The sequence below is a fragment of the Alnus glutinosa genome, chromosome 7, assembly GCF_958979055.1.
Source record: "Alnus glutinosa chromosome 7, dhAlnGlut1.1, whole genome shotgun sequence".
Taxonomy (NCBI): Eukaryota; Viridiplantae; Streptophyta; class Magnoliopsida; order Fagales; family Betulaceae; genus Alnus; species Alnus glutinosa.
The window spans coordinates 5,467,080-5,528,027 of NC_084892.1; the positions used below are offsets into that span (position 1 = coordinate 5,467,080).

The 60,948-nt window shown below is 35.3% G+C and overlaps 5 protein-coding genes, 1 long non-coding RNA gene, 1 other non-coding gene and 3 pseudogenes across 8 annotated transcripts in view; 3 read left to right on the top strand and 7 right to left on the bottom strand.

Annotated features, from left to right (window-relative positions):
* LOC133874108 (agamous-like MADS-box protein AGL18) overlaps window positions 1-394 on the top strand; it is a 6,652-nt gene extending 6,258 nt beyond the window's left edge. For both annotated transcript variants that reach the window (XM_062311938.1, XM_062311939.1), the window contains exon 8: window positions 118-394. In XM_062311938.1, the coding sequence (XP_062167922.1) occupies window positions 118-205 (88 nt within the window). In that variant the 3' untranslated portion in view covers window positions 206-394. The remainder of the gene's footprint in view (window positions 1-117) is intronic.
* A 4,966-nt stretch (window positions 395-5,360) lies between these two features.
* On the top strand, window positions 5,361-6,609 carry LOC133872357 (protein MIZU-KUSSEI 1). Its single transcript, XM_062309845.1, has one exon. The coding sequence runs from the start codon at window positions 5,612-5,614 to the stop codon at window positions 6,434-6,436; it is 825 nt and encodes a 274-aa protein (XP_062165829.1). The 5' UTR covers window positions 5,361-5,611; the 3' UTR covers window positions 6,437-6,609.
* Window positions 6,610-14,424: 7,815 nt separating this feature from the next.
* LOC133873170 (putative disease resistance protein RGA3) lies at window positions 14,425-16,315 on the bottom strand (annotated as a pseudogene).
* Window positions 16,316-23,301: 6,986 nt separating this feature from the next.
* LOC133874080 (putative disease resistance protein RGA4) lies at window positions 23,302-26,873 on the bottom strand (annotated as a pseudogene).
* A 3,086-nt stretch (window positions 26,874-29,959) lies between these two features.
* LOC133873172 (uncharacterized) lies at window positions 29,960-30,520 on the top strand. The gene has a single exon (XM_062310904.1). It carries the CDS (start codon window positions 29,960-29,962, stop codon window positions 30,518-30,520), a length of 561 nt encoding a protein of 186 aa, XP_062166888.1.
* Window positions 30,521-34,384: 3,864 nt separating this feature from the next.
* On the bottom strand, window positions 34,385-34,523 carry LOC133874418 (small nucleolar RNA Z247). Its single transcript, XR_009901279.1, has one exon. It is a non-coding gene; the product is annotated as a small nucleolar RNA Z247 (small nucleolar RNA).
* Window positions 34,524-39,168: 4,645 nt separating this feature from the next.
* On the bottom strand, window positions 39,169-40,437 carry LOC133873173 (disease resistance protein RGA2-like). Its single transcript, XM_062310905.1, has one exon. The coding sequence runs from the start codon at window positions 40,435-40,437 to the stop codon at window positions 39,169-39,171; it is 1,269 nt and encodes a 422-aa protein (XP_062166889.1).
* Window positions 40,438-40,468: 31 nt separating this feature from the next.
* LOC133873174 (putative disease resistance protein RGA4) lies at window positions 40,469-41,669 on the bottom strand (annotated as a pseudogene).
* Window positions 41,670-49,953: 8,284 nt separating this feature from the next.
* On the bottom strand, window positions 49,954-51,215 carry LOC133874394 (uncharacterized). The gene is made up of 2 exons (XR_009901260.1): window positions 50,594-51,215; window positions 49,954-50,468 (listed from the first exon to the last, which is right to left on the bottom strand). It is a non-coding gene; the product is annotated as an uncharacterized LOC133874394 (long non-coding RNA).
* Window positions 51,216-51,835: 620 nt separating this feature from the next.
* On the bottom strand, window positions 51,836-55,709 carry LOC133873175 (disease resistance protein RGA2-like). Its single transcript, XM_062310906.1, has 3 exons — window positions 53,121-55,709; window positions 52,663-52,741; window positions 51,836-52,070 (listed from the first exon to the last, which is right to left on the bottom strand). Exons 1-2 carry the CDS (start codon window positions 55,707-55,709, stop codon window positions 52,676-52,678), a joined length of 2,655 nt encoding a protein of 884 aa, XP_062166890.1. The 3' UTR covers window positions 51,836-52,070; window positions 52,663-52,675.
* Between the last annotated feature and the right edge of the window lie 5,239 nt (window positions 55,710-60,948).

Sequence of the window (60,948 nt, forward strand, 5' to 3'; positions counted from 1 at the left end):
ACTTTTAGATAGCATATTAATATAGAGAGGTTAATTTTAATCATAATTCATTGAAATTCGTTTCCAAATCCTAGTTTGATCTGTTCTTACAATTTTTGTCCATAATTTGTTTCTCAGGCTGTCTGCAGATGTTCGTAGGAAGAGAAAAGCACGAAAGATTGAACATAGATGCAATGACTCAGGGAGTCAAGTGGCGTCGGAGTGATATTTTCATTAAGAAGTTGCTGTTTGGAGTTAGATAATTGTATTTAGTAGTAAAGTAATGTTACTCTTTACACTCATTTATCACGTCCATTTCATACCGACTGATGTGATGTGTAGTGTGTTTTAATTGGAGCCACTTAAAACACGCCATCAACCGGTCTAAAATGAGTATAATATAAATGGGTGAAAAGTAGCGTCACTCGTTTTTTCTAGATTTATGTAAATACTAATGTTAAGACAATTTAGAGAACATTATTGCAGTTCATTTAATTCACTAGGATTTTGATGCTAATATGGCAGATAACCTCAATATGATTTGGAAACCGAAAGACTACATAAAGAAGAATTTGCCTTCAATTTTTGAATTGAAGAGCCATTAATTACAAGCTGTACTAAGAGTTTGTAAGGCAATCAAAACTCTCTCCGGTTGCCCGGCTCCTCACTAGTTCCTCTCAACTAGAGAGGATCTTGGTCCTTTGTAAAGTACTAAACTTCTCTCTAATTGACGAGAAATATTCTCAAAATTATAATTTCTTTTAGCCTTATATTTGTCCTGGGTAGTACACTTTTAGTATGCGAGAAACACATATTTTTTTAATATTATTTGAAAAACACATTATTTTTTAATATAATTTCCTTGGACTCAATAAATGCAAGTACAAAATCATGTGATTCTCATGTATCCCCTTTAATTTTAAATACCAAGTAATTGGAAGAAACTCTATCTGTGCTAACTCCCGTAATTTTTTTCTCCAATGGAAAAGGAGTACACAAGTTAATATGCTGAACTTAGTGTCAGTACAACTCAAACATTCACACACAAATTCTCTATGAAATTGCACATAACATACTAGCTTTTTGTATTTGTTAGAATTTTAGTTTTATATATATATATATATATTTTATCAATTTAAGTTTTAAGAATAAGTGGTAATTAAATATGGTACGAAACTAGTTATCTTGCATTCAAATCACGTCTATGTAAGTTACCTCTCATTTAACCTTTATGTCAAAACAATTAAAACAACTTGGGATAACTTCACTTAAAGGTATCGAACTATCGACCTATTTGATTTAAAGGTACTAAACTTTAAAACGTCTTAAACTAGGGTATCCAATTTTCAAAACGTCTTAATAACAGGTACTTTGATAGGATTTGCTGTTAAATTTTGCCAAAATTTCCAAAATACCTATGTGTTAATTTTTTTTTTAAAAAAAAATTATAAAGATTCAGACATAGGTATTTTTGCAAATTCCATTAAATTCTGACCAACACCTAAAATTTAGCAATTTTTTTTTCCCTAAAGAGTATTTTAGAAATTTCAGCAGGATTTAACAACAAATCCAAACAAAGTACCAGTTATTGAGACGTTTTGAAAACTGAATACCCTAATTTGAAACGTTTTGAAGTTCAGTACTCTTAAGTCAAATAGGCCGAATAGTTCGGTACCCTTAAATGAAGTTCTCCCAAACAACTTTATCTTTATCTCACATCCAAATACTTTTTTAAAAAAAATTAAAAAAAAAATTAAAAAACACTCCAAAAAAATTAAGAAACAAAACTACTGTTTCAGTCATGTATGATGCATGAACTATTTTTTTTTTTTTTTATTATTATTATTATTATTTTAATTTTTATTTTTTCTGAGCGATGCATGACAATATGTAGATGTATTGTCAACAAATATACACATCAACTGTGGGATCTATATAAAGTCAGCGATCCAACACATATAATCTTCATATTTTCTTTGCTTACGATAATTAATTAGTATATTCTCAACCATTACTTATATTAATTAGATTGTTTATCAGAAAACAATGGCGATGGTGATGCGAATTGAATTAAAGATGATATATATTACGTTCATATTTTGCCCACGTGGCACTCGATCTGTGATCAACTTCGGCCCCCAAAATTGTTAGGCCACCAATATATATGATTGGTCGTGGGACAAAGCATGCCTGGTTCGGAACCGTCCAAAATTATTATTAATTTTAATAATAGTAATGTTGATTAATTATTAAAAAAGCTTAAGGATTAAGTATTAATCAATTGTTTGGCTTTCCAAATAGATGGGGACAAAGTGGCCTCTCACACAACATAATTTTGCATTGACTTTTATCCTCATGCTCGTCACCCTTCATGGATTCATGTATATACCCACCATCACAAAGAATAGTCACCTCAAGCCGGGCTACCGCAAAAAATGCTCCCGACACCGAAGTTATTGGATAAAGTTTTCTTTTAAATTAGGTTAAAGAAAATTCTTTTAATTTAGTTTATTAAAGTACTGACATATGTTTTTGGAGCACGTGATTTTCATGAGAATTTTTAAACTTACGAATCACATATTCTAATTAAAGATATCTGTCAGTTTAATAGACTGTATTGAAGGATTTCCTCATACCCAATTTAAAAGAAAACTTTCTTTGTAAGTTATTTCATCGATTTATGATTTACAAGTCCCTTATATTGCATGATCTTAAACTTAATTACGAAGTACATATAACTAATTAGAAAGGGAAAATAATTAATCTTGTGTTGTAGATGAGGCCTTGCTGGGAAAGATTTGATCCCATCTTTAAATATTATCAAAAACATGTTGCCAAAGATCTTGTTTAATGGGAATCAAAGCTAGTTTTAAGCTTAGATGATCTAAAATCTTTTAACGACCCCTTTTCTACTTTCTCCAAAATTTTATAATGGTGGTCAAATGTTGGTTCCACGTTGAGGGTCATTTTTCGTATTTTTTTTTTTTTTTTTTTTTTTAAATAATCTCCTGATTTTTAGCATAAGCCCCATCATAGCATACAAAACTAAGTAATTCTAAATGTTACTCTCGTCTTTCTTGAGTTCCTTTAAAATTGATGATTATTCATTGATAATTTAAAAACTTAAATCCATTTTGAAAGGACATAAAAGCGATATGAATTGACATGTAACATTACTTTACAAAACAAAGATTATTAACCATTGGTTTGTAAACACAAGACACAAGTTAGGTGTGCCACCCATATGTAATTATTGATGTGACAACCTCACTTTGTATGGTATGAATGGGCAAACCACAAATTTTTAGAAACCCTTAAAAATTAAAGAATTCATTTATATTTTATTTTTTTTAATGAGATGAATCCCTCAAAATTAATTATTTACCCCCATTTTTTTGTGTATTTATGTTTTGCTCCACTCTTAAAATTCTAACTCCGCCTCTAAACACAGAACGCAAAGTCTTGCCCTTTATCATGACACTTAAGTAAATATAAATTCTTGAGCAAGGGCTACTCTCTCTCTCTCTCTCTCCCCATTTGGAAGAAAGGCTGGGATCACATATATATTGTTCCAACTCATAATTGACTAAACAACTTGCACCAAGTGCAGTGTACTGTGTATGCCTGTTGCCTATAAACAACCCTTTCACTAACCACGGGGAGCTACCACAAAATCAAATTGCCAACCTTCATGAATTAATCAACTCTTAATAAACTCTTAATAAGCAATTGCAATTGGCAATGGAAGGAGCTAAGAAAATCAATTTCAAAATTTTCTGCCCCATCATAAGAAAGGGCAACTTCATTGATGAGGTAATATATCCAAAAACGTAGTACTCGGATATTGCGTAGCCGAATTAATGTTACGTACTACACACACTATTTTATAAAAATTTTACAATGCAGACGTAACATGGTTTAGTAGTTTGGATTTTTTTTTAGTAATGATATATACCATATATACTACTATCTCATTATATTGACGTGGTATTACCAATCTACCCATAGATCGTTTATTATTAAAAAAGAAAAAGAAAAAGAAAAAAACTCAAACGATAGATTGACAATCAGCATCTATAGTACAATGAAAAATGATACACATACATACATCCCTTACATATTTCTATATAACCAAGTTTTTAATCCATCATTAAATTTGTCCAATAAATCTGGTTAATGGTTAATTTGAAAATGAAATGTAAAAGATATGTATTTATATCATTTCTCATAATAAAATATAATGACGTGGTATATATATAGCATTACTGTTTTTAATATATATATATATATATATATATATATATATATATATATATATATATATATTATTTTTTAGTAAGTATTGATCCAAAGACTATTAGATTTGATCGACATTACTAGCTAGTTAGTTGCCGAAAAATCTGTTTAGAGAAGCAGAGTGGCATTAATGGCCATGGCCTCTTGAGAGGCTGTTAAGGACAGGCAGCTGATCGTGTTGAAATGAGTCTGATAAACTAGTAATTGAGTCTCAATTAATCATGTTTCAACCACTATGTAGTCTATGTATTTCTGATTCTAATCTAATGGTCGGCATGGAATCATAAAATATAATACGACCAAGAAATCTTAACATACGATCAACAACATGCAGATCATCGTAATCAAATCTTCTCACTTCACTGATCTTATACATGCCAAATTATATCATGCATGCATGCATGTTAACGAAGTGAATCTTTTTCCTTTTCTTTGGGAGGGGAAGCAAGGCATTTTTTCAGATTTTGAAAAGGACATATGAGTATTTTCTAAATTATTTATTTATTTTTAAGGAATAATGCAAATTTTCCCTTTCTTCGAATAGGAATTTTTAACAATTTTGCTACATGGATTCGGTCAATTATTTGTCCAATTTAAGACCCTCTACAATTATTTTTAACAATTTTGCTGTATAGATTCGGTCAATTTTCCCTTTCTTGCGGATTAGGACTCTTTACAATTATTTGTCTAAATTTAAGAGAATTCAGGTAAGTGATTATGAAAGATCACTTATAGGATCCACCTAATCAAATAAAAGTTGGGCTGCCCAATCACTTATCTGATCAGGTGGATCCCATAAGTGATATCTCACAATCACTTACCTGAATTCTCTCAAATTTGAACAAATAATTGGCACAACTGATGTAAAAGAGGGAAAAATAGCTAATTAAGAGGTTTAATCTTAATCCTGTGAATTAAGTTGGAGGATGCTTAGAGTGGACCCATGTACATGGATGGTGGAGATGAATGAGTGTGTGGTGAAGCAATAGTGAGCATAATGGTGGTTTGTAGGACCATATTAAAATCTCCAAACCCACAATATAATTTGTCTTACAAATCATCATCATCACCACAAGCCTCCATAGTCTCCCTTTATATTGCCTACCTCCCAACACTATCATCATCTTGTCGGCCGCTTTATCCCTCCTCTCTCCCTCTCTCGATCTCTCCCAACTTCAACCAGGATTCTCATTCCCACTCTGCTTTCAGTTTTCATTCCCATCGTGTTTGGAAACATCACACTCTCCAGAATACAAAATTCAAGATTTTCGTTTCCATACATCTTCTTCTTCTTCTTTCTTCGCTCTCTCTCTTCGTCTCTTGTCTATTATATATAATGAAACAACAAGAACTAATCGCCCTCCAAAGAAGCAGCAGCGCCGCCAGAAGCACAAGAAGGATCCTCCCCTCCAGCCACAGTCGCTCCTCGTCGTCTTTCCCACGTGAAACAGAAGAAATCTCCGATAACCTCCTCGTCCCAAAACACTACTCTCCGGCATATGTCTCCGACCAACTCTCGAAACCCCACTTCCCCAAAAGGCTCTCCTCCCTTCTGCGCTCGTTCCTCAGCTTCCTCTCCTTCCCCACCATTCTCCCCACCTGCAAATGGCTCTCCATCCCTTCCAATCTCTCCCTCAATCCCTCCCTCGGCCGCAAAGTCACAGGAACTCTCTTCGGTCTCCGGAGAGGCCACGTCAGCTTCGCCGTTCAGCTCGACCCGCGCTCCGAACCCTTACTACTCCTCGAGCTCGCCATGTCGACCTCGTCGTTGGTCAAAGAGATGTCGTCCGGTCTAGTCCGCATCGCGCTCGAGTGCGAGAAGGTTGGACCGGCTCAACCCGGCCGGTCCAGAAAGCTCTTCCAGGAGCCGACGTGGACCATGTACTGTAATGGGAGGAAGTGCGGGTACGCGATGTCGCGCACGTGCGGGGAGTCCGACTGGCACGTGCTGGGGACGGTGCAGAGCGTGTCGGTCGGTGCCGGAGTGATTCCTGTTGTGGAGAATGGGAAGAAGAGCGGCGGGTCGTCGGAGGGGGAGTTGCTGTATATGAGAGCGAGGTTCGAGCGAGTGGTGGGGAGCCGTGACTCGGAGGCCTTTTACATGATGAACCCTGACGGCAATGGAGGGCCCGAGCTCAGTATTTTTCTTCTGAGAATATGAACACCCAAAGTTGAAAGGAAAAGAAAAAGAAAGCGAAAACTATATATATAAATATATATATAAATATGTTGTTGGAGTTGGAGGGGATCTAAATTAGGTGGATCGAGAGGAATGTTTAGTGAGTTTGTATGATGGTGTATTTTTTATATGCATAACCATGTGATTTCATATCTTCTTCTGATTCTTTTTGTTAGATAGGCTTTACAACATACACATGCATACATATAGAAATTCTCAAAAAATATTGTAAGGGTGGCGGTGGCGGTGGCGGTTATTGTCTCTAACCAGTAACGGAGCAATTTTGAGTAACCATCGGTTAGCCGTTATTTTCGTAATAAAAAAAATACATAATCCCACAATGTAAGGAAAGATGATATATCTTTTATGTGCAGGTAAGGAATCAAAATATTTCATTGTAAGAGCATCTTTAACAATGTTATCTAAAATACCTAACTAAAAAAATAAAATTATTTACTTAAACTATTACTTTTTCTATATACGTTCTAATAGATTCTCTATTATATTTTTTACTTTCTTTCTTTATTATTTCTTTATATATATATTTGCCAACACTCATATTTTAAAACAGTTATTTTTTTTGTAACGGTATAAACTCATATGAGTTTTTGGGTGTCGAGAAAAAAAACGATAAAATATTCAAAAAAAAAATGTTGTTGAGAATGAATAAAATAAAGGAACATTTCGCTACAATAATTAGCTACAAGGAGCAAAAAAATAAATTTTACATAAGCTGAAGATAAACTATTAAACCTAATTTTTATTTCATATTAACTAAATATACATAATATAAGACTTTTGCCCCATCTACGGAGACGCTCTAAAAAATTTTAAAATTGGATTCAAAATCGGAATGGCCGTCGGAGTCCTGTCCCATTCGTGTATATGGGGGGGGGGGGGGGGGGGGGGGGGTTGCTTTTGTGTTGATTTTATGAAATTAGGAAAGTTTTGGAGGATGATGGATTCATGGGCATGCTTGTCGCCTATTCCAAAACCAGGATTGAGTATTGGACTGACAAGGAAAATATTTTCCGAGGTTTATGGGAAGATTGTCCCAAAAAAAAACACCAAAGGTCGATTTCCACGATATTTTAATTCATCGACTATATATATATATATATATATATATATATATATATAATTCTAGAATATTAGAGGGTGTGAAAGAAAAGTTACGATAATATAATTAAAATGTAATAAGTGCACATTACTCGTGCCATGCCGTAATCATTGAGAAGGTGTTGCAAAGAGCAAACCTTTGGCTGTCAAATTAGCTCAAACATGGAGGTGCTGTTTCAAGGACAAAGGCTTATTAAAGCATGAAGATTAAGATCCATCACTGCAACCACTAAAGCCAGGTAATTAGAGTTCTCATTTTCTTTTTTGTGACATATTATTTAGTACACTTTGTTATTCTCTCATAATTCTATTTTGAAAATTAACTATTGAATTGTTGGAGAAATATAAGAAAATACAAGGAAGCATTTATCATTCTTTTTTCATTCTAACAATATTTTTCAAGTTCCAAAGGTTTAATTGCAACCGTTGGAACAATTCATTTTTTTTTTTTTTTTTTTTTTGAAAAAGTCCACATATTCGGCTCTCAAACTATCATCTAATTGAGCATGTCTCCCCCAAACTTTTAATCGAGACAATGTTCCTTCTTCCCAAACTACCAAAACATTGTAAAGAAAAATGCTACAGGTACTTACACTTTTACAAAGGGAGGCTTACAAATTGACGTGACATCCTACATAAATACGAAAATGCCCTTCAGCCCCACGAAACCCAGCATGTCGACTGTTCCCCCATCTCGCTAGCCCAAGAAACCCAACATGTACGCTAGCCTTTCTCCCCCTCTCGCTAGCCATTCTCCACTCTCCTGAGCTCAGTCGCGGCCTTCCATGGCCTTCTGGAATGGACGCGCCTCAGATTCGAAGCCCTACCTCCGGTGGATTGCCAATCTCCATTAGATCTATTGGAGAGAGGGGAGAACGGTTGGAAACCCATGCACACTGGCGTGGGTTTGGTGGGTCGGGGTGCATGGGTTTCTGATAGTGTCGGGAGCTCACCGATGGTCGGGGTCGGGGTCAGGGTCATGGTCGGCTAGTGTGCAGGGTTTCTGACGGTGTGCTGGGTTTTCAACCGGTGTGTTGGGTTCAATCAGAGATGGGAAGGTCATTTTTGTCTTTATGTACTGAAATTTGTTTTGACTCATTTAGCATTAAACTAACATGATATGAGGTTCCACGTCAGTTTGTAAGCCTCCCTTTATAAAAGTGTAAGTACATGTAGCATTTCTACTTTGTAAATATACCTCCAAGGCCAACAAAAAGACAAAAATGACATTACCATTTTTTTAATAAGAGATAAATACCTTATAAATTCAAAAAAAAAAAATTAATAATGTTTTTTGAAAAAGAAAATAGAAATTTTTATATAAAAAAACAACGATTTTTTTTTTTTTTTAACAAAACAAAATTTTTTAATTTCTTACAATAAACAAAAAATTTAATTTAAAAAACAAAAATTTAAACTTTTTAATTCTGCCACCCTTGGTTTTTATGTATTTTTTTTTTTTTTTTTTTTAGTTTTAGTTTTAGTTCTTTTTTTTTAAAAAAATTATTTTATATATATATTTTTTAAGGTTATTTTCGTCATTGGGAGAATATTAACAATTTTTGGTAGTTTGGGAGGAGGAGGAGGAGGAGGAGGAGGAGAGAGGGGGGGGGGGGGGGGGGGGACATTTTCCAAATTGAAAGTTTCGAAGACATTGTCAATTAGGTGGTAGTTTAAGAGGGGTATGTGGACTTTACCTACTCTTTTTTTCTTCCTTTTTTTTTTTTAAAAAAAAAAAAAAAAAAGTTTGGTAAAATCAATGATATTCTAGCAAAATGAGAGTTTTTCTTTAATTTGAGTTGGATTCAGTTTATTAGACTAACATTTGTCGTTAAAGGCAGGATTATTTTGTGTACCTACCACTGTCAGGTAAACCTCAGATCCATGTAAAGTGCTCCCTTCACACGGATCGGGTAATACTGTTGGCGGGCTGGACCCAAATTATTGTTTGCACCTAAGGGGATTCGAACCTTAGACCTTATGGAACTACCACAAAGATCAATGCTTTTACCACTTAAGCCAACCCTTTGAAGTTAAGTAATACATTGGATTAAAGGATTTCATTCGATTCAATTTAGAAGAAAATTTTATCCCTAGCGAAATGATTAAAATGCAATTTATTAGGGTGAGAAAGGACTTAATTATATTCCTATCCACTTTTTTTTTAGAGAAAAAAGAAGAATGGAAAAAAGAAAAGAAAAAAAAAAAGGAGAGAGAGAGAGAGAGAGAGAGAGAGAGAGAGAGAGAGAGAGAGAGAGAATTAGAGAGGAAAAGGGTTAACTAAACTTTTGGCATCAATTTATTTGGTGGCAATGCTGGTGATGAAAGACTAATTTTGAATATAATTCAGCTTCAACAATCTATTTACCTATTTCATTAATTTCTGATGGGGTACAACAATCATATTCATAATATTTCTACTCATTCAACAATCAACATCCACCAAAACCATATTTATCAAAAGGGGTTTATATAGTCATTTACATATCCTACGCATTTAAATGATCAATTTGTTGTGATATAATATGTTCTTCAAAACTTTTGATATAATTGACTTTTTATACGAAGCAGAACGGAGGAATTTGGGAGAAGAAGAATGGAGGAAGGGGAAAAAACGAATCGAGTGACACAATTCAAAGAGAAGGAAATTTGATGGAGTCTCACCACACCACAAAAAAAAAAAAAAGAAAAAAAGAAAAAACAGTAGGCGGAGATCACTCACCACCAAAAGAAGAGAAGGCGGGAAAGAGTCACATTTCAAAAGAACAAAAGATATTTATTCATCAACTCTGTCTCTATTGGAGTACGGTTGTTTACTTACATAAACTCAATAACTAAACCTTAATTTAACTGATTTTGGGCCAAACTCATTATTAAAATTACAAAATAAGACCTTTAACTCTTAAAAATTAAATAAAACATAAAACTAAATAACGAATAAAATTTAAATCAAAATATTGAACTCAATTAAGACTTAATAGTCTTATGTCTCTGCATGCATCACTTTATAATCAAAGTACAAAAGAAAATTAATATTGAGATCCATGAGTAGAAAGTGCATGAAATTAAGCAATATTCCACCCACTTGAATCCTCTCAATAAGGAATATATATATATATGTCACTTCGATTTTACTTGACTGGATCTGCAAACAATTATATACACATGACACTTGAAGTTGAAAGAGACATATGTGATGGTTTGATTCCATACATGTGTGGTGCTGTGTATTATAGCAGGCACGTCAATGACCGAAGAGCTCGAGGAAACAATGAAGGCCCTCGAGTGGACGATGTGGTCATAAATCACTAAGAAAGCGGCGGCTACACTTGACAAGTTGCCCAAACACAGCATTTTGATAGGGAAGAGAGGTCATTTGTTGTTAGGCTAAAATCTTCCAGGATATGTGGAGAATGTCACCTATATATATACACACACACATAAGGTTTCATCACACGCACGTATGCTTTGCATTCCATTCCCACTACATATCCGGCCACTACCATCCAACCATTCAAGTCTACAATTGGCTGCAACTCTTTCAACTTAAAATCGGGAATTAGTCAGGGAGGTCTGAAAAAATTTAGTATAATTTAAGCGAACAAAAAGTTTAAAAATAAGGAAAAAAATGCTTGTTCACATATTACCCAAAACCGACACATATAGGCATATATAGAGAATACGTAAGGACGCAAGACAATTCTCTTTAAGGAACTCGGCAAAATAGTCCTGTAACTTAAAGAGAAGGGATGCTTCTTTTTTTTTGGATGAATAGAAGGGATGCTTCTTTATAAAGAAAGTCGTAGTGACCATGCTCGATCAGGCGACTGTTTATAAAAAACATAGGTCTTCTTAAAGTCGTAAGACTATGTATCGGGTCTGGCACTTTCCGAGAATCGACAAAAGGTCAATAAAATTGATAACATAATAACAGAAGAGTCAGCAACTAAAACCCCAATAAATGACGGTCATAATTATAACGGTATAATTCGATTCATAATTACAAACTAAAGGGAAGGGCTTTCCTCTGTATGTGTGTGTCTATATATATATATATATATTAGTTATTAACCTATCAATAAATTATTTTTAGTTTTCTATAATTTAGTTTTCTTGGGAAAAAAGCACAATAGCAATTTTTTTTGGAACTTAGGAATCTCTCTCGAAGGAAATAATCAGCAGCATATGGTACAGTTGTGCAGCACCATCTAGAGAATATAAAACAAACCTTTGACTTTTTTGTTTTTGTTTTTTTTAAAAAACATAAACATCATGAACCAAACATTGCAACCATTAATTATTTAATTCCACTGCACAGTCATCACTATATATTGCGTATGTGAATGTAAAGCAATCCAGCATTTTTAGCCGTTCACTACCATAAAATTTATACATTTTAAATCACAATTTATTTCAAAAAATTAAAATTAATTGACAGAAAACATTAAATTTACCTAATAACAAATGAAAGTTTGAAGTTCTAAGGAATCGAAGAGGAGCAGCAATGACTGAAATAAACAAAAGTATATATATATATATATATATATATATATATTTTCATTCCAATTAAGCATTAACAGTATGAATTTGAAACCACGCCTTCCATGTAATAGTTTAAGTTCTGGAGTTTTTGAGATGTTGTACGTGTGTATAATGGGGTATCACCAATCCAAAAAATTTGGCAATTTCCATGCTTACTTGAAGCGGTTTGGGTTTAAGAGAGTTCAAAGCTTTGAGGTGGAGTAGGCCACAAAGGGTAATGTGATTGAGGGGCGTTGGGGACAGAGCCTTTATGAACAGCAAGATTTCTGGAGTGCCAAAGGTGGGTCAAAGGAGATGGAGGCAAAGAGTTGGGGGCGGTGATGAGAGGATGATTCAGTTTTGAGAATTTTTTGATCCAATTAGTGATAGATGAAACCTTCTAACCCAAGGGTATGTATGGCACCCACCTTGCTGGATAGTGCCCTGAATTTGAGAGAGAATACCTTCAAATGAGAAATGTTTGTTTTTTATTTTTTTTTGCTTGTCATTTGTCTATTTTCCATATAAGAGATGTGCAAATTTATCATTGAATTTGTAGTTTCTACATGTGAGTTCCACATATTCAATGATGATTTTTTTTTTTCCCTTAAAAAAAAAGAATCGTAAGAAAATAGCACCAAACATATCTCTTTTCAAATAAAGGAGGCCGTGGAGGGGACGGGGTTTTCAAGGAATGGGGTGTTTTTAAGATATTCGAGGATGAAGGTCCAAAGGTGGAAGAATTGGATTGGATGGCCCAGCCCACTTTTGAAATGAGGGCTTTGTTTTTGTCCCTACATGAAACAAATACAAAGCCCTCCAAGGGAGTTGGGAAAGGCATATGGTCCAGAATTTGAGGTTGGGGTTTTGCTTTTTGTCTTTTTCAAAACTTCACAAAAAATTATCCAACATGGAATTCAAAGATTAGCATATTGTTTTGGACTACTGCTGCTACAGTTTTGATAAGGGTTGTGCAGCTAGGATGGATTGCAGATAGTTATGAGATAAATAAACTTTATAAACAAGAAGATGGAGTTACACAAGTATATATACATGTCACCAATTTGTTTCCTTTACATCTCTTAATCAGAAATACATCAACAAATGTCTATTCATTTAAATAAGCTTAATAAGAATTACAACGGCAGCAATTTATTTATTTATTTATTTTTTACATCTCTTAATTTAAATTACAATGACAAAAATATTTATAACTTAACAAAGCAACATATACCTTTAAACTTTGTTACATTCAGGCTTCCACTGTCAGAGTCTTCCATTCAACTATTGTTCTGTCCCTAGACATATAAATCTAATATGAGAATAAAACCAGAAAAAAATTGTGATTACAAAAGAAAAGTTAATAAATATAACATAAAAAGTTTTTGATACACTTGGAAATATTATATATGTTCCACACAAAATATATAATTTCTCCATGCTTTACAAGCGGAATACTTGCACTTGGAGAGAAAGTATAGCGTATGAAATAATAGGATTTTGTCCAAAAAAGGTTTTTCTTTTCTTTTTCATATTAGTTTACATCAAATTAGAATAAGGCAAAAATGATTTCCTAGTATGGATTTTACACGCTTCCACTTGACAAATATTGGGGATTGAATCAATTGAACATTAATAGTTTAAGACCAAAAAAGTGCCCTAATTACCTCAACATCATCTTCTGTTCAAGAAGTACTCCATAAGTCCTCATCGTCAAGTTCAACTTCTGGTACATGCGCGATCTTGGGTTGATCTTCTCGTTTGCATTTTCTACTCAATTCAGGACAGCCTTTAATCTTCAATGATCTTAACGCAGTTAGACAATGTGTCCCCTCCGGAAGAGATGATAACTTGGGGCAAATGATAATCTCAAGTGTGCGAAGTGACTTGAGAGTTGGCAGCCACTCAGGCAACGCTGTGAAGTTCTCACATTCTCCGATTTTTAGGTACTGTAAAGTATTAGCAGATGCTTGGATCCATAGGGGCAAGACCTCCAACTTTCGTAACTCATGAATTACCAGAGTTCGGAGGTTCAACTTGAGATAATTGATTATTTTCTCCATTCAATTCAAGATTTTCACATTCGTGAATAACAAGGACCTCTAAGGAAGTTAGGTGCTTGATATTGAGTGTCAAAGAGGTCAAACTTGGACACTGATGTATCAACAATGTCCGAAGGTTGGTGAGGCGCCTGTCCTTGTCTTGAAACAAAACTTCTAGTCTCGGACAATCTTCTAAAACCAAAAACCGAAAAGAATTCAAGGATCCATTCTCCAACAACCATTTAGACTTTGTTGTTATTGCAAAATACCTAAGGCTGATCATGTTCCTCATATCTTTGGGCAACCGTTCAAGTTTCTTACATCCATGAAGGCATGAAGCAGTAATGTTTGCAAATGGTGTAGGTTATAGATGGAATTAGGAAGTTCCTTGATCCTTTCATTATAAGATAGGTCGATATATTTCAAATGCTTCAAAGTGCCGATAGAACTTGGCAAGACCTCAAAAGATGATCCACCTAAATGAAGCAACCGCAGGGACTTGAATCTTGAGATGCATGCTTCAGCTAAGGACACTGGTTGTTTGGTTGTGAACATAACGGTGCGCACCTTTGTAAACTTGTCTAAACATTTTGGAACTTCTTGACCCAAGTCTTTGGTTGAAAATGACAAATGACGAATTGTTCTAATAATGTCTTTAGCATCAAAATCTACTTGTGAACACTCTCCTTGTGCAACTAAGATTGCAAGATCATGGATGAGATAATGCATTTTAAAGCAATAGTAGGGCGAGTTAGGGTTTATTCTCTCAAAGTCTTGGAAGAAAGATCTCGACACCAACTCATTTATATACAACTCCCCAACATATTCCAACTCTTGTTTTTCATTAATAGACGTTTCAAGTATTAGTCCATGCGCCATCCACATTTGAATCAAACGATACGAAAAGAAGTCATGGTCTTTTGGAAAAAGAGAACAAAAGGCAAAGCATCGCTTCAAGTGAATTGGTAGTTGATCGTAACTAAATCGCAATGCAGGTAAGATGTCATTCTCCTTCTGTTCTAATTTTCATATCTCGTTATCTCTGACAAATTCCCACTCCCGTTCATCAACTTTTGAATGACGCAAGCTGCCTAAAGTCCTCACTGCCAATGGAACCCCTTTACATTTTCCCACAATTTCTTTTCCAATTTTTAAGAGGTTTGGATGTTGTTTCTCTTCTCCTTCCTTAAATGCATATTTCACAAACAAAGACAAACAATCATCTTGGGATAGGCCTTTTAAATTGTTTGTGGAATCGGTGCTCATAACGGAGGCAACCAAATTAGTACGTGTTGTCACTATAATTTTACTTCCTTCGGAACCATCAATTAACAAATCTCTCAATTCAATCCATTTATTATGATCTTCATTCCAGACATCATCCAACACAAGTAGAAATTTCTTATCCCTTAAATGTTCTCTCAGTTCAGTTTGCATTGTATCCACACTCCAATTTTCATCAATTGTAGCGCGTGTAGATTTAAGGATTTCACTTATCAATCTTGTAACATTAAAATTTTCAGACACACAAACCCACATTCTCAATTGAAATGTCTGGATTACACATTCATCGTTGTACACCCACTTGGCAAGTGTGGTCTTCCCCACACCTCCTAATCCAACTATGAAAATTACATTGACATTTTTGCTAACATCTGAGTGCATCAAAAGATTAATGATATTTTCTTTGTCCTTATCCCTTCCGATTACTTTTGATGGATGGACAAATGAGATTAAATCTATTTCCCTCATCCAGTGCACGATACGCCCATCTTTACGTTGTTGAGTGAGATTAAATTTATCATTATCGGCTGCAATCTCATCTAACCTCTCTCTAATGCCCTTGATTTTATGAGCGAGTTTGAAAGGGAATGCATGTGTCATAGAGGATGAAAGTGAATGCAATACCTTTCTAGAAGTGCTCCCATGTGTGGCAACCACTTGATTCCTTAAAGCTTTGTACTCAATTTCATCAAATACATTCTCAGCATCGTGAAGGACGTCATTGAGTTGCCCTAGCCAGAGTCTCAGTAGGGAGTCAGTTGCTTGCTTCTTTTCGGCATCCAGGAGCACCTCTCTAATGATTGACATGGTGAGCTCAAGCCTTTTCAGATCGCTTTTGACACCTCATGCCAAGCTCAACTCTTGGTAAGCAAGGGGCCTAGCTTCTCTAAGACCCTTGCTAGAAGCTTATAATAAATTGACTTTGAAAGCTCAGTATCGACTTTTTTCGTACTTCTTCAACAGATAGCCACGAGTCTGTTGAAAAAATCAGCAGCGTTTGGTACAGGCCACCGTCTAGAGAATATAACTAACCTTTAACTTTTTTGCTTTTGTTTTTCTTAAAAACTGAACATGAACCAAACGTTGCAATCATTAATTATTTAATTTCACTACACAGTCGTCACTATAGCGTATGTGAATTTATTGCAACGAAACATTTTCAGCCGTTCACTACTAAAAATTTTATACATGTTCACAATTTATCTCAAAAAGCTTCAATTAATTGGTAAAAAATATTAATATTTTTAATTATTTAATTAATATTGGTTGAAAATATTAAATTGACTTAATAACAAATGAAAATTTGAAGTTCTAAGGAATCCAAAAGGAGCAATTGCTGAAATAAACAAAAATATATTTTTTTCATTCCAATTAAGCATTAGCAGTATGAATTTGAAACAACACCTTCCATCTAATAGTACTCTAAGTTACTGAGTTTTTGAGATGTTGTATATATGATGGGTATCACCAATCCAACAAAATTGGTAATTTCCATGTTTACTTGAAGCGGTTCGAACCATGACTAAATCATTGGAAAATTAACAGTCATATAGAAGAATAAGAGTAATGTTAAAAATCATATTTTTATCTCACAATTATCCTCTAATACTGAGGTGGCAGTCTCAACTAATATGTCATTATTGTAGAATAATTGTAGGATAAAAATATAATTTTTAGCATTACTCATCTAAAAAAATTAACTACTACAATTTTATTTTATTTTATTTTTTATTTTTTCAAATCAAACAAGAGAAGAGAAAAGAAGAAAACATAAGCAATAAAAATAAAGGGTGGACAGCCATAACAAAAGCTCCTAAACAAACAAAAAACAGTGCAAGAAGACCTAAAATTTGCTTTTGAAAAGCATGATCGATAAACACCAAGAATAAGCCCAGCTCTCTTGCCAACAATTTATGCTTGTCGCCTATTCCAAAACCAGGATTGAGTATTAGAATGACAAGCAAAATGTTTTCCGAGGTTTTTGGGAATATTGTCCCAAAAAACACCAAAGTCCAATTTCCACGATATTTTAATTCATCGACTATATATTCTTCTAGAATATTAGAGGGTGTGAAAAGTTATGATAATATAATTTAAATGTATTAAGTGCACATTACCCGTGCCACGCCGTAGTCATTGAGAGAAGGTGTTGCAAAGAGCAAACCTTTCGCTGTCAAATTAGCTCAAAGCCTCAAACATGGAGGTGCTGTTTCAAGGGCGAAGGCTTATTAAAGCATGAAGATTACTTAAGATCGATCACTAGCTCTAACCACTAAAGCCAGGTAACTAGTGTTCTCATATTCTTTTTTGAGACATATTATTTAGCACACTTTGTTAGTCTCTCATATTTCTATTTTAAAAATTAATTATTAAATTGTACGAAAAATAGAGGAAAATACAACGAAGCATTCTCATTCTTTTTTCATTCTAACAATATTTTTCAAGTTCCAAAAGTTTAATTGCAACCGTTGGAACAATATGTTTTTTTTTTGGAAAAAGTTTACACATACCTCTCCAAACTACCACTCAATTAATTGAGAATATCTTCTCCAAACTTTCAATTGGAATAATGTATCTTCAAAACTACCAAAATATTGTCAATATACCTCCAACAAAAAGACAGAAAAGACATTAATTTTTTTCAATAAGACAAAAATGCACTTATAAATTCAAAAAAATTTGAAACTTTTTTATTTAAAATAAGATTTTTTTTTTTTTAACAAAACGAAATTTTTTAATTTCTTAACAAAAACAAAAAATTTTAATTTTAAAAACAAAAACGTATACTTTTTTAATTTTTAAATTTTGCCACCCTTAGTCTTTATGTATTTCTTTTTTAGTTTTATTTTTTTTTTAATTTTATTAAGAGTATTTTCGTCATTGGGGGAACCTACATTGATAATTTTTGGTTTTTTTTTTTTTTTTTTTTGGGGGGGGGGGGGGGGGGGGGGGGGCGGAGAACAATGTCCAAATTGAAAATTTGGGGAAACATTAACAATTAGGTGATAGTTTGAGAGGGATATGTGGACTTTACCTTCTTTTCTCTCTCTCTCTCTCTCTCTCTCTCTCTAAGTTTGGTAAAATCAATGATATTCTAGCAAAAAGGCAGTTTTTCTTTAATTTGGGTTGGATTCAGTTTATTAGACTAATATTCCATTTGTTTCGATGTAATATGGTTTTCGTTGTAAAATGCTTTCAGGAAAATGTTTTTCGCCGAAAGCATTTTTTGGTTTTTGGCGCGTACAAAAAATCACCATACTTTTTTTATATATATTTTTTCATTCAATCATAAAAATCAATTTTTATTCACAACATATAATATATTAATGTAAAATAATAGAAAAATCACCGGTGACGGATTCTAGCCACTTTCATAGGATTCCAGCTACTGTTGTTGGAATTCGGGATAAAGGTCGGAAGTTGATCGTTCGGGCCTGGCCAGATCCGACCGTTTTGGCAAGATCCCAGCCAGATGGTCAGAATTCGACTATTCTGGTTGCCGGAGTCTAGACTGACCAAATTCCAACAAAGGTGGCCGGAATCCAATCGTTGGATTCCGGCACCGGCCAAATTCTGGTGGTAGTCGATTGCTTGAACTTGAAGGTCGACTGTGTCGTTTAAAAAAGGGTCGAATGAGCCTGCCCTCTGGGAAAAATGATTTACGTTAAATTTACTAAGCATTTTTTGTCAAACGAAAATCATTTTCCAATTAACAATTATTTTTGCCCCCACCAAACATTGAAAAATGCCAAAATCATTTTTCAGAAACCATTTTTCGCCGAAATAAATGGAGCATAACATTTGTCGGTAAAGCAAGTGACATATTGGATTAAAGGGTTTCATTTGATTCAATTTGGAAGAAAATTTTATCCCTAACGGAATAATTAAAATGCAATTTACTAGCGTGAGAAGAGACTTAATTATATTCCTATCCACTTTTTTTTTCATTTTGTTTTTTTTGGAGAAAAAAGAAGAATGAAAAAAAAAAAAGAAAAAAAAAAAAAGAAAGAAAGAAAGAGAGAGAGAGCAATAGAGAGGAAAAGGGTTAACTAAACTTTTGGCATCAATTTATTTGGTGGCAATGCTGGTGATGAAAGACTAATTTTGAATATAATCAGCTTCAACAATCTATTTACCAATTTCATTAATTTCTGACGGGGTACAACAATCATATTCATAATATTTCAATGCTTCTACTCATTCAACAATCAACATCCATCAAAACCATATTTATCAAAAGGTGTTTATATAGTCATTTACAAATCCTACGCATTTAAATGATTAATTTGCTGTGATATGACATGTTCTTCAAAACTTTTGATATAATTGACTTTTTATACGATGCACGACAGAGGAATTTGGGAGAAAAAGAACGGAGGAAGGGGGAAAAAAAACGAATTGAGTGACACAATTCAAAGAGAAGGAAATTTGATGGAGTCTTACCACAAAAAAGAAAAAAGAAAAAGAAAAAGAAAGTGAGCGGAGACTCACCACCAAAAGAAGAGAAGGCGGGGATGAGTCACACTTCAAAAGAACAAATTAAAAGACGTTTATTCATCAACTCTGTCTTTATTGGAGTAGGAAAGTTCACTTACAAAAACTCAATAACTAAACCTTAATTTAACTAATTTTGGGCCAAACTCATTATCAAATTACAAAATAAGACCTTTAACTCTTAAAAATTAAATAAAATATAAATCTAAATAACTAGTAAACCTTAAATCAAAATATAAAACTCGATCAATTAAGATTTAATAGTCTTATGTCTCTGCCAGCATCACCTTATAATCAAAGTACAAAAGAAAAATAATATTGAGATCCATGAGTAGAAAGTACATGAAATTAAGCAATATTCCACCCACTTGAAAGAGAAATTTGTGATGGTTTGATTGCATACATTCGAGATTATATATATTTTTTCAAAATAAAAAATTCATTTTTGTTTTTAATATCACATGAAATATTTTAAACAAATAAGAAAAAATTTCACTTAAATTCACTAATCTTTCATCACTTTTATAAAAAAAAATATATATAAACTTTAAAAAGTGTCAATTTAAGGTATTCATCTTTAAATTTTTTCAATTTCAATCTTATGTTAGAATTTAATAAACAAACTCATTATTAAATTACAAAATAAGAACTTTAACTCTTAAAAATTAAATAAAACATAAAACTAAATAATAATAAAATTTAAATAAAAATATAAAACTCAATAAAGACTAATAGTCTTATGCCCGCAGCATCACTTTATAATCAAAGTACAAAAGAAAAATAATATTGAGATCCATGAGTAGAAAGTGGATGAAATTAAGCAATATTCCATGCACCCACTTGAATCCTCTCAATAAGGAATATATATATATATATATGTCACTTCGATTTTACTTGACTGGATCTGCAAACAATTATATACACATGACACTTGAAGTTGAAAGAGAGAAATTGCATACATGTGTGGTGCTGTGTAACATAGCAGGCACGTCAATGACCAACGAGCTCGAGGAAGTAATGAAGGCCCTCGACAGCAATGGGCGTGCGGTCCCCCGAGTGGACGATGTGGTCATAAATCACTAAGAAAGCGGCGGCTACACTTGACAAGTTGCCCAAACACAGCATTTTGATAGGGAAGAGAGGTCATTTGTTGTTAGGCTAAAATCTTCCAGGATATGTGGAGAATGTCACCCATATATATATATATATATATATATATATATATCATAAGGTTTCATCACTCGCACGTATGCTTTGCATTCCATTCCCACTACATATCCGGCCACTACCATCCAACCATTCAAGTCTACAATTGGCTGCAACTCTTTCAACTTAAAATCGGGAATTAGTCAGGGAGGTGTGAAAAAATTTAGTATAATTTAAGGGAACAAAAAGTCTAAAAATAAGGAAAAAACGCCTGCACACATATTACCCAAAACCGACACATATAGGCATATATAGAGAATACGTTGGGACGCAAGACAATTCTTTTTAAGGAACTCGGCAAAATAGTCCTGTAACTTCAGGAGAAGGGATGCTTTTTTTTTTTTTTGGATGAATAGTAGGGATGCTTCTTTATAAAGAAAGTCGCAATGCCATGCTCGATCAGGCCACTGTTTATAAAAAACTCAAGTCTTCTTAAAGTTGTAAGACTATGTATGAGGTCTGACACTTGTCCAGCACCAAAAAGTCAACAAAATTGGTGACATTAGAACAGAAGAGTCAGCAACTAAAACCCTAATAAACAATGGTCGTGACTATAACAGTCATAATTCAATTCACAATTACAAACTAAAGGGAAGGGCTTTTGTGTGCGTGTGTGTATATATATTAGTTATTAACCTATCAATAAATTGTTTTTAGTTTTCTTGGGAAAAAGCACAATAGCAATGTTTTTTTCATACTTAGGAATCTCTCTCGAAGGAAATAATCAGCAGCATATGGAACAGTCGGGCAGCACCATCTAGAGAATATAAAACAAACCTTTTGACTCTTTTGTTTTTGTTTATTTTTATTTTTATTTTTATTTTTTTAAAAAAAGTAAACCTGAACCAAACGTTGCAATCATTAATTATTTAATTTAACTGTACAATCGTCACTATAGCGCATGTGAATGTATTGCAACCCAACAGTTTCAGCCGTTTACTAATATAATTTTATACATCTTAAATCACAATTTATCTCAAAAAATTAAAATTAATTGATAGAAAATATTAAATTTACCTAATAACAAATGAAAGTTTGAAGTTCTAAGGAATCGAAGAGAAGCAGCAATTACTGAAATAAACAAAGTATATATATATATATATATATATATATATATATATATATATATATATATATATATATATATATATATATATATTTTTTTTTCATTCCAATTAAGCATTAGCATTATGAATTTGAAACCACGCCTTCCATGTAATAGTTTGAGTTCTGTAGTTTTTGAGATGTTGTGTGTATAATGGGCTTCACCAATAATCCAAAAGAATTGGTAAATTCCATGCGTAAACTTGAAGAGGTTTGGGTTTAAGAGAGTTCCAAGCTTTGAGGTGGATTAGGCAACAAAGGCTAATGACTAATGTGATTAAGGGGGCGTTGGGGACAGAGCCTTTATGAACAGCAAGATTTCTGGAGTGCCAAAGGTGGTCAAGGGAGACGGAGGCAAAGAGTTGGGGGTGGTGATGAGAGGATGATTCAGTTTTGAGAGTGTTTTTATTCAATTAGTGATAGTTAAAGCCTTCTAACCCAAGGGTATCTATGATTCTATGACACATACCTTGCTGGATAGTGCCCTGAATTTAAAAAATACTTTCAAACGAAAATTGTTTGGTTTTTATTTTTTGCGGTCTATTTTCTATATTGGAGATGGGTAACTCCAACATATTCAATAATTTTTTTTTTTTAATTTTTTTAAAAAGATGAATCATAGAAAAATGACACCAAACACATACCTTTTCAAATAAAGGAGGCCACGGAGGGGATGGGCACTTCAAGGAATGAGGTGTTTTGGAGGTATTCTAAGATAGAGGTCCAAAGGTGGAAGAATTGGATTGGATGGTCAGGTCCACTTTTGAAATGGGGGCTTTGTTATTGTCCCACCCGAAACAAATACCAAGCCCTCCAAAGGAAGGTGGGAAGGCAATTGGATTTCCAGAATTTGAGGTTTGGGGTTTTGCTTTTTGTCTCTTTCAAAATTCACAAAAAATTATTGACCATGTAATTCAAAGATTGCAGATGGTTTTAGGCCGCTGCTACAGTTTTGATAAGGGTTGTGCTGCCCTGGATGAATTGGCGGTACAACTTATTATAATAAAATAATTATGAGATAAATATATAGTTTGTAACATTATGCATCCCTAAACTTTATAAACAAGATAAGGGAGTTACACAAGCATACAGGTTACCAATTTGTTTAATTACATCTCTTAATCAGAAATACATCAACAAATGTCTATTCATTTAAATAAACTTAATAAGAATTACAATGGCAGCAATTTATTTATTTATTTCACATCTCTTAATTTAAATTACAATTACATTCAAGCTTCCACTGTCAGCGTCTTCCATTCAACTATTGTCCTGTCCCTAGACATATAAGTCTAATATGAGAATAAAACCATAAAAAAATGTGATTACAAAAGAAAAGTTCATAAATATGACATAAAAAGTTTTTGATACATTTGGAAATATTATATATGATTCACACAAAATATAGAATTTATCCATGCTTTAGAAGTGGAATACTTGCACTTAGAGAGAAAGTATAACGTATGAAATAATAGGATTAATTTGTCAAAAGGGTTTTTCTTTTCTTTTTCATTTTAGTTTACATCAAATTAGAATAAGGCAAAAATGATTTCCTAGTATGGATTTTACATGCTTCCACTTGACTAATATTTGTAACAATCCAGAAAAAAACAATAGCTATAACTGTGCTATCACCTCAAAAGGACTAGTCAATTTGAAGCTTTTCTAGAATTACTTATAAAGCTCAATTTCACCTACTAATTAGGCAATGTAGGACTTAATATCTATGAGTATTTTTATAAATCATTTACTCTGTGATTTATTCATCTTTTCCCAATATGGGATTAGGGTGTTACAAACGCCCTCACTTAAATCCCCAATGTCCTCTTAAGGGCCACATTATGTTGTGCTCTAATACCACATGACTTGATGTTATTAGGTGGCTTTGATACCATTTGTAAGGACCTTAAAAAAAAACGTTAACCACATCTGCACTATCACCTCAAAATGACTAGTCAATGGAACATTAAAAGTTTAAGACCAAAGAAGAAGAAGAAAGAAGTGCCCTTACCTCAACATCATCTTCTTTTGAAGAAGTACTCTATATGTCCCCATCAAGTTCAACTTCTGGTACATGCGCGATCTTGGGTTGATCTTCTCGTTTGCATTTTATACTCAATTCATAACAGCCTTTAATCTTCAATGATCTTAACGCAGTTAGACAATGTGTCCCCTCCGGAAGAGATGATAACTTGGGGCAGTTGATAATCTCAAGTGTGCGAAGTGATTTGAGAGTTGGAAACCACTCAGGCAAGGCCCTAAACTGCTCACAATCTCCAATTCCTAGGAACTGTAAAGTATTAGCAGATCCTTGGAGACATTGAGGCAAAACCTTCAACTTTGATAAATTACAAATCACCAAATTTCGGAGGTTCAGCTTGAGATCCTGATTGTCTTCTCCTAGAATCAAATTAAGCTCTGGACAATGAATAATTTCTAGGTTCTCTAAGGCAGTTAAGTGCTTGATATTGAGTGGAAAAGAGGTCAAACTTGGACACTTTTTTATCGACAGTGTCCGAAGGTTGGTGAGGCACCCGTCCATTCCTTGAAACAAAACTTCTAGTCTTGGACAATCTTTTAAAAACAAAAACCGAAGAGAATTCAATGATCCATTCTCCAACAACCATGTAGACTTTGTTGCTATTGCCAAAGACCTAAGGCTGATCATGTTTCTTATATCTTTAGGCAACCGTTCAAGTTGCCTACATTCATAAAGCAGTAATGTTTGCAAATGGTGCAGGTTGCAGATGGAATTAGGAAGTTCCTTGATTATTTCATTACCAGATAGGTCGATGTATCTCAAATGCTTCAAAGTACCGATAGAACTTGGCAACACCTCAAAAGATGAATAACTTAAATCAAGCAACCGCAGGGACTTGAATCTCGAGATGCATGCTTCAGCTACGGACACTGGTTGTTTGGCTGTAAACATAATGGTGCGCACCTTTATAAACTTGTCTAAGCATTTTGGAACTTCTTGACCCAAGTCTTTGGTTGAAAATGACAAATGACGAATTGTTCTAATAATGCCTTTAGCATCAAAATCTACTTGTGAATACTCTCTTTGTGCAACTGAGATTGCAAGATCATGGATGAGATCATGCATTTTAAAGAAATAGTAGGGCGTGAATGGAAATATGTCAACTTCTTGGAAGAAAGATCTCGACAACAATTCATTTATATACAAGTCTCCAACATATTCCAACTCTTGTTTTTCAGTAATAGACGTTTCAAGTAGTAGTCCATGTGCCATCACCATTTGAATCAAGTGATACGAAGAGAATAGGTGGTCTTTTGGAAAAAGAGAAAAAAAGGCAAAGCATCTCTTCAAGTGAATTGGCAGTTGATTGAAACTAAATCGCAATGCGGGTAAGATGTCATTCTCCTTTTGTTCTAATTTCCATATCTCGTTATCTCTCACAAATTCCCACCCCCGTTCATCAACTTTTGAATGAAGCAGGCTGCCTAAGGTCTTCACTGCCAATGGAACCCCTTTGCATTTTCTCACAATTTCTTTTCCAATTTTTAAGAGGTTTGGATGTTGTTTCTCTTCTCCTTCCTTAAATGCACATTTCACAAACAAAGACAAACAATCGTCTTGGGATAGACCTTGTAAATTATATGTTGAATCAGTGCTCATAACGGAGGCAACCAAGTCACTACGTGTTGTCACTATAATTTTACTTCCTTTGGAACCATCAATTAAAAAATCTCCCAATTCAATCCATTTAGTACGATCTTCATTCCAAACATCATCTAAGACAAGTAGAAATTTCTTATTGTTTAAAAGTTCTCTCAATCTAGTTTGCAATGTATCTGCATTCCAATTTTCATCAATTGTACTACATGTAGATTTAAGGATTTCTTTTATCAATCTTGTAACACTAAAATCTTCAGACATACAAACCCATATTCTCAATTGAAAAGTCTGGACTACACGTTGTACACCCACTTGGCAAGTGTGGTCTTCCCCAAACCTCCTAATCCAACCATGGAAATTACATTGACATTTTTGCTAGCATCTGGGTGCATCAAAAGATTTATGATATTTACTTTGTCCTTATCCCTTCCGATTATTGTTGATGGATGGACAAATGAGATTAAATCTATTTCCCTCAACTGGTGCATGATACGCCCATCTTCACGTTGTTGAGTGAGATTAAATTTTTCCTTCTCTGCTGCAATCTCATCTAACCTCTCTCTAATGCCCTTGATTTTATGAGCCAGTTTGAAAGGAAATGCACGTGTCATAGAGGATGAAAAGAAATGACGTACCTTTGTAGAAGTGCTCCCATATGTGGCAACCACCTGCTTCCTTAAAGCTTGGTACTCAATTTCATCAAACACATCCTCGACATCGTGAAGGACATCGTTGAGCTGCTCTAACCAGAGTCTCAGCAGGGAGTTAGTTGCTTGCTTCTTTTCGGCATCTAGGAGCATCTCTCTAATGAATGACATGGTGCGCTCAAGCCTTGTCAGATCGCTTTTGACACCCCCTACCAAGCTGAACTGTTGGTTAGCAATGAGCCCTAGCTTTTCTAAGACCTTTCCTATGATGCCAAAGGCCAGTTCAGCCATGTTGTGTAGGTTGAGTGGGGGGTGGAAGCCTTGAAGGAGAAGGGAGAGACTGACAGAGGGAGGCTGCAACTGAGTCTTTGAGGAAGGAATAGGCCTAGGGACACTATGTTTTAATATATAATGCAATACACTATGTATTAATTTATTTATTTTTAATCTTTCTTAGTCTCCGATGAAAATTTAATTTATTTCAAAGTCACGTTGGTCAGCTAACGACTCCAAGTCTAATATTAGTTGACTAAAATCCCGATATATATTGAGATTTAATGTGACAAGCTAACCGCTCCCATCTTTTACAGTTTAACTTTTGTCCTCATATGCCTATTTGGAAATAATTATACTCTATATATATATATATATATATATATATATATATTAGTTATTAACCTATCAACTAATTGTTTTTAATTTTCTTGGGAATCTGTTGAAATAATCAGCAGCAGCGTTTGGTAAGCACCATCTAGAGAATTTAAATGGTTTTTGTTTTTTTAAGAAGGGAACATGAACCAAACTTTGCAACCATTAATTATTTAATTTCACTGCACAGTTGTCACTATAGTGTATGTGAATGTATTGCAACCAAACATTTTCAGCCGTTCACTATTACTATAAATTTCATACATCTTAAATCACAATTTATATCAAAAAAATTAAAATTAATTAATAGAAAGTATTAATATTTTTAATATTTATCTCGAAGAGGAGCAATTAATTGCTGAAATAAACAAAAATATATTTTTTCATTCCAATTAAGCATTAGCGGTATGAATTTGAAACAACACCTTCCATCTAATAGTCTAAGTTCTTGAGTTTTTGAGATGTTTTGTATATATGATGGGTATCACCATTCCAAAAACTTTAGTAATTTCCTTGCTTACTTGAAGCGATTTGAACCATGAATAAATCATTGGGAAATTTACAGTCATACAGAGGAGTAAGAGTAATGCTAAAAACTACATTTTTATCTTACAATTAATATTCTATAATGTTGAGGTGTATTTCTCATTCTTTTTTCATTCTAACAATATTTTTCGAGTTCCAAAGGTTTAATTGCAACAGTTGGAACAATACATTTTTTTTAAAAAAAAAGTCTATATACCCCCCTAAAACTACCATTCAATTGAAAATGTCTCCCAAAATTTGAATTGCCCCCCCCCCCCCCCCCCCCCCCCACACACACCTCAAAACTACAAAAATATTGTCAATGTATCTCCGAGGTCAATAAAAAGACAAAAATGACATTATAATTTTTTTAATAAGACAAAAATGCCTTTATAAATTCAAAAAATTGGGAGGGACATTGTTCAAATTGAAAGTTTGGGGAGACATTGTCAATTATGTAGTAGTTTGAGCGGTTCATGTGGACTTCGCCCTCTCTTTTTTTTTTTCCTTTTTTTTTTTTTTTTTTTTCTTTACTAAGTTTGGTAAAATTAGTGATATTCTAGCAAAATGAGAAAGTTTTTCTTTAATATGGGTTGGATTCGATTTATTAGACTAACACTTGCCATTAAAGCAAGTGACACATTGGATTAGAGGATTTCATTCGATTGAGTTTAGAAGAAAATTGTATCCATAACAGAATAATTAAAATGCAATTTAGTAGCATGAGAAGCGACTTAATTATATTCCTATCCACTTTTTTTCTTTTTTTCTTTTTTTTTTTTTGGAGAAAAAAGAAGAAGAAGAAGAAGAAGAAGAAGAAGAAGAGAGAGCATTAGAGAGGAAAAGGGTTAACTAAACTTTTGGCATCAATTTAGTTGGTCGCAATGCTGGTGATGAAAGACTAATTTTGAATATAATTTAGCTTCAACAATCTATTTACCTATTTCATTAATTTCTGACAGGGTACAACAATCATATTCATAATATTTCTACTCATTCAACATTCAACATCCACCAAAACCATATTTATCAAAAGGGTTTGATGGAGTCTCACCACAAAAAAAAAAAAAAAAAAAAAAGTAAAAAGAAAGTGGGCGGAGACTCACCATCAAAAGAAGAGAAGAATATATATAGGCATCCACTCTTTTGTTTTATTTTTTTATTTATTTTTTGTAGTTTTTGTAAAAACAAATATTTTTATTTTATTTATTTATATTTTATATTTTTTTAATTGTAATGGACACGTGTCAACTTTTTATTGAGTGAGACATGGCTGACTAACAAAATCTGTTAACTTTTGGATGGAAAATTTGTTCAGGAACTGATTTGTAATTATTATTTACCGCAAGGACTTTCCATGAATTTTTTGAACCGCAGGGAGTAAAAAATAATTATGATCAACCCCAAAAACCAACAATGCAATTATTCATTTTTAGAAAGCGGTGGCTACACTTGACAAGTTGCCCAAACAGAGCATTTTGATAAGTCATTTGTTAGGGTAAGATATCTATCACAAACACAAATCTGAAGCTAGTAATTTTTAACAAAAAAAAGACCAAATCAAGCATCGGTGACCTTGCCGGAATAGCCCGACTGCCTTCTAAGCTTAGTGTGCTCTTGTCCACGGGGAGAAGGCTCCAGAGATCATCAACGAGTACATGAAGTCGTGAAGTGGCGTCACGGTAACTTGGGAACTAACAATGATAAATCGACTTTGAAAGCACAATATCAATTTTTTTTTTTTTTTTTTTTTTTTTTTTTTTTCTTTCATACTTCTAGCCGATAACTTGATTCCGTCTGGAGTGCTTACCCCTTGGGTCTATGCATTAATGACCTTTCTAAGGGACAATGTTCTAGGGGATTGGAGGAGAAGTTAATTTAGAAGTTCCTTTGAAGGTTAAAGGTTCCAAATTAGGTAAAGAACTTTTCTTGGCGTGCCTGTCATGACATTTTGCCCACTAAGTCTAATCTTTTGAAACACAAAGTGATTGAAGAAGACATTTGTCCTTGCTATAACTTGGAGAATGAGATTTTATTTCATGTTCTTTGGCTTTGCCATGCGGCCTAGGATGTATGGGGGGACTCCAAATCTTGTTTTCAGAAGTGCAGCTTGCTATGTAATTCTTTTAAATCCCTTTTTGAGGAATATATGTCTAGATTCTCCAAAGATGATATGGAACTCTTTGTCGTTATTGCACATAAGATCTGGCTAAGAATAAATACTCTCATTTTTGAAGGTTCATTTAAAAATCCTTCGGATGTCCTGAAATCTGCGATGATTTCTTTGCAAGACTATCACATTGGTCTGTGCTGTGACAACACTAGAGGGCTGAAACCGGTTGCATCTACAGTTTGTAAGCGCCAAGTGTGGGTAGCTCCTCCTCCAAACTTCATTAAAATCAATTGGGATGCGGTTGTAAACTCCAGTAGAGGTTGTGTTGGTTTCGGGTTGGTGACTAGGAACTATAACGGTGTTTTTTTTGCTGCAAAATGTATTGTGCAATCTCAGAAAATAGAGGCAAAATCAGCGGAGGCCTTGGCCGCTTTTTGGGCAGTTAGATTTTGCTTGGAGATGGAGTTTCGTGAGGTAATCTTTGAGGGAGATGCGGCTCAGGTGATTGATGATATTTGTTCCACTCTACCTCATCTTTCTAGTTCTGGCCATATTATTGAAAGTATTGTCCATGATACTTATCACTTGACATCTGCCAAATTTGTTCATGTTAAAAGGGAAGGAAATGCGGTTCCTCATGGTTTAGCAAAATTGGCAGTTGACCAGAATTTATCTTCTTGTTGGATGGTTGAGCCTATAATGGAAAACAATTCAGGATTTTGAATAATGTAATTGCCTTGATTTTCATTACATGATGAAAGGTTTATATACATGTAGAAACTGTGATAAATAAGGAATGAATACAACTATTGTGTACACAGTTAATTGGTTTCAGATTTTATGCTTGATTGCTGATATCATGCTTTGCTGATTTAGGTGTTGACGCGTGCTGTGATGATCTGATTTCCATGTGTGCTGCGCAAGTCTTGTTTTGATTTCCATATGTGTATTGCATGGCTGGATGTTTGCTTTTGTTCCCATATAAGTGCTGCATGTCGTGTTGTCCAAGTGAGTGCTTTCCATATGTGAGTTGCGTGTCATCATTTGCTGAATTGTTGCTTTGTGCATGGTTTCCATATGTGTCAACATGAGATGATCCAATACACCCCCGCAATCGCAACGTGGTACTGAAGATGTTGAGATTGGAACACATCCAATGGAAGCGTGTGGAGACCAATGGTTTGGTGAAGACATCAGCGAATTGTTCTTTGCTGGACAAGTATTTGACCTGAAGATTCTTTTCGGCAACCTTGTCTCGCACAAAATGGTAATCAATTTCAACATGTTTTGTGCGAGCATGGTACATGGGGTTGGATGAGAGATAAATGGCACCAATATTGTCACAATACAGCGTGGGTGCAGCAGAGAGGGAAACGCCAAGTTCACACAAGAGAGCTTGCATCCAGCAAAGTTCAGCACTAGCATTGGCTAAGGCTTTGTACTCAGCCTCGGTGCTTGATCGGGAGACCGTTGGTTGCTTCTTGGAGCTCCAGGAAATGAGGTTTCTGCCAAGGAATACACAGTAGCCGGAGGTGGACTTGCGGTCGTCCGGGCAACCAGCCCAATCGGCATCTGAGTAGGCAAACAACTGGGAAGAAGAGTGACGACGGATCAGCAGACCATGAGAGATGGTATGTTTCAGATAGCGAAGGATGCGCTTCACTGCTGTCCAATGCACATCACGAGGATTTTGCATGAATTGAGCAACTTTATTGACTGAGAAGGCAATGTCCGGTCGAGTTAATGCAAGGTATTGAAGGGAGCCCACAGTGCTTCGATATACGGTGGCATCAGAGAGGGTAATGCCATCAAATTTGCTCAGTTGAGAAGAGGAAGACATGGGAGAGCTGATTGGTTTAGCAAGGTGCATATTGGTTCGATGGAGAAGATCAGAAATGTACCTTTGTTGAGACAGTAGCAGCCCATCAGCAACTCGTTGGACCTCAACGCCTAAGAAGAAGCTTAAATCTCCAAGATCTTTTACAGGAAATTCAGTTGAGAGAGAATTGATGAGATGGTCCAGTGCAGCAATATCAGAACCTGTGAGTATAATGTCGTCAACATAAACCAGGGCAAAGAGCTGAACAGATGCATTTTTGAACATAAAGAGAGAGCTGTCCGACTTGGAACCTTTGAAACCAAGCTCCAACAAAAAAGAACTCAATCTTGAAAACCAAGCACGTGGTGCTTGCTTAAGGCCGTAAATGGCTTTCCTGAGTTTGCAGACTGCATTAGGATGCTGAGGATGTTGAAAGCCTGGGGGCTGAGCCATGTAGACTGTTTCAGACAGAAAACCATGTAAGAAGGCATTGCTAATGTCAATTTGTTTGATAGGCCACTGAGCTGTAGTAGCAATGGAGAGGATGGTTCGAATGGTGATAGGCTTGATCACAGGGCTGTAAGTTTCGTCAAAATCGACTCCAGGTTGTTGATGATAGCCCTTAGCCACTAATCTGGCTTTGTAGCGGTCCACATTGCCATCAGCTTTCCTCTTGATGCGAAAGACCCATTTTGAACCAATAATATTGAGTGATGGTGTAGAGGGAACTAATGACCAGGTACCATTTTTAATGAGAGCATTGAACTCTTCGGACATAGCCTGACGCCAAATTGTTGACTTCACAGCTGAGGAAAAACAGGTTGGTTCACTGTCGGGAAAGGCAAGGGTGGCTGTTAAAGCATGAGGAAGAGGATACCGGGTAGTGCCATCAGTGAAAGTTTTTGGTTTGTGAATATTGTTGAGGGACCGGGTGACCATTTGGTGTATCCTAGAAGGTGGGGCTGGAGAGGAGTCAATAGGAGCAGAGGATTGTTCAGATGTGGGGGAAACAGGGGACTCGTGATGTGGTAAGAGAGACGAGGTAGGAGGAGGATCCGCAATGGCAGTGGGGGAACTAGTGTTGGAGGTAGGAGGAGGGGAGGGTACAATTGGAGAGGGGAGGCGGATTGAGTCGGGGAGAGCAACAGGAATGGAGGAGGTAACAGGAGGAGGGGAAGGCCTGGTTTGAAAAGGAAAAGCTGATTCATTGAAGATTACGTGGCGTGCAACGTAGATTCGACCTGAAGGGACATGCAGGCAGCGATAACCCATGTGAGGTTTGCTATAGCCGATGAAGACACAGGATTGGGAGCGAAAGGCCATTTTGTTGGAATTGTATGGCCTTAAGTAGGGCCAGCATTCACAGCCAAATGACTTGAGGAAGGTGTAGTCAGGTGGTTTCTGGAACAGGAGTTCAAAAGGAGATTTTGTGGAGTTGAGAGAAGAGGGTAGCCGGTTGATGAGAAAGCAGGCAGTGTCAAAAGCAGCATCCCAATATTGGAGAGGAAGATTAGAATGGGCAAGGAGGGCTAGACCTGTGTCCACGATGTGGCGATGGCGCCTTTCGACTCGACCATTTTGATGGTGAGTGTGGGGACAGGTCTGGCGATATGAGATGCCTTTGGAAGCTAGGAGTTTTTGCACAGGAATGAACTCACCCCCTCCATCAGTTTGCACAGATTTTATGGAGGAGTTGAAATAGTTTTCTACTAATTTTTGGAACTGAGTAAAAATAGATAGCACATCAGATTTTTGTTCCAAGGGATAAATCCAAGAATATTTAGAATAGTCATCAACAATATGCAGAAAATAACGTTTATTCATTGAAGAAAGAAAAGGGGCAGGACCCCATACATCCATAAATAACAAAGTGAGAGGGCGAGTAGACACTGAAGTGGAAGTAGGAAAGTGCAGCCTATGAGATTTGCCTTGTTGGCAGGCAGAACACACAGATGCAGGTTTATTGGGAAGAACCGGAAGTTGCTTGCTGAGTAAGACACGACGAACAATCTTGAAAGCAGGATGACCAAATCTATGATGCCATTGAGCCAGGGAGACCTTCTCACTAACTAAAGCATGACTGGAAAGCCTTGGAGGCAGAGAGGTTGGCCATGGGTAAAGACCCCCTTTACTCGGGCCTTGAAGAAGTAGAGTTCCTGTGTGGAGGTCCTTCACACGAAAACAGTAAGGGTGAAATTCGATGAAAACATGATTATCCTTAGTGAATTGATTTACTGAAATGAGATTTTTCTCAATTTGAGGCACATGTAATAGAGATTGCAAAGTAAAAGTATGATTGGGGGAAGGAAGAGAGGCTAAACCAGTGTGATGAATGTCCAGACCTTGACCATTGCCGACCTTGATTTGTTCAGAACCAGTGTATTCCTCAGCTCTTAAGTTCAGATTGGAGAGTTCAGGTGTCAAGTGGTTGGTGGATCCTGTGTCATGATACCAGTTGGGATCGGAGACAGTGTTGGGGCCAGTAAAGTATGCAGCAGGAGAAGGCTGCTCAACCTGGTATGCATGATCAAAACGAGAGTAGCATTTGTTGGCAGTATGTCCTGGTTTGAGACAAATCTGACAGGTGGGCCGATTGGGATTGGAGAAGGAGAACTGATGAGAGCCACGGCCACGACCCCTGCCACGACCCCGAGTTGCATTAGAAGATGGAGCTCGCTGGTGTCTTGGTTGAGAAGAGGATTGTTTGTGAGCTACATTAACAGATGATAAGGAGAGGTCAGGGGCCGCATGATGTTGGTTGATACGTTGCTCATAGGTGAGCAAATAGCCATATAATTCTTCAATGGAGAGTGGATCAACTCTGGTGGTGATGGAGGTCACGAGGGGATCATATTCAGAATTGAGGCCTGCAAGTAGATATGAGACAAACTCAGAGCTCTTGAGAGGCTCGTCACTTGCAGCAAGAGTGTGGGCCAACGTTTGGGCCTTCTGGAAATAATCAGCAATTGAAAGGGCACCCTTTTTTAGAGTTGCTAGCTGATAACGGGATTGCATAACCCGGGACTTGGATTGGGAAGAGAACATCTTTTCCAAGGTGAGCCATACTTCTTGGGAGGTAGTAAGATGTACTACATTTGCCAGGATAGGTTCAGACAGAGATGAAACCAGTGCTGAGAGGATTAGTTTATCTTGGTGATACCAAGATTGAAAAGCTGGATTGATGGAAGATGAGGATGAGTCAGAGGTGGTGGCAGTGAGGAATTTCGGTGGGCAGGGAAGAGAACCATCAATATATCCAAAAAGTTGTTGTCCTTCAAGGTAGTTGGACATCAAGAAGCGCCAGGAGACATAATTTTCACGATCCAATTTGAGGGTGACATGGGTGTTGAGATTGGGCAGAGGTGTGGTGGCTGTGGGTGGGAGAGATGAGGTAGCAGTGGGTGGGGTAGTGGTGGAGGTGGTGGAGGCCATTGAAAAAAAAAATGGGAGGGACGTTGGTCTCAGTATAGCTCTGATACCATATAATGGAAAACAATTCAGGATTTTGAATAATGTAATTGCCTTGATTTTCATTACATGATGAAAGGTTTATATACATGTAGAAACTGTGATAAATAAGGAATGAATACAACTATTGTGTACACAGTTAATTGGTTTCAGATTTTATGCTTGATTGCTGATATCATGCTTTGCTGATTTAGGTGTTGACGCGTGCTGTGATGATCTGATTTCCATGTGTGCTGCGCAAGTCTTGTTTTGATTTCCATATGTGTATTGCATGGCTGGATGTTTGCTTTTGTTCCCATATAAGTGCTGCATGTCGTGTTGTCCAAGTGAGTGCTTTCCATATGTGAGTTGCGTGTCATCATTTGCTGAATTGTTGCTTTGTGCATGGTTTCCATATGTGTCAACATGAGATGATCCAATAGAGCCACCGGCTTGTATTGTTGATTTATTGGTTAGAGATCTTTTGCATCTCTAGATTCTGTTTGGAATCATCTTTGTATTTTTCCAGTTATTAATGGAAGTTTTCTCTTTTGTTCAAAAAAAAAACCTAGGATTCCGTCTCGAAGGGAATAATCAACAGCATATGGTACAGGCTACGCGTACACCACCATTAGAGAATATAAAACAAGGAAAATGCTAGAATCACAACCTTCACCCAACTATTGCACAACCCCAAGGCACATTGGGGTTGTGCAGTAGTTGGGTGGGGGTTGTGAATGTATCAAGGCCCATAAAACAAACCTATGACTTTTCTATCTTCTTCTTCTTTTCTTTTTTTTCTTTTTTTTTTTTTCTTTTTTTTTTTAAATTTTTAGGGGTAATTACTTTTTTCCCCCATGAACTACCAAAAAATGCACAATGCCCCCATGAACTATCAACTCGACCAAAATAGAGCATTCAACTACCAAAGACAACCATTTTCCCCCCTTCCGTCAGTCAAAGGGGTTAAAACAAACGGTCAACGGGTCATGTGCCGTTTTATATGAGGGCATGTTGGAAGATGATGGTAGTTCATGGGGGGAAAAGAGGAAGATGGTGGTAGTTCATAGGGGGAAAAGAGGAAGAAAATGAGGGTAAAACGGTGTGTGACTGACGGAAGGGGGGAAAATGGTTATCTTTGGTAGTTGAATGCTCTATTTTGGTCGAGTTGGCAGTTCATGGGGGCATCGCGAATTTTTTGGTAGTTCATGGGGAGAAAAGGTAATTACCCCAAATTTTTATTTTTTAAAAAAGTAAACATGATCCAATTGTTGCAACCGTTAATTATTTAATTTCACGTCACAATTGTCCCTATAGTGTATGTGAATGAATTGGAACCAAACATTTTCAGCCGTTTAACGGTATAAATAGGAAAAAACTACACTTTATCCCTCAATGTTTCATTGCTTTTTTAATCTTGTCTCCAAAGTAAAAAAAAAAAAAAAATTACAATGCACCCAAACCAAATTTCCTAATTTTGTAATGTAGCAATTCCATTACGTAAGTCCGTCATTTTTTACGAAAATAGACCCACGTGCGTTTTTAAGAGTAGTTCTTCTGGAAATATCCCTAAAATAATCATTTAAAAAAAAAAAAAAATAGAGTGTGACTGAAGCCACCCCATGGACCATTTGGGGGGTGGCCAGCCACCCTCATTTGGCCATGGGAGTGGCCGAGCCACCCCCTAGGCCAAATGGGGGTGGCTAAGTGTTTGCCAATTTTTTCTTTTAGTAGTTTTTTTTTTTTTTTTTAAAAAAAAAAAAAAGAAGAAAATTGATTATTTTGGGGATATTTTCGAAAGAACTGCTCTTAGAAAACCACATGGGTCGCACGTGGGTCTATTTCAGTAAAAAATGACGGACTAAAGTAATGGAATGGCTACATTGCAAAATTAGAAAACTTGGTTGGGGTGCATTGCAATTTTTTCTTTTCACTTTGGAGGCAAGATTGAAAAAATGGTGAAACATGAGTAAAGTGTAGTTTTTCCTAAATTTTATACATGTTAAATCACAATTTTATCTCAAAAAATTGAAATTAATTAATAAAAAATATTAAATTTAATTAATATTTTTAACACTTTCCTTTCATAAGTGAAGGTGAAATATTCAATTAAAATATGAGGTAAATTATGAAGAAAATGTTCAAACTTAAAGTCTTTACTCTCATACTATGTTAAATAATTTATTTAAAAAGCGTAAGTCAATAAAAACTAATAAATTTAATTAATATTTTGATACATTGTAACCATTAATTTCGAACTGCACACTCGTATGGGCCAACAATCTAACCAAACAAAAGCAATTGGAGTGATTTCTAAGGCCATATATGTAGTTATCTTAAGTGTGTGTATATATATATATATATATATATATATATATATATATATATATATATATATATATATATATATTATATTTTTCAGTATTTTATTATGAAAAAAAAATAATAATGGAAATAATTTTCGAAGAAGACAGAAAATGAGGCATTTAGAGTGTACATTAATTTACGCCTATCAAAAGGTGTGAACTATTTTGTGCCTCTCATATTAACCATAACGTGTTTGTATGTGTGTGTGTATATAGCAAGTGGGCATTTTATTATTTGCTTAATTAAAAAATTTGATTTATCTTATTATTAAATTGATCTTTTAATCTTTAATACCCCAACCCAAAAAAATTTGGTAATTTCCATGCTTACTTGAAGCGGTTTGGTTTTAAGAGAGTTCAAAGCTTTGGGGGGTGGATTTGCTACAAAGGGTAATCTGATTGAGGGCGTTGGGGACAGAGCCTTTATGAGCAGCAAGATTTCTAGAGTGCCAAAGATGGGTAAAGGGAGATGGAGGCAAAGAGTTGGAGGTGGCAATGAGAGGATGATTCAATTTTGAGAATGTTTTTGATCCAATTAGTGATAGATAAAGCCTTCTAACCCAAGGGTATCTATGACACATGCCTTAGTGGATAGTGCCCTGAATTTGATTTCTATTTTTTTTGCTTATTTTTTGTTGTTCATCTTCTATACAAGAAATAAAGAGATGAACAAATCTATCATTGAATTTGTGGAACCTACATATAAGTCCCACATATTCACACGTAAAAAAAAAAAAAAAAAAAAAATAAAGGATGAGTTGTTGGAAAATGACACCAAACGTATCCCCTTTCAAATGAAGAAATGGGGTGTTTGGGAGGCATATTGGGATGGAGGTCCAAAGGTGAAAGAATTGGATTGGATGGCCCGGCCCAATTTTGAAATGGGGGCTTTGTTATTGTACCACACTAAACAAATAGCAAGCCCTCCAAAGGAAGGTGGGAAGGCAAATAGATTTCCAGAATTTGGGGTTGGGGTTTTGCTTTTTGTCTTTTTCAAAACCCCACATTCCCCAACACTTACCAAGCTATTAAACATGTCATGCATATAACACATGGTGGTTGCAAAGATGAAACAAGAACAATACACACTACGAAACCATACCCATCGGCCATCGATCCATATATATACATATAGTCACGAAAGTATACATCTCCTAATCGGAATTACATTAACAAATGTCTATTCATTTATTTAAATAAATTCAATAAGAATTACAACCGCAGCAATGTGTGTGTGTGTGTTTTTTTTATTATTATTATTATTTACTTCTCTTAATTTAAATTGCAATGACAGAAATATTTGCAACTTAATGCAGAAACATATAACCTTAAACCTTGATACATTCAGGCTTGCAGCGTTGCCAACGTCTTATGCTCAACTCCTGGCATGAATATTTTTTAAATTACAAAAGAGAAGTTAATAAAGATAACATAAGTTCGAAAAATAATAATAATAGTAATAATAAAATATAACATAACATAACAAGTTTTTGATACACTTGAAAATATTATATTTGTTCCACACAAAATATATAATTTCTCCTCATTTAATGCTTTAGGAGCGGAATAGTTGCACTCGGAGCTATTGGACGAGGTAAATAGTGGAAAGTCTAACTTATGAAATAATAGACAAGTAATATAAATAAAAATGGATTTTGTCCAAAAAGGGATTTATTTATTTATTTATTTTTTTTTTCATTTTAGTTTATATCTAAATCAAAAAAACATTAAGAGTACGTTTACGACCAAATCAAGAAGAAGAAGAAGAAAGAACTGAGCTTGCCTGATTTGTTGAAGTATCCTCGTGTCCTCATCGAGCTGAAGCTTTGGTACATGCGCGATCTTCTTGGACTCAACTTTATTCCGTCTAAATTCCTACTCAACTGAGGACATCCTTCAAAATTCATTTTTCTTAGCGCTGGGAGACGATGTGTCCCCTCCGGAAGAGATGACAAATAGGGGCAGTCAATAATCTCAAGTGTGTGAAGTGATTTGAAAGTTGGCAGCCACTCAGGCAAGGCCTTGAAGTTCTTACAATCTTCGATTTCTAGGTGTTGTAAAGTATTAGCATATCCTTGGATCCACAGGGGCAAGAACTCCAACTTTGGTAAATTACCAAGAAACAAACTTCGGAGGCTCAGCTTGAGACCCTGGTTGTGATCTTCTCCTCCCATCAAACTAAGCATTGGACAGTGATAAATTGCCAGATACTCTAAGGCGGTTAGGTGCTTGATATTGAATGGCAAAGAGGTCAAACTTGAACAGTCACATATCACCAGTGTACGAAGGTTGGTGAGGCACCCGTCAACTTTTAGTTTCAGGCAACAAAATAAACTCAAACTCCGAAGAGAGTTAAAGGATTCATTCCCCAACAAGCACATATACTTTGTTGTTACTGCCAAATACCTAAGGCTGATCATGTTCCTTGTACCTTTGGGCAACTGTTCAAGTCTCTGGCATCCGTGGAGTAGTAGTGTTTGCAAATTGTGCAGCTTGCAGATAGAACTAGGAAGTTTCTTGATCCATTTATTGTAAGAGAGGTTGAGATATCTCAAATGCTTCAAAGTACCGATAGAATTTGGCAACAATTCAATAGATGAATTACTTAAATCAAGCAATCGCAAGTAGTTGAATCTCGAGATGCGTACTTCAACTAATGACACTGGGGGTGGTTGCACGCCTGTGGGCATAATGGTGCGCACCTTTGTTAACTTGTCTAAGCAGTTTGGAACTCCTTGACCCATTTTTAAAAATGACAAATAACGAATTGTTCCAACAATGTCTTTGTTGCCCAACTCTACTACTGAACACTCTTCTTGTGCAACTAAGATTGCAAGATCATGGATGAGATCATGCATTTTAAAGGTATAAAAGGGCAAGCTAGGAAGCTTTTCAGAAGCGTCTTGGAAGAAAGATCTCGACAACAACTCATTTATATACAACTCCCCAACATCTTCTAACTCTTGTTCTTTATTAATAGACGTTTCAAATTTTAGTCCATTTGCCATCCACATTCGAATCAATTCATCCTAATAGAATTCATGGTCTTTTGGGAAAAGAATAAAAGGCAAAACATCGCTTCAAGTGAATTGGCAGTTGATTGTAACTAAATCGCAATGCGGGTAAGATGCCATTCTCTATCTGTTCTAATTTCCATATCTCGTTATCTCTCAGAAATTCCCACTCCTACTCATCAACTTTTGAATGAAGTACGCTGTCTAAAGTCCTCATTGCCATGTGGAACCCCTTTACATTTTCCCACAATTTCTTTTCCGATATTTAGGAGCTTTGGATGTTGTTTCTCTTCTCCTTCTTTAAATGCACATTTCACAAACAAAGACAAACAATCATCTTGGGATAGACCTTTTAAATTGTATGTAAAATCAGTGCTCGTAACGGAGGCAACCAAGTCACTATGTGTTGTCACTATAATTTTACTTCCTTTGGAATCATCAATTAACAAATCTCTCAATTCAAGCAATTTATTATGATCTTCATTCCAGACATCATCCAAGACAAGCAGAAATTTCTTATCGTTTAAAAGTTCTATCAATCTAGTTTGCAATGTATCTGCATTCCAATTTTCATCAATTGTACCGCATGCAGATTTAAGGATTTCTTTTATCAATCTTGTAAAACTAAAATCTTCAGACACACAAACCCACATTCTCAATTGAAAAGTCTGGACTACACGTTCATTGTTGTACACCCACTTGGCAAGTGTGGTCTTCCCCAAACCTCCTAATCCAACTATGGAAATTACATTGACATTTTTACTAACATTTGAGTGCATCAAAAGATTAATGATATTTTCTTTGTCCTTATCCCTTCCGATCACTTTTGATGGATGGACAAATGAGATTAAATCTATTTCCCTCAACTGGTGCATGATACGCCCATCTTCACATTGTTGAGTGAGATTAAATTTATCCTTATCGGCTGCAATCTCATCTAATCTCTCTCTAATGCCCTTGATTTTATAAGCCAGTTTGAAAGGGAATGCTCATGTCATAGAGGATGAAAAGGAATGACGTACCTTTCTAAAAGTGCTCCCATATGTAGCAACCACTTGATTCCTTAAAGCTTGGTACTCAATTTCATTAAGCACATCTTTGGCATCATGAAGGACATCATTGAGCTGCCCTAACCAGAGTCTCAGCAAAGAGTCAGTTGCTTGCTTCTTTTCGGCATCCAGAAGCACCTCTCTAGTGATTAACATGGTGCGCTCAAGCCTTGTCATATTGCTTTTGACACCCTATGCCAAGCTCAACTCTTGGTAAGCAACGGGCCCTAGCTTCTCTAAGACCTTTCCTATGATTGCAAAGGCAAGTTCGGCCATGTTGTGTAGGTTGGGTGGGGGCTTGAAGCCTTGAAGTAGAAGGGAGAGGCTCAGAGAGGGAGGCTGCAACCAAGTCGTCGAGGAAGGAATATAGTGGAAGGAATGGGCCGAGGGACACTGTGTTTTAATATATAGAGGAATGCTAGATATCCAAACACTTGTTTCCAGAATTTAGTTCCAAACTGATGTGTCACAATTCCATAAGATCCATCATCTTGAGAAGTGTGCCACAATCTCATAGGATTGTGATACATCAGTTTGGAACCAAATTCTGAAAAAAAGTGTTAGGATGTCTAATATTTCTCTAATATATAATGCAGCACACGCTTGCCCATCCCTTGGTAAAGAAGGCCACTAATTTTATTTTTTTTAATCTTTCTTAGCCACCGATGAAAATTTAATTTATTTCAAAGTCACGTTGGTCAGCTAAAATTTAAATAAATAATGACCCCAATGTATAATATGCTAGTTGACTAAAATCTCACTCCCTTAATGCAGCCCACCATCTTTTACTTCTGCCCTCGTATACCCATTTAGAAATAATTATACTAATTATATATATATATATATATATATATATATATATATATTAATTATTAAGCTATCAACTAATTGTTTTTAATTTTCTTGGAAACAGTTAGATTAGGGGTGTACAAGCGGTTATAACCAGCGGTTATTAGCTAAAACCGCAACCGCTAACCGCCTAGCGGTTATTTTCATTTTACCAACCGCAACCGCTAACCGCCTTGGCGGAGGCGGTTATTTTTATAACCGGCGGTTAGCGGTTATAACTGGCGGTTTGAAACCGCTTTCGAATTCCGGTTTTGGGCCGGGTTTAGACCGGTTTTGGGTCGGGTTAAAATCAATTTTGGGCTATATTTACACCTGTTTTGTGCCAGGTTTACACCTGTTTTGGGCCATTTTTTGTACAGATTTTTTGGGCCTTTTTTTGTGCATATTTTTTGGGCCATTTTTTGTACAGATTTTTCAAGAAAAAAATTTAATACTTTTTGGGCCTTTTGTCCTTTGTTACAAAATTACTAATCCAAACATATTCTAAATCCAAAACCAAACAAATCCAAATAATCAAATACTCAAAGACATTACAAATCCAAAATAACCAAATTCAAAAGCAAAAAATTACAAATCCAAATAACCACATAGGCACATACTCTAAATTCTAAAACCAAACAAATCCAAATAAACAAAACAAATACTCCAAGACATTACAAATCCAAAATAACCACATAGGCACATACTCCAAATTCTAAAACCAAACAAATCCAAATAAACAAATAGTCCAAGACATTACAAATCCAAAATTCAAAAATTACAAATCCACATAGTCACCGTCCAAGGATGCTTCGTTCCTTGATTGAGCGCAATCTACAAAAGAAGAAGCTTTAGTTAATTGAAAAGTAACTAAGTAAGTTTCAAAAATAATAATTGTACAAATGAAAAGTTACAACTAATTTACAAACATTTACCTTCTTCATCAAAGCTTTCCACAAATTCCTCCAACTCCCGAATGTCAATTGGAGTATTCCTTATCCAATTTTGTGTGCAAACCAACGCCTCAACGGTAAGTGGAGACAATGAGAAACTAAAGAGATTACTGTAATGTGTATATTTGAATATAAAAACTACAAATTCAATTTCAAATATACACATTTATCAATCAATTGAAACAAGAGATTTCTTTTTGGTTCTCAATCATAAATAACAGATAATACCATAAATCTAAACAACCATCCAGAACTTTAATCCATTCGCAATCGTTTACAAAATTCATTATTTACATATAACACCAGCAGTGGCAGATGTGAAATTAATTGTGTATTATTATTATCTCTACTATTACTGCATAATTAAGTCCATCTTTCCCATGTAAATGTAATGGGAGGTGAAAGTAGTTGGTTGGAAGGGCAAATAAGCTCAAGCCCACACGCTACCTCCCATTCCAACATTCAAATCCCAGCAACTCTAACAGTCAAAAGTAAAACAACTATTAATTTTTCTCTTCTTCTAATTTTTATGAACCACCCTTGATCACTAGAGATCGAATCAAACATGTTAAATGTGAAAGATGGACTTACATCTGCTTAGATTCGATTTCTTAGGTTTACAAATTTTAGTTCACTTACATATTTGTGTGGACTACTCAAACAAATACTAAAATCCACCAAAATTAATTCACAGGTAGATAATGGCCTGTGATTGTTTGTGCAAGAGACAGGCTATCAAATACTGAAACAGTGATGGGCTGGCTATAAGAAACAGAAACAGAAAAAACTAAATAGACAAAAATAGATGCTCGTAACCCAATTGAAAGAAATAGAAAAAACTAAATAGACAAAAATGATAATAATAAAGAGATGAACATCTAGTATAATATGCTCAATGGAAAAGAGAAACTCCCAAGCTGATAGACAACAGAGTTAAACAACTAATTATAGCACTGACATTGAAAAATTCAGGCATTCTGATGTCACATTTTGACCATTCAAGATTTAGACTACATAATTTCCTCTATCTTGTCAGATTCCAGTAGAGTTGCTATATACAGTTTTTTTTTTTAATCATTAAATTAAATCTACAAATATATTTATTCACAACAAAAGGAAAAAGGACTATCTAGTATCTACCAAAACTGAGAGAAACTTACAGTGTAGTGGCGGCGGAGACGACCGGAAGCGGAGACGAGCGGCGGCTGAGACGAGCGGCGGCTGAGACGAGAGGGCAGAGACGAGAGAGACGAGAGGGCAGAGGGCAGAGACGAGAGGGCAGAGACGAGAGAGACGAGAGGGCAGAGGGCAGAGACGAGAGAGACGAGAGGGCAGAGACGAGAGAGATGAGAGGGCAGACTGCAGAGAAGCAGAAACGGCGTCGGCGAGGGAAAATGAAATGGAAAGTTGGAAACCTAAACCTAAACCTCAGAAAATATGGTTTATATATATTACCAAAACGACGCCTCTCAGGTCAGTTTTTTTTTTTTTTTTTTTTTTTTTTTTTTTTTTTTAATATATATATATATATATATATAAGCGGTTAGCGGTTATTTATAACCGCTTTTAAAACCCTATAACCGCTAACCGCCTCCGCTAGGTGGTTAGCGGTTATTTATAACCGCTTTTAAAAGCGGTTAGCGGTTATAAGCGGTTAGCGGTTAGCGGTTTTAAAGCGGTTATAACCGCCCCGTTTGAACACCCCTAAGTTAGATAGTTTTGTTTGATGTAGAAGCTATTGATAAATCGACTTTGAAAGCATAGTATCGACTTTTTTCATACTTCTTCAACAGATAACTACGAATATGTTATTTTTTTAAGCCGGTTCTAGACTTTATCCTTAAGAAAACAGATCTAAGAGGAGGGGGAGCAGATATGCTCTTTCCTCCTCTCCCCTTCCCTTTCTACTCTCTGCTTCTACCCTTCCCCTCTCATTCTGGTTTTTTCTTTTGTTAATTTGTAGATGTTTTCCGACCAGATCAGCAATTTTGACATCTCCGCTATGCATCCGTCCATCTACTTTCATGTTGTGCCGTTCATCTCCTCTCTGGTCGCTGTTGCTGTTCGCTAGTTGTGTTTTTGCTTTGAATAAGATTTTTATTCTCTTTAGATCTACCCTCTGGACGATCTATGAGATAAATGTTAGTCAGGTGTGAAGGTTTATCTCTTACAACCTAGATAGTTCGGTGTGAGGAGTTATCTTTCACGGCCGGTTTAAATAAATTTTTAGGATATTTGACTACCCTTGTCTTAGATCTACACTGCTCAGAGCAGATCTACTTTTTAACTATTTTTATAAATGGGTGAGCGGAAGATGAAAGTCATAGATAACACTTTATTGTAAGAATTTTGTTTATATCTATAACTATTTGTAATATTATAGCATGCGACTATGATTTTGTAAAGATTTATACTTTATGATGTAAGAGTTTTATGCGCGTGATTTTTGATCAATGAAATATTTAAATCTTTTGCTTAAAAAAAAAAAGAAAAAAAAAAAGAAAAAAAAAAAGAAAAGAAAAAGAAACCCTACAAATCTATTGAAATAATCAGCAGCGGATGGCAGAGGCGTACACCACCATCTACAGAATATAAAACAAACTTTGACTTTTTTGTTTTTCGTTTTTTTAAAAAGTCAACATGAACCAAACGACGTTGCAACTTGCAACTTTCAACCATTAATTATTTAATTTCACAGCACGGTCGTCATTATTGCAACCAAACATTTTCAGCTGTTCGCCACTATTAATTTTATACATGTTCATAATTTATCTCAAAAAACTTTAATTAATTGATAAAAAATTATTAATATTTTTAACTATTTAATTAATATTGATATAAAATATTAAATTGTCTTAATAACAAATGAAAATTTGAAGTTCTAAGGAATAGAAAAGGAGCAATTGCTGAAATAAACAAAAATATATTTTTTCATTCGAATTGAGAATTAGCCGTATGAATTTGAAACAACACCTTCCATCTAATAGTCTAAGTTCTTGAGGTGTTGTGTGTATGATGGGTATCACCAATCCAAAAAATTTGGTAATTTCCATGCTCACTTGAAGCGATTTGAACTATGACTAAATCATTGGGAAATTAACACTCATATAGAGGAATAAGAGTAATGCTAAAAACTACATTTTTATCTTTCAATTATCCTATAATGTTGAGGTGGCAGTCTTAACTAATACGTCATCATTCTAGGATAAAAATATAATTTTTAGCATTACTCATCTAAAAAAATAAACTACTACATTTTTTTTTTTTTTTCCTACTCAAATCAAGAGAAGAGAAAAGAGGAAAACATAAGCAATAAAAATAAAGGGTGGGCAACCATAACAAAAGCTCCTAAACAACCAAAAAACAGTGCAAGAAGACCTAAAATTATTGGGTTGCCGAAACATTTGTTGACTGACGAAGGCTCAAATCTCATTCACACAAATAATATTAAAAGAGGAAAGCCCAACTCTCTTTCCAGCAGGCCTTGTTTATAACCCAAAAAAATTAAAGGTCACGTTAGAGGAGGTATAAAAAAACGGCTGAGAATTTGCTTTTGAAAAGCATGATCGATAAACACCAAGAATAAGCCCAGCTCTCTTGCCAACAATTTATGCTTGTCGCCTATTCCAAAACCAGGATTGAGTATTAGAATGACAAGGAAAATGTTTTCCGAGGTTTATGGGAAGATTGTCCAAAAAAACACCAAAGGGCAATATATATATATATGAGTAATGATGATTTTAACACAATTCTTACACAACTCTAACTAATTTTTTTTTTTTTTTATCAGAGTCCAATTAGAACTTTGACATCAATTCTAGATCTCGATTAGAACTCTGACAGCAGTTCTAATTGGACTCTGATCTTTTATTAGACTTCTAATCTGATATCTTCTTAAACTTTTGATCTGATCATTCTTCTTATCTGATTGGACCATAAGTCCCATCCTAATTCTACCAGAGATAGGACTACTGATCAAACTATACTTGGGCTAATTAGAGTCATATCCCAATTTACTGAGATAACTGATACCTGATTTCCCTGAAGTAGTTGCTAAATGTCTATCTCCTCCTTGGATCGGGTTGAGTGAAATTTATCCCCAACATATATATATATTCCAATTAAGCATTAGCAGTATGAATTTGAAACCACACCTTCCATGGCATCTAATAGTCTAAGTTCTTGAGTTTTTGAGATGTTGTGTGTATAATGGGGCATCACCAATCCAAAAAATTTGGTAATTTCCATGCTTACTTGAAGAAGTTTGGGTTTAAGAGAGTTCAAAGCTTTGAGGTGGACTAAGCTACAAAGGGTAATGTGATTGAGGGCGTTGGGGACAGAGCCATTATGAACAGCAAGATTTTGTGGAGTGCCAAAGATGGTCAAGGGAGATGGAGGCAAAGAGTTGGGGGTGGTGATGAGAGGATGATTCAGTTTTGAGAATGTTTTTGATCCAATTAGTGATAGATAAAACCTTCTAACTCAAGGGTATCTATGGCACATACCTTGCTGGATAATGCCCTGAATTTGAGAGAGAATACTTTCAAATGAGAAATGTTTTGTTTCTGGGATAACTTCAATTCGGTCGGGGCAGAAAGTGAGGTTTTTTTGCCTGCCAATGATAATTTGACACGTAAGCCTGAAACAAAAAAAAAAAAAAAAATCAAATAGATGCAATACACCCGATTTTTTTACCGTCTGCTACAGCCTACAAGCACGAATTCTTCTCATATTCTCTCCTCGACTCCTCATATTCTTCAGGGTCTGAGACGAACGCTGCCGCCGCCGGAAAGCCGCCGCCCACGCTGCGACTTCTAAGAAAATCCCGCACCGGTAACTCTTCGTCTATTTCCTCTGTCTGTGTTCTCTCTCTCTCTGATTTTCTCTCTGTCTTTCTCCGTCTCTTTTTCTGTCGGGGTCCTCTCTCTCAGTCTGTCTTGTTCAACCACAACATGGTGATGGTCGTGAAAATTGTGAAAATGGGTTCCATTTATGTCCAACTAGATTATTATTTGGGTTTTATTGGTGATAGTTGGATTTTTTTTTATTTTTTTTATTTTTTTGTATTTTCTATTAATTCATTCTTCGGTCTTGATTCAAGTGTAAAGCAATTATTTCATAAGTTTTTGTATATTCCAACGGAAACAAAACTGCATTAACACACACAAGGTGTATGATAAAATGCCTCAACCAATCTGCCGAATTACTGATTGCAGGGAAATCAAGACCAATGGAGAATCACCGAGGCGATACTGGATCACTCTCTCAGGATTTTTTCTGAAAAGAATGTGAAAGTCGAAACCAAAGCAATTCTTGGTGTTCCAAAATAGAAGATTTGTGAATTTGTTGAGAATTTGCAGGCCTATTTGCTTGTGAGGGGGTCCTGTGCTTTTGGTCCTATTAAAAGGATGTTTTTGGGAAGTGTAAGTAACTATTGCACCAACCATGTGCAATGCCCAGTGATCGTAATCAAGGGCAAGGGGACTGCCTGATTAGCTAAGATAGCTTACCTTTTGCACATGTTGTCGGTTTGTGCTAATGCTAATAGGGCTCCAAGATCATGTTGTAATTTGGGAGTGCATTTGAGATTTGTGACCAAGTTTTAAGTGCCAAGTTGTTGTATTCAGGGCTGCTGCTTGACCAGCTATGTTGTATTATCACTCTCCCGGATCCTTTTCAAGCTGTTTTGAAGTAGAAATTTGAGTATGGTGCATTATCTTATGTTTTCTGTTGTTGTAAATCGAAGTTGTACTTGTGTTCTTATTTTTGTTGTATCAAACATATAGCTTAATGCTATTCAGTGGTCTAAGGAATAGACAAGAGAATTTGTTAAATTATATGCGTATTCTCTTCCTTTATAAACCACCATAATTTGCTCGATCGTACTGATTTTTATGATAACTGCTTCTTGCTTTAATTACTCAAGTTCCCTAAGCATTGAGGGATTTCTCCAGACAAATCATTATTTGCATGAGAGAAGACATAATCAATTTTGGCTCAATAACAACACGTAATGAACTCAAACATTGCATTGAACTTGGAAAGTTGCCATATATATTGTTGTTTGCTAAGTCCAACACAGATAACAACTTCAAATCCTCCAATTGAGGAGGGAGTTTCCCAGACAAGTAGTTGTCTCTCAAATTAAGAACTCTCAATTTCTGTAGCATTTCAATAGAATGAGGAATACTGCCTGTAATAGAAATTCTGTATCATAAATTCTGTTTAAAAAAAAAAAAAAAAAAAAATTGGCTACTTTCACATTGTTTGTTAGATTATAATCAATTTCTGTGCTAATTTCCAACTTAGCCATGGCAAGAAATTGTTTAGAGGATAACTTCTGCAAGCCTATAAATATTCTAGTATTGCTTCCAGTGTCTTGAAAGTGATACTTAGAATTCACAAGCTGATCCACCAAAATCTTGAAAGTGATACTCAACTCCCCCCAAAGAAAAAAGAAACAAAAACAAAAAAGAAACACCAAAATCAATAAGACTTCACAAGCTGATCCACCAATTTACTGACATACATATATATACATTTAAACAACAAAAAATAAAAGAAAAAAGAAGCTATTTTCAGGATGATGGGGAGCTATACAACAACACCTTCATCCTTGGAAGTCGAAAAATGTCCACTAGTTTGAGCTCCTCAGAAGTAAAAAAAAAAAAAAAAAACAATAATCTCAACACAAATTACACTAACAGAAGCCTACCAAAAATACAGAACAGTGTATATTACAGAAGTAATCGACAATTTTACAGAAAGTTTGTGATCGACATTCCTCTGCTACCGAAGGCGATGTAACTCCTCAAATGATCAAGCTGCTCAGCTTGTATAGTAAACAAGTGCTTGTCATCGTCTCCAATGGATTTATAGAATGACTCCCAGTATATATAAAGAGATCAGAACCTTAAACTGCATTTCTAGTTTCAGCCCATAAGAAGCACGCAAAACTACATCATCAACCACAGGACCACAGTATACACCATCTCTTGTCTGGATTGTTGTATAGCTGAGAAATCTAATTGGAGTTGCACTTGTTTTTGCCTTGAATGTCACAGAGAATTTCTTGGCTGAGCCAGTGCCATTGCTTGCCAACGAAAAATTCTGGGAAGTTGATCCTGTTTGAGCCCCAACTATGAAATCTCCCACACAAGTGTCATTAGCATCTCCCAATGTGAATTCCAAACACCTGCTTTACGTGAGTGCAAGACTCAGCATAAGACTTTCTTACTCAAAATCAGTAATTGCACAAGAATTTTTCTACATCTAAAGTTGTAATTAGAAGAGAGCAACATACACGAGAACCCAAGATACCTGAAAGTTTACAATAATAAGGAGACACATCTCAATAGAAGGCCAACATGACAGATCTTATAGTTCGGCAGATTGGTTGAGGCATTTCATCATACACCTTGTGTGCGATTTGTATTTTTGTTTCCTTTAAATTATACAAAAACTTATGAAAGAATTACTTTACACTTGAATCAGGACCGAAGAATGAATTAATAGAAGGAAAAAAAACCAAAACAAAAAATCCAACTATCACCAATAAAACCCAAATAATCTAGATAATTGGGTGTTTTGATTCTGGGCAACGTTTGTAGCAGACGTTGAAGAGAATCGGGCCTGGGCAACGTTAGTAGCAGACGTTGAAGAAAATCGGGTGTTTTGATTCTACTGGTGGAGGAGCAGCGCTTGAACCGTCAGAGTAGCAGCGTTCGATGGAGTTGGGGTTCGGCCTGGCCGTCGGTGGCGAGGTCCAGTCCGGTCGGTGGCGATGGCGATGGCGTCCGGCCCAGTCGATGGCGGCGGATTTCCGGTCTGGGCAGTGCCACGGTGGGGCTGCGGATTTGGGGCGGTGATGGTGCTCTTCCGGTTGGGGGAGTTTTTCTTCAGGCTGAAGCAAGGAAAAAATGGGGAGTTGTGAGAGTGATCCGGTACATCAGCAGCATTTCATTTTTTTGTTTTTAGCTGATGCGTCGATTGCTTATTGGTGGGCAAAAAAGCAATGGTTTCTACCATGACCGGACAGAAGACGCACTCGTTTTCTATCTGTTTGAAAGAATTGGATAATTGGATTGGATGGCCCGGCCCACTTTTGAAATGAGGGCTTTGTTATTGTCCCACATGAAACAAATACCAAGCCCTCCAAGGGAGGTGGGAAGGCAAATGGATTTCCAGAATTTAAGGTTGGGGTTTTGCTTTTTGTTTTTTTCAAAACTTCACAAAAAATTATCGAACATGTAATTCAAAGATTTGCAGGTGTTTTTGGGAGCTACTACAGTTTTAATAAGGGTTGTGCGGCCAGATGGATTGACGGTACAAGTTAGTATAGTCAAAACAATCATGAGATATGTTTATAATTGGCAGTTTGAAAACCGTTTTTAATGCCGGTTGTAGGCTCTTTTTTATTTTTTATTTCAAAAAATATAATACTTTTTGCACCTTTTGAACCAGTTTTCACTAATACAAATCCATAATATTAGTACAAAATTAACAAATCTAAATACAAATCCAAAAATATCTATTAAAAAAAAAATCTAAAATATTACAAATTCAAATAACCAAATACAAATCCAAATCCAAAACATTAGTAATCCAAATTCAAATCCAAATAACTAAATACAAATTCAAAACATTATAAATCTAAATACAAATCCAAATAAAAACATTAGTATATTATAATTCGAAAGTCAATCCAAAAGTCAAAAACACCAACATAATTAAGAATGGATGTTGATAACTTGATGACAACGGATCTACGGCACAACATGAAGCCAAATCAGCACCCCTACAAATACAAATCATGAACTCAAATAATATGTAAAATATAATGACAAATATATTCTAAATTTGTAAGTAAAATATGATGCCAATTCAAAAAGCAATAACCATCATTACTAACAAACTTCTAAAGGAAAGATGCTTCGGTTCTTGATTGAGCGTTATTTATAATAGAAAAAGCTTTAGATAATTGAAAGTAAGTTTCATAAATAATAATTGCACATATGAAACAGCGTCATTTTGGTATTTAAAATACCAAAACAACGACAGCTGGCCCTGGTAACTAGTAAACATAATTTTAATTTTATATATATATAAGGATAGACAGTTAGCGGTTATTTGTAACATCCTTTAAAAGTGATTATGCGATTAGCGGTTAGTAGTTACGGAGCGATTATAACCGCTCTGTTTGTACAAGCCTATACATGTTACCAATTTGTTTCCTTACATTTCTTAATCAGAAATACATCAACAAATGTCTATTCATTTAAATAAACTTAATAAGAATTACAACGGCAACAATTTATTTAGTTAAATTACATCTCTTAATTTAAATTACAATAACAGAAATATTTATAAGTTAACTAAGCAACATATACCTTTAAACTTTGTTTACATGCAGGCTTTCATTGTCAGCATCTTCCATTCAACTATTGTCCTGTCCCTAGACATATAAATCTAATATGAGAAAAAAAAAAAAAAAATTGTGATTACAAAAGAAAAGTTAATAAATATAACATAAAAAGTTTTTGATAAACTTGGAAATATTATATATATGTTCCACACAAAATATATAATTTCTCCATGCTTTAGGAGCTAGCGGAATACCTGCACTTAGAGAGAAAGTATAACCTATGAAATAATAGGATTAATTTGTCCAAAAAGGTTTTTCTTTTCTTTTTCATTTTAGTTTACATCAGATTAGAATTAATAAGGTAAAAATTATTTCGTAGTATGGATTTTACACGCCTCCACTGGACAAATATTGGGGTTTGAATCAATTGAACATTAAAAGTTTAATCCCAAAGAAGAAGAAGACAGAAGTGCCCTTAATTACCTCAACATCATCTTCTGTTGAAGAAGTACTTGATATGTCCTCATCAAGTTCAACTTCTGGTACATGCGCGATCTTGGGTTGATCTTCTCGTTTGCATTTTTTACTCAATTCAGGACAGCCTTTAATCTTCAATGATCTTAGCGTAGTGAGACAAAGTGTCTGCTCCGGAAGAGATGACAACGCGGGGCAGTTTTTAATCTCAAGTGCGCGAAGTGACTTGAGAGTTGGCAACCACTCAGGCAAGGATGTGAAGTTCTCACAATCTATGATTTGTAGGTACTGTAAAGTATTAGCAGATCCTTGGATCCATTGGGGCAAGACCTCCAACTTTGGCAACCGTAGAATCGACAAAATTCGGAGGTTCAACTTGAGATCTTGATCATTTTCTCCCATCAAAACAAGCTCTTCACAATTTCCGATTTCAAGGAGCTCTAAGGAAGTTAGGTGCTTGATATAGAGTGTCAAAGTGGTCAACCTTGGACAACTCCATATACCCAACTCTCGAAGGTTGGTGAGGCACCCGTCCATACCTTGAAACAAAACTTCTAGTCTAGGACAATCATCTATAAACAAGAACCGAAGAGAATTCAAGGATCCATTCTTCAACAACCATGTAGACTTTGTTGTTATTGTCAAATACCTAAGGCTGATCATGTTCCTCATATCTTTGGGCAACCGTTCAAGTTTCTTACATCCATCAAGCAGTAATGTTTGCAAATGGTGTAGGTTACAAATGGAATTAGGAAGTTCCATGATTCTTTCATTATAAGATAGGTCGATATATTTCAAATGCTTCAAAGTGCCGATAGAACTTGGCAAGACCTCAAAAGATGATCCACCAAAATGAAGCAACCGCAGGGACATAAATCTTGAGATGCATGCTTCAGCTAAGGACACTGGTTGTTTGGTTGTGAACATAACGGAGCGCACCTTTGTAAACTTGTCTAAGCATTTTGGAACTTCTTGACTCAAGTCTTTGGTTGAAAATGACAAATGACGAATTGTTCTAATAATGTCTTTAGCATCAAAATCTACTTCTGAACACTCTCCTTGTGCAATTGAGATTGCAAGATCATGGATTAGATCATGCATTTTAAAAGTATAGATGGGCAAGTTAGGAATGTCTTTCTCAACGTCTTGGAAGAAAGATCTCGACACCAACTCATTTATATACAAGTTTCCAACATATTCCAACTCTTGTTTTTCAATAATAGACGTTTCAAGTATTAGTTCATGTGCCATCCATGCTTGAATCAAAAGATACGAATAGAATTTGTGGTCTTTTGGGAAAAGAGAACAAAAGGCAAAGCATCGCTTCAAGTGAATTGGCAGTTGATCGTAACTCAATCGCAATACGGGTAAGATGTCATTCTCCTTTTGTTCTAATTTCCATATCTCATTATCTCTCACAAATTCCCACTCCTGTTCATCAACTTTTGAATGAAGCAGACTGCCTAAAGTCTTCACTGCCAATGGAACCCCTTTACATTTTCCCACAATTTCTTTTCCAATTTTTAAGAGGTTTGGATGTTGTTTCTCTTCTCTTTCCTCAAATGCACATTTCACAAACAAAGACAAACAATCTTCTTGGGATAGACCTTTTAAATTGTATGTAGAATCAGTGCTCATAGCGGAGGCAACCAAGTCACTACGTGTTGTCACTATAATTTTACTTCCTTCAGAACCATCAATTAACAAATCTCTCAATTCAATCCATTTATTACGATCTTCATTCCATACATCATCCAAGACAAGCAGAAATTTCTGATCTTTTAAAAGTTCTCTCAATCTAGTTTGCAATGTATCAACATTCCAATTTTCATCAATTCCAATCCCAATTGCATTGCATGCAGATTTAAGGATTTCTTTTATCAATCTTGTAACACTAAAATCTTCAGACACACAAACCCACATTCTCAATTGAAAAGTCTGGACTACACGTTCATTGTTGTACACCCACTTGGCAAGTGTGGTCTTCCCCAAACCTCCTAATCCGACTATGGAAATTACATTGATATTTTTGCGAACATCTGAGTGCATCAAAAGATAATTAATGATATTTTCTTTGTCCTTATCCCTTCCGATTACTTTTGATGGATGGACAAATGAGATTAAATCTATTTCCCTCAACCGGTGCTTGATACGCCCATCTTCACGTTGTTCAGTGAGATTAAACTTATCCTTATCGGCTTCAATCTCATCTAACCTCTCTCTAATGCCCTTAATTTTATGAGCCAGTTTGAAGGGGAATGCACGTGTCATAGAGGATGAAAAGGAATGAAGTACCTTTCTAGAAGTGCTCCCATGTGTGGCAACCACTTGATTCCTTAAAGCTTGGTACTCAATTTCATCAAACAAATCCTCGGCATCATGAAGGACATCGTTGAGCTGCCCTAGCCAGAGCCTCAGCAGGGGGTTACTTGCTTGCTTCTTTTCGGCATCCAGGAGCACCTCTCTAATGATTGACATGGCGCGCTTAAGCCTTCTTAGATCGCTTTTGATACCCCATGCCAAGCTCAACTCTTGGTAAACAACAGACCCTAGCTTTTGTAAGACGTTTCCCATTATGCCAGAGGCAAGTTCAGCCATGTTCTGTAGGTTGGGGGGGGGGGGGTTGGGTTTGAAAGCTTGAAGGAGAAGGGAGAGACTCAGAGAGCAAGGCTGCAGCCAAGTGGTCGAGGAAGAAATAGGCCTCCTATTCCTCAAATCACGTGGCTTGGGACCTACCAGAATTGGCAACACGTTCAATCAATCCACAAAGCTCTCTCTTTTCACCACGTAAAGACAAGGAAAAAGGCAAAGAAAAAAGATTCCCACCATCAAAAGCTCTCTCTATTCGGGTAAAGTGAAGAAGACGTACAGTGCAACAAATGTAATTAGGAAGGAATTGGTGAAGGCCATGGAGAATGAATATAATCATCTATTCCATTGCAGACTGCACAAATAACAAAATTGTATCATATTTTGCCTGTTCCTGAACCCATGCATACCCTCCTATATATAGGAAGGAATTGATCAATATATTAATTAAAGGAATAGTCCCAAGGATAATAATTAAACATATTAAAAGGGGCTTTGGCTTCATTTCTTTGAAAGAGAGTCGGGGGAATGGGGCCAGGGGATAAAAAGCACGTAATTAAATAATAACGCATGCAGATAAGGAAAGAAGGCCAGGGGGCCGGAGAAAGAGATTTATGTGTTCTTTCTTTTTCTCTCTTTTACTAGTCAGCTTTTTGTTTGATTCCCCTATCTTATCGATCACATGACTTGGGGACCCACCAACGTTCAATCAACCCACAAAGCTCTCTCTTTTCACAACGTAAAGACAAGGAAAAAGGCAAAGAAAAAAGAGAAGTGATTGTTACACTCCAAGTGTACAACAATTTCACTCCCTCAAGACACCATGGAGTCTACAGTATAGCTGAAGTGTTTTTATCATTTCCGATGAAAAAATGAACATCTTTTGCAAAGACCTAATAATGACGACATGTAACGATGAATTTGAGATTAGTTGTATTGGTAAGGTGATGAATTTGTATTATTTTTCAAGAAAAATAATTGCAGTATCAAATAAAGTCTAAGTGGACTTATCTAATTAATATAACCGAGTTTTTTTTTTTTTTTTTTGGGTGTAAATGCAAAAGATAGCTTTCAATATGATTTTGTTACAAGCACCCTTAACTAGTCAAAATGTTAACATAAGTCTAAAATACTTTGCATCAGGCTTACCATGCAAGTTGCTGAAAATAGCCTGAAATGGTTGGTCACCGTGAAGGCGTGAACCATGTTCTTCAAATTTGCAACTACTATTCAGTACTAACTAAAATGTTTAAAAAAAAAAAAAATCTCTTTTCTCTCATTTTTTTTTTTTATCTATTTCGTTATTTCTATATGACTGTTAAAGAAAAAAATATATATATTTTGAAAATTATGACCGTTAGAAAAATAAGAATTTTAAAAAATATAACCGTCATAAAAAAAAAAATGACAGTTAGGAAAAAAAAATTCAAAAAATATGACTATTAGGAAAACACAAATTTTCAAAGATAGAATTGTTGAAGAAAGAATAAAGAAATCTTTGAAAAATAATATTTAAATAGAATAATGAAAGTTGATAACTAAAATGCTTATCAAGATGTAGGTGCTTTAACAAAGTAGATGGTTAAAATAGAAAAATATAATTTTTTTTATATCTAAAATAAAAAATAAATTTGTTGAGCATGATATAAATGCCCTATGCTCTTGTAAAACTCTAACGTGTAAGCGGGATACAGTTTTTAAAATTTCCTTTTAGTCTAATTCATTGTTTTGGTTTTTAAGAGTTTACGTACAGAACCAGAAATCCAGAATAATTCCAACTCGATCACTAGAGTTATGTTTGTTAACATAAAATCAGCACGTAAAGCTAATAAAATAGCAACAACAAAGCACTTAAGAAAACATAAAATGCAGTTATGTATTTATAAAAAAATAAAAAATAAAAAAACATTAAATGCATGGGTGTAAAAACCTTAGTAAACGTACATAAGGTAAAGTAAAGGCCATTCATCTGGTTGAGGCGCAACAAATTCGTTTTTGAAGAACTCTTTACAGCACCAAGCCAAGCGCGCAGCTCGACAGGCAATGGAGTCATGTGAAGGTTTTATTGAAGCCACTGTAGGGCCCCAAAATACAGTGGATGCAACGCCCCTAGCCATGCCAAATGGATGATGCCTCCTCCGGAAAGACCAAAAGTTAATTGGGATGCTTCGGTTAATCAACAACGCCGTTGCATGGGAGTGGGTGTGGTAGTGAGGGACTATAATGGCAAATTCGAAGGAGCTTACTCGAATGTAGTACTCGGAATTACTAACCCCAATATAGCGGAGGCTATGGCAGCGTGGCAAGCGGCAAAGTTCTGTGCTGTCTAAGGTTTCCAGGATATCATTTTCGAAGGAGACTCGCTACATACTATCTCGGCATTGAAGACCCTGAGCTCCTGTTGGACACGTTCGAGGCAGTTAATTGAAGATATTGGAGAAAGACTTTGCAGCTTGGGATCTGTGGAGATTCAGCGTGTTCGTAGGACAGCAAACCAAGCTGCCCATTATTTGGCTAAATATGCATGCATTGTCATCAAATTCTGATATTTCCTAGAGTGAGGATTGCCCTCCTCTCCAGCAAATTGTAATTGATGAACAAGCTTCAGCTCTCTCTTGAGTTATAATAAAAACTCCGATGTTCAAAAAAAAAAACAAAAACAAAAAAGGTAAAGTAAAGGTCTAAACATAAGATGATAAATGAGTTCATAAAATAATTATGGGGTAATTACTTTTTTTCCCATAAACTACCATTACCATCATTTGTCAACATGCTCCTATGAACTAACAATTCGGCTAAAATAGAACATTCAACTATCATGTTTACAGATTTTCCTCCCTTCCGTCAGTCAGAAGGGTTAAATTTAACAGTCAACGCTCACATGACCATCACATGCCGTTTTACAAAGTTTTTCTTCCTATTTTACCCTCACCTTTGTTGTCAGCTCATGGGGGCCTGTTGGAAGAAGGTGGTAGTTCATGAGGGGAAAAGGTAATTACCCCAAAAAATTAAAATTTATGCCAACAATTTTTATTTATTTTTTGATAAGTAAATGCTAACAATTCTTTCTACAATTCAAATCAATTTCTTCCTATTTTTATCTTAAAAGTTTAAGTTTACATAATTAAACTTTTATATTTATATATCTGAGCCATGAACGCTTCATCAAAACCAATTCAATAAAATTTCAAAACACCTTCCCATTTATGGTATAGACAAAAAAGCCTCATGTGTCCAGAAATCTGTCATGGTGTTGAATGATAAAAGAGGTGGAGCCAGTTATAAAAAGACTACATGCATTTTTTTTTATCCTTTTTTTTTTTTGAGTAATGTTTCTTGCACAAATTTCATACAACTTTTGTACAATTCTAACAACTTTTTTTAAGATCAACTATTAGATATTTAAGACCTATATGTAGGAAAACAGATCCAATAGTTGATCAATAAAAAAAAAAAAAAAAATTGTTATAGTTGTACAAAAGTTGTATAACAATCATTTTTTTTTTTTACTTGAAAATGTATTAAGTAGGCTGATATGAACCTGAAAACATGGCTGGTGTGTGGGTCAAAGGGTCAAGTGTAGAAAAGACGTAGGCCTAAGTCCTGAAATGGGCTGGAAAATACATTGGTTTGACGACGATGCATTAAAAAAGTGAAAACAAGTGGGTCACATACATTCTAGCATAGAGAAAAGAAACACAGTTTATGAGTACCAAAAAAATAACTCAGCATGTGTTGGAGTCGCATACTTATCTCCAACACGCACACCAGTCATTCCACGCAATGTAGAGAACGACTCAGAGGAGGAGAACCTATGCTTTAATTTGCCATAACACTGCTTGCATTGTGTCGTGTTTGTATCAGATTTACAAGTCATTACAAAAAGGCTTAGTCGTGTGTTGGGAGCATTTGCGGGGGAAAGGAAAAGTTGTACAACAATCATTTCAAGTAAAAAAAAAAAAAAAAATGATTGTTGTACAACTTTCATACAACTCGAACAACTTTTTTTTTTTTTTTTTTTATGATCAACTATTGGATCTGTTTTCCTACATGTGGGTCTTAAATATTCAATGGTTGATCTTAAAAAAAGTTGTTAGAATCGTATAAAAGTTGTACAAAATTTGTACAAGAAACATTACTAAAAAAAAGAAACCGATAAAAAAATGCATGTAGTCTCTTTACAACTGGTACCACTTCTTTTATCATCCAACACCATGACAGATTTCTGGACACATGAGGCTTTTTTGTGTGTACCATAAATGGGAAGGTGTTTTAAAATTTTATTGAATTACTTTCGGTGAAGTGTGCATGGTTCAGATATATATTTAAAAGAACAATTTAAATATAAAAGTTTAATTACGTAAACCTAAACCTTTTAAGATAAAAATAGAAAGAAATTGATTTGAATTGTAGAAAGAATTGTTAGTCGTGTGTTGGGAGCATGTGCGGGGGAAAGGAAAAGTTGTACAACAATCATTTCAAGTAAAAAAAAATGATTGTTGTACAACTTTCGTACAACTCTAACTTTTTTTTCTTTTTTTTTTTTATGATCAACAATTAGATCTGTTTTCCTACATGTGGGCCTTAAATATCAAATGGTTGATCTTAAAAAAAGTTGCTAGAATTGTATAAAAGTTGTACGAAATTTGTGCAAGAAACATTACTAAAAAAAAAAAAAAGAAACCGATAAAAAATGCATGTAGTCTTTTTACAACTGGTACCACCTCTTTTTTCATCCAACATCATGGCAGATTTATGGACACATGAGGCTTTTTTGTGTGTACCATAAATGGGAAGGTGTTTTAAAATTTTATTGAATTAGTTTTGGTGAAGTGTGCATGGTTTAAATATATATTTAAAATAACAATTTAAATATAAAAGTTTAATTACATAAACCTAAACTTTTTAAGATAAAAATAGAAAGAAATTAATTTGAATTGTAAAAAAGAATTGTCAGCATTTACTTATCAAAAAAAAAAAGTTGGCATAGATTCTAAATTTTTGGGGTAATTACCTTTTTCCTTCATGAACTACCACCCTCTTCCAATATGCCCTTATGAACTGACAACAAAGATGAGGGTAAAATATGAAAAAAAAAAAAAAAAAAAAAAAAAAAAAAAAAAAACTTGTAAAACGGCATGTAACAGTCACGTGAGATATTAACCGTCAGATTTAACCCCTTTGACTGACGTAAGGGGAGAAAACTTGTAACATTAACAGTTGAATGCTCTATTTTGATCGAGTTATT

Bases quoted from the DNA above. Each gene is read 5' to 3' on its own strand.
- LOC133873175 (XM_062310906.1), bottom strand. From the start codon at position 55,709: ATGGCTGAACTTGCCTCTGGCATAATGGGAAACGTCTTACAAAAGCTA. The intron at 52,742-53,120 runs GTAATTAAGGGC...TTCTCATATTAG, and splicing joins CAACAGAAGATGATGTTGAG to ATTTATATGTCTAGGGACAG.
- LOC133873172 (XM_062310904.1), top strand. From the start codon at position 29,960: ATGATTTCTTTGCAAGACTATCACATTGGTCTGTGCTGTGACAACACT.
- LOC133872357 (XM_062309845.1), top strand. From the start codon at position 5,612: ATGAAACAACAAGAACTAATCGCCCTCCAAAGAAGCAGCAGCGCCGCC.
- LOC133873173 (XM_062310905.1), bottom strand. From the start codon at position 40,437: ATGGCAAATGGACTAAAATTTGAAACGTCTATTAATAAAGAACAAGAG.